At 40.7% G+C, this 72089-nt stretch overlaps 1 pseudogene; it reads left to right on the top strand.

Moving 5' to 3' along the window:
* Window positions 1–42959: 42959 nt before the first annotated feature.
* Window positions 42960–48378, top strand: LOC122304747 (annotated as a pseudogene).
* The last annotated feature ends 23711 nt before the right edge of the window (window positions 48379–72089 follow it).

The following is a 72089-nucleotide window of genomic DNA, read 5'->3' as shown; positions in this document are numbered from 1 at the left end:
AATATTAAAAGTGAAATGAAGCACAAAACATGGTTTAGAGACGAATAATCAAGTGTGTGTCGATTGTTGACCTTTAACTCTACCTAGAAGCTTAAACAGGGTTAGATGTGAACCTTGGGGGCTTTTAACACGTCTTGGACTTCACGGAACCAATGGTAAGCTGTATGTGGGCTTCAACTGAAAGAATGAGATAAGAGACGGGGTTTCTTGCTGCTAATTCATCAGATGCTAGAACTGAACTTGGGGGGGAATGTGCGGTGTAAATAGTGAAGTTTGCACTGAGGAAATGTATAAAAGGCATGGCCATGGCGCCGATTTGTTGCAATGCACACATGAAGGTGCACCGAGGTGGCGATTTGCGCTGACTTGGGCGTTTACATGGCTTTGTTTCAATTAACATGTCTTGGATCAATACTAATCTTCTAATTAAATCTCAGAATGATGGAAAACAACGATGAAAACAATAAGGTGAAGATAAAAAGGGTGAGAAAGAATATTGAAAGATAAATTAATATCAAAATATGGTCTAGAGATAAATAATCGTGTGGAAGTCGATTAGTGCCCTTAACTCAAGTCATAAGCTTAAGTGTGGCTAGATGCGAACCTTGGGAGATTGTTACGCTTCTTGGGCTTGACCGAAACCAATGGTAAGGTGTATGTGGCCTTCAATTTTAAGAACGAAGTAGAAGACAGGTGGGTGGGTGGCAATCCGTCGGATTCTATTACCGAGCTAGGCACATTACTGTGGAGTGTGAGTAGTGGGATTTCTCTTGCGAAAATATTGCGTAATGCGTGGGCTAGGGGCCGATTTGTCGCAATGCAGATTTAGGGGCAGCTAGGTGCCGATTTGCGTTGACTCGGTCATTTACCTGTCTTTCCTTGAATTGACTTGTCTTGGATGAAGAACAATCTTCTAATTCCAGCCAAGAATGATGAGAAACAGCAATAAAAGCCCCAAGGTTTAGGCAAAAATGGTGAGAAGGAATATTAAAAGTGAAATTAAGCACAAAACATGGTTTAGAGATGAATAATCATTTGGGTGTTGATTGTTGACCTTTAACTCCAGCTGGAAGCTTAAACATGGCTAGATGTGAACCTTGGGGGCTTGTTACACGTCTTGGACTTCACAGAAACCAATGGTAAGCTGTATGTGGGCTTCAACTGAAAGAATGAGATAAAAGACGGGGGTTTCTTGCTGCTAATTCATCAGATGCTAGAACTGAACTTGGGGGGGAATGTGCGGTGTAAATAGTGAAGTTTCCACTGAGGAAATGTATAAAAGGAATGGGCATGGCGCCGATTTGTTGCAATGCACACATGAAGGTGCACCGAGGTGGCGATTTGCACTGACTTGGGCGTTTACATGGCTTTGTTTCAATTAACATGTCTTGGATCAATACTAATCTTCTAATTAAATCTCAGAATGATGGAAAACAACGATAAAACAATAAGGTGAAGATAAAAAGGGTGAGAAAGAATATTAAAAGATAAATTAATATCAAAATATGGTCTAGAGATAAATAATCGTGTGGAAGTTGATTATTGCCCTTAACTCAAATCATAAGCTTAACCGTGGCTGGATGTGAACCTTGGGAGATTGTTACGCTTCTTGGGCTTGACCGAAACCAATGGTAAGGTGTATGTGGCCTTCAATTTCAAGAACGAAATAGAAGACAGGTGGGTGGGTGGAAATTCGTCGGATTCTATTACAGAACTAGGCGGGTTAATGTGGAGTGTGAGTAGTGGGATTTCTCTTGCGAAAATGTCGCGAAATGCGTGGGCTAGTGGCCGATTTCTCGCAATGCACATGTAGGGGCAGCTAGGTGCCAATTTGCGGTGACTTGGTCATTTACCTGGCTTTCCTTCAATTGACATGTCTTGGATGAAGAACAATCTTCTAATTCAACCAAAGAATGATGACAAGCAGCAACAAAAGCCACAAGGTTTAGGGAAAAAAGGTGAGAAGGAATATTAAAAGTGAAATGAAGCACAAAACATGCTTTAGAGACGAATAATCAAGTGTGTTGATTGTTGACCTTTAACTCTAGCTAGAAGCTTAAACAGGGTTAGATGTGAACCTTGGGGGCTTTTAACACGTCTTGGACTTCACATAACCAATGGTAAGCTGTATGTGGGCTTCAACTGAAAGAATGAGATAAAAGACGGGGTTTCTTGCTGCTAATTCATCAGATGCTAGAACTGAACTTGGGGGGGAATGTGCGGTGTAAATAGTGAAGTTTCCACTGAGGAAATGTATAAAAGGCATGGGCATGGCGCCGATTTGTTGCAATGCACACATGAAGGTGCATCGAGGTGGCGACTTGCGTTGACTTGGGCGTTTACATGGCTTTGTTTCAATTAACCTGTCTTGGATCAATACTAATCTTCTAATTAAATCTTAGAATGATGGAAAACAACGATGAAAACAATAAGGTGAAGGTAAAAAGGGTGAGAAAGAATATTAAAAGATAAATTAATATCAAAATATGGTCTAGAGATAAATAATCGTGTGGAAGTCGATTATTGCCCTTAACTCAAGTCATAAGCTTAAGTGTGGCTAGATGCGAACCTTGGGAGATTGTTACGCTTCTTGGGCTTGACCGAAAGCAATGGTAAGGTGTATGTGGCCTTCAATTTTAAGAACGAAGTAGAAGACAAGTGGGTGGGTGGCAATCCGTCGGATTCTATTACTGAGCTAGGCAGGTTAATGTGGAGTGTGAGTAGTGGGATTTCTCTTGCGAAAATATTGCGAAATGCGTGGGCTAGGGGCCGATTTGTCGCAATGCACATGTAGGGGCAGCTAGGTGCCGGTTTGCGTTGACTCGGTCATTTACCTGTCTTTCCTTCAATTGACTTGTCTTGGATGAAGAACAATCTTCTAATTCAACCCAAGAAAGATGACAAACAGCAATAAAAGCCCCAAGGTTTAGGCAAAAAAGGTGAGAAGGAATATTAAAAGTGAAATTAAGCACAAAACATGGTTTGGAGATGAATAATCACGTGGGTGTTGATTGTTGACCTTTAACTCTAGCTGGAAGCTTAAACATGGCTAGATGTGAACCTTGGGGCCTTGTTACACGTCTTGGGCTTGACGGAAACCAATGGTAAGCTGTATGTGGGCTTCAACTGAAAGAATGAGAAAAAAGACGGGGCTTTCTTGCTGCTAATGTATCAGATGCGAGAACTGAACTTGGGGGGGAATGTGCGGTGTAAATAGTGAAGTTTCCACTGAGGAAATGTATAAAAGGCATGGGCATGGCGCCGATTTGTTGTAATGCACACATGAAGGTGCACCGAGGTGGCGATTTGCGGTGACTTGGGCGTTAACATGGCTTTGTTTCAATTAACATGTCTTGGATCAATACTAATCTTCTAATTAAATCTCAGAATGATAGAAAACAACGATAAAACAATAAGTTCAAGATAAAAACGGTGAGAAAGAATATTAAAAGATAAATTAATATCAAAATATGGTCTAGAGATAAATAATCGTGTGGAAGTTGATTATTGCCCTTAACTCAAATCATAAGCTTAACCGTGGCTGGATGTGAACCTTGGGAGATTGTTATGCTTCTTGGGCTTGACCGAAACCAATGGTAAGGTGTATGTGGCCTTCAATTTCAAGAACGAAATAGAAGACAGGTGGGTGGGTGGAAATTCGTCGGATTCTATTACAGAACTAGGCGGGTTAATGTGGAGTGTGAGTAGTGGGATTTCTCTTGCAAAAATATTGCGAAATGCGTGGGCTAGTGGCCGATTTGTCGCAATGCACATGTAGGGGCAGCTAGGTGCCGATTTGCGGTGACTTGGTCATTTACCTGGCTTTCCTGCAATTGACATGTCTTGGATGAAGAATAATCTTCTAATTCAACCCAAGAATGATGACAAGCGGCAACAAAAGCCACAAGGTTTAGGGAAAAAAGGTGAGAAGGAATATTAAAAGTGAAATGAAGCACAAAACATGGTTTAGAGACGAATAAGCAAGTGTGTGTTGACTGTTGACCTTTAACTCTAGCTAGAAGCTTAAACAGGGTTAGATGTGAAGCTTGGGGGCTTCTAACACGTCGTGGACTTCACGGAACCAATGGTAAGCTGTATGTGGGCTTCAACTGAAAGAATGAGATAAGAGACGGGGTTTCTTGCTGCTAATTCATCAGATGCTAGAACTGAACTTGGGGGGGAATGTGCGGTGTAAATAGTGAAGTTTGCACTGAGGAAATGTATAAAAGGCATGGCCATGGCGCCGATTTGTTGCAATGCACACATGAAGGTGCACCGAGGTGGCGATTTGCGCTGACTTGGGCGTTTACATGGCTTTGTTTCAATTAACATGTCTTGGATCAATACTAATCTTCTAATTAAATCTCAGAATGATGGAAAACAATGATGAAAATAATAAGGTGAAGATAAAAAGGGTGAGAAAGAATATTAAAAGATAAATTAATATCAAAATATGGTCTAGAGATAAATAATCGTGTGGAAGTCGATTAGTGCCCTTAACTCAAGTCATAAGCTTAAGTGTGGCTAGATGCGAACCTTGGGAGATTGTTACGCTTCTTGGGCTTGACCGAAACCAATGGTAAGGTGTATGTGGCCTTCAATTTTAAGAACGAAGTAGAAGACAGGTGGGTGGGTGGCAATCCATCGGATTCTATTACCGAGCTAGGCACATTAATGTGGAGTGTGAGTAGTGGGATTTAACTTGCGAAAATATTGCGTAATGCGTGGGCTAGGGGCCGATTTGGCGCAATGCAGATTTAGGGGCAGCTAGGTGCCGATTTGCGTTGACTCGGTCATTTACCTGTCTTTCCTTGAATTGACTTGTCTTGGATGAAGAACAATCTTCTAATTCAACCGAAGAAAGATGACAAACAGCAACAAAAGCCCCAAGGTTTAGGCAAAAAAGGTGAGAAGGAATATTAAAAGTGAAATTAAGCACAAAACATGGTTTGGAGATGAATAATCACGTGGGTGTTGATTGTTGACCTTTAACTCTAGCTGGAAGCTTAAACATGGCTAGATGTGAACCTTGGGGGCTTGTTACACGTCTTGGACTTCACAGAAACCAATGGTAAGCTGTATGTGGGCTTCAGCTGAAAGAATGAGAAAAAAGACGGGGGTTTCTTGCTGCTAATTCATCAGATGCTAGAACTGAACTTGGGGGGGAATGTGTGGTGTACATCGTGAAGTTTCCACTGAGGAAATGTATAAAAGGCATGGGCATGGCGCCGATTTGTTGCAATGCACACATGAAGGTGCACCGAGGTGACGATTTGCGGTGACTTGGGCGTTTACATGGCTTTGTTTCAATTAACATGTCTTGGATCAAAACTAATCTTCTAATTAAATCTCAGAATGATGGAAAACAAAGATCAAACAATAAGGTCAAGATAAAAACGGTGAGAAAGAGTATTAAAAGATAAATTAATATCAAAATAGGGTCTAGAGATAAATAATCGTGTGGAAGTTGATTATTGCCCTTAACTCAAATCATAAGCTTAACCGTGGCTGGATGTGAACCTTGGGAGATTGTTACGCTTCTTGGGCTTGACCGAAACCAGTGGTAAGGTGTATGTGGCCTTCAATTTCAAGAACGAAATAGAAGACAGGTGGGTGGGTGGAAATTCGTCGGATTCTATTACAGAACTAGGCGGGTTAATGTGGAGTGTGAGTAGTGGGATTTCTCTTGCGAAAATATTGCGAAATGCGTGGGCTAGTGGCCGATTTGTCGCAATGCACATGTAGGGGCAGCTAGGTGCCGATTTGCGGTGACTTGGTCATTTACCTGGCTTTCCTTCAATTGACATGTCTTGGATGCAGAACAATCTTCTAATTCAACCCAAGAATGATGACAAGCGGCAACAAAAGCCACAAGGTTTAGGGAGAAAAGGTGGGAAGGAATATTAAAAGTGAAACGAAGCACAAAACATGGTTTAGAGACGAATAATCAAGTGTGTGTTGATTGTTGACCTTTAACTCTTGCTAGAAGCTTAAACAGGGTTAGATGTGAACCTTGGGGGCTTTTCACACGTCTTGGACTTCACGGAACCAATGGTAAGCTGTATGTGGGCTTCAACTGAAAGAATGAGATAAGAGACGGGGTTTCTTGCTGCTAATTCATCAGATGCTAGAACTGAACTTGGGGGGGAATGTGCGGTGTAAATAGTGAAGTTTGCACTGAGGAAATGTATAAAAGGCATGGCCATGGCGCCGATTTGTTGCAATGCACACATGAAGGTGCACCGAGGTGGCGATTTGCGCTGACTTGGGCGTTTACATGGCTTTGTTTCAATAAACATGTCTTGGATCAATACTAATCTTCTAATTAAATGTCAGAATGATGGAAAACAACGATGAAAACAATAAGGTGAAGATAAAAAGGGTGAGAAAGAATATTAAAAGATAAATTAATATCAAAATATGGTCTAGAGATAAATAATCGTGTGGAAGTCGATTATTGCCCTTAACTCAAGTCATAAGCTTAAGTGTGGCTAGATGTGAACCTTGGGAGATTGTTACGCTTCTTGGGCTTGACCGAAACCAGTGGTAAGGTGTATGTGGCCTTCAATTTCAAGAACGAAATAGAAGACAGGTGGGAGGGTGGAAATTCGTCGGATTCTATTACAGAACTAGGCGGGTTAATGTGGAGTGTGAGTAGTGGGATTTCTCTTGCGAAAATATTGCGAAATGCGTGGGCTAGTGGCCGATTTGTCGCAATGCACATGTAGGGGCAGCTAGGTGCCGGTTTGCGTTGACTCGGTCATTTACCTGTCTTTCCTTCAATTGACTTGTCTTGGATGAAGAACAATCTTCTAATTCAAGCCAAGAATGATGACAAAAAGCAATAAAAGCCCAAAGGTTTAGGCAAAAAAGGTGAGAAGGAATATTAAAAGTGAAATTAAGCACAAAACATGGTTTAGAGATGAATAATCATGTGGGTGTTGATTGTTGACCTTTAACTCTAGCTGGAAGCTTAAACATGGCTAGATGTGAACCTTGGGGGCTTGTTACACGTCTTGGGCTTGACGGAAACCAATGGTAAGCTGTATGTGGGCTTCAACTGAAAGAATGAGATAAAAGACGGGGGTTTCTTGCTGCTAATTCATCAGATGCTAGAACTGAACTTGGGGGGGAATGTGTGGTGTACATCGTGAAGTTTCCACTGAGGAAATGTATAAAAGGCATGGGCATGGCGCCGATTTGTTGCAATGCACACATGAAGGTGCACCGAGGTGGCGATTTGCGGTGACTTGGGCGTTTACATGGCTTTGTTTCAATTAACATGTCTTGGATCAATACTAATCTTCTAATTAAATCTCAGAATGATGGAAAACAAAGATCAAACAATAAGGTCAAGATAAAAACGGTGAGAAAGAGTATTAAAAGATAAATTAATATCAAAATATGGTCTAGAGATAAATAATCGTGTGGAAGTTGATTATTGCCCTTAACTCAAATCATAAGCTTAACCGTGGCTGGATGTGAACCTTGGGAGATTGTTACGCTTCTTGGGCTTGACCGAAACCAGTGGTAAGGTGTATGTGGCCTTCAATTTCAAGAACGAAATAGAAGACAGGTGGGTGGGTGGAAATTCGTCGGATTCTATTACAGAACTAGGCGGGTTAATGTGGAGTGTGAGTAGTGGGATTTCTCTTGCGAAAATATTGCGAAATGCGTGGGCTAGTGGCCGATTTGTCGCAATGCACATGTAGGGGCAGCTAGGTGCCGATTTACGGTGAATTGGTCATTTACCTGGCTTTCCTTCAATTGACATGTCTTGGATGCAGAACAATCTTCTAATTCAAACCAAGAATGATAACAAGCAGCAACAAAAGCCACAAGGTTTAGGGAAAAAAGGTGAGAAGGAATATTAAAAGTGAAATGAAGCACAAAACATGGTTTAGAGACGAATAATCAAGTGTGTGTTGATTGTTGACCTTTAACTCTAGCTAGAAGCTTAAACAGGGTTAGATGTGAACCTTGGGGGCTTTTAACACGTCTTGGACTTCACGGAACCAATGGTAAGCTGTATGTGGGCTTCAACTGAAAGAATGAGATAAAAGACGGGGTTTCTTGCTGCTAATTCATCAGATGCTAGAACTGAACTTGGGGGGCAATGTGCGGTGTAAATAGTGAAGTTTGCACTGAGGAAATGTATAAAAGGCATGGCCATGGCACCGATTTGTTGCAATGCACACATGAAGGTGCACCGAGGTGGCGATTTGCACTGACTTGGGCGTTTACATGGCTTTGTTTCAATTAACATGTCTTGGAACAATACTAATCTTCTAATTAAATGTCAGAATGATGGAAAACAACGATGAAAACAATAAGGTGAAGATAAAAAGGGTGAGAAAGAATATTAAAAGATAAATTAATATCAAAATATGGTCTAGAGATAAATAATCGTGTGGAAGTCGATTAGTGCCCTTAACTCAAGTCATAAGCTTAAGTGTGGCTAGTTGCGAACCTTGGGAGATTGTTACGCTTCTTGGGCTTGACCGAAACCAATGGTAAGGTGTATGTGGCCTTCAATTTTAAGAACGAAGTAGAAGACAGGTGGGTGGGTGGGTGGCAATCCGTCGGATTCTATTACCGAGGTAGGCACGTTAATGTGGAGTGTGAGTAGTGGGATTTCCCTTGCGAAAATATTGCGAAATCCGTGGGCTATGGGCCGATTTGTCACAATGCACATGTAGGGGCAGCTAGGTGCCGATTTGCGTTGACTCGGTCATTTACCTGTCTTTCCTTCAATTGACTTGTCTTGGATGAAGAACAATCTTCTAATTCAAGCCAAGAATGATGACAAACAGCAATAAAAGCCCCAAGGTTTAGGCAAAAAAGGTGGGAAGGAATATTAAAAGTGAAATGAAGCACAAAACATGGTTTAGAGACGAATAATCAAGTGTGTGTTGATTGTTGACCTTTAACTCTAGCTAGAAGCTTAAACAGGGTTAGATGTGAACCTTGGGGGCTTGTTACACGTCTTGGACTTCACAGAAACCAATGGTAAGCTGTATGTGGGCTTCAACTGAAAGAATGAGATAAAAGACGGGGGTTTCTTGCTGCTAATTCATCAGATGCTAGAACTGAACTTGGGGGGGAGTGTGCGGTGTAAATAGTGAAGTTTCCACTGAGGAAATGTATAAAAGGCATGGGCATGGCGCCGATTTGTTGCAATGCACACATGAAGGTGCACCGAGGTGGCGATTTGCGGTGACTTGGGCGTTTACATGGCTTTGTTTCAATTAACATGTCTTGGATCAATACTAATCTTCTAATTAAATCTCAGAATGATGGAAAACAACGATGAAAACAATAAGGTGAAGATAAAAAGGGTGAGAAAGAATATTAAAAGATAAATTAATATCAAAATATGGTCTAGAGATAAATAATCGTGTGGAAGTCGATTAGTGCCCTTAACTCAAGTCATAAGCTTAAGTGTGGCTAGATGCGAACCTTGAGAGATTGTTACGCTTCTTGGGCTTGACCGAAACCAATGGTAAGGTGTATGTGGCCTTCAATTTTAAGAACGAAGTAGAAGACAGGTGGGTGGGTGGCAATCCATCGGATTCTATTACCGAGCTAGGCACATTAATGTGGAGTGTGAGTAGTGGGATTTAACTTGCGAAAATATTGCGTAATGCGTGGGCTAGGGGCCGATTTGTCGCAATGCAGATTTAGGGGCAGCTAGGTGCCGATTTGCGTTGACTCGGTCATTTACCTGTCTTTCCTTGAATTGATTTGTCTTGGATGAAGAACAATCTTCTAATTCAACCCAAGAAAGATGACAAACAGCAATAAAAGCCCCAAGGTTTAGGCAAAAAAGGTGAGAAGGAATATTAAAAGTAAAATTAAGCACAAAACATGGTTTGGAGATGAATAATCACGTGGGTGTTGATTGTTGACCTTTAACTCTAGCTGGAAGCTTAAACATGGCTTGATGTGAACCTTGGGGGCTTGTTACACGTCTTGGGCTTGACGGAAACCAATGGTAAGCTGTATGTGGGCTTCAGCTGAAAGAATGAGAAAAAAGACGGGGGTTTCTTGCTGCTAATTCTTCAGATGCTAGAACTGAACTTGGGGGGTGAATGTCTAGTCTAAATAGTGAAGTTTCCAAAGAGGAAATGCCTAAATGGCATGGGCATGGCGCCGATTTGTTCTAATGCACACATGAAGGAGCATCGAGGTGGCGATTTGTGGTGACTTCGGTGTTTACATGACTTTGTTTCAATTAACATGTCTTGGATCAAAACTAATCTTCTAATTAAATCTTAGAATGAAGGAAAACAACAATGAAATCAATAAGGTCAAGATAAAAAGGGTGAGAAAGAATATTAAAAGTGAAATTAATATCAAAATATTGTCTAGAGGTAAATAATCGTGTGGAAGTCGATTATTGCCCTTAACTCAAGTCATAAGCTTAACCGTGGCTAGATGTGAACCTTGGGAGATTGTTACGCTTCTTGGGCTTGACCGAGACCAATGGTAAGGTGTATGTGGCCTTCAATTTCAAGAACGAAATAGAAGACTGGTGGGTGGGTGGCAATTCATCGGATTCTATTACCGAGCTAGGCGGTTTAATGTGGAGTGTGAGTAGTGGGATTTCTCTTGCGAAAATATTGCAAAATGCGTGGGCTAGGGGCCGATTTGTCGCAATGCACATGTAGGGGCAGCTAGGTGCCGATTTGCGTTGACCTGGACATTTAACTGGCTTTCCTTCAATTGACATGTCTTGGATGAAGAACAATCTTCTAATTCAAGCCAAGAATGATGACAAACAGCAATAAAAGCCCCAAGGTTTAGGCAAAAAAGGTGGGAAGGAATATGAAAAGTGAAATGAAGCACAAAACATGGTTTAGAGACGAATAATCAAGTGTGTGTTGATTGTTGACCTTTAACTCTAGCTAGAAGCTTAAACAGGGTTAGATGTGAACCTTGGGGGCTTGTTACACGTCTTGGACTTCACAGAAACCAATGGTAAGCTGTATGTGGGCTTCAACTAAAAGAATGAGATAAAAGACGGGGGTTTCTTGCTGCTAATTCATCAGATGCTAGAACTGAACTTGGGGGGGAGTGTGCGGTGTAAATAGTGAAGTTTCCACTGAGGAAATGTATAAAAGGCATGGGCATGGCGCCGATTTGTTGCAATGCACACATGAAGGTGCACCGAGGTGGCGATTTGCGGTGACTTGGGCGTTTACATGGCTTTGTTTCAATTAACATGTCTTGGATCAATACTAATCTTCTAATTAAATCTCAGAATGATGGAAAACAACGATGAAAACAATAAGGTGAAGATAAAAAGGGTGAGAAAGAATATTAAAAGATAAATTAATATCAAAATATGGTCTAGAGATAAATAATCGTGTGGAAGTCGATTAGTGCCCTTAACTCAAGTCATAAGCTTAAGTGTGGCTAGATGCGAACCTTGAGAGATTGTTACGCTTCTTGGGCTTGACCGAAACCAATGGTAAGGTGTATGTGGCCTTCAATTTTAAGAACGAAGTAGAAGACAGGTGGGTGGGTGGCAATCCATCGGATTCTATTACCGAGCTAGGCACATTAATGTGGAGTGTGAGTAGTGGGATTTAACTTGCGAAAATATTGCGTAATGCGTGGGCTAGGGGCCGATTTGTCGCAATGCAGATTTAGGGGCAGCTAGGTGCCGATTTGCGTTGACTCGGTCATTTACCTGTCTTTCCTTGAATTGATTTGTCTTGGATGAAGAACAATCTTCTAATTCAACCCAAGAAAGATGACAAACAGCAATAAAAGCCCCAAGGTTTAGGCAAAAAAGGTGAGAAGGAATATTAAAAGTAAAATTAAGCACAAAACATGGTTTGGAGATGAATAATCACGTGGGTGTTGATTGTTGACCTTTAACTCTAGCTGGAAGCTTAAACATGGCTTGATGTGAACCTTGGGGGCTTGTTACACGTCTTGGGCTTGACGGAAACCAATGGTAAGCTGTATGTGGGCTTCAGCTGAAAGAATGAGAAAAAAGATGGGGGTTTCTTGCTGCTAATTCTTCAGATGCTAGAACTGAACTTGGGGGGTGAATGTCTAGTCTAAATAGTGAAGTTTCCAAAGAGGAAATGCCTAAAAGGCATGGGCATGGCGCCGATTTGTTGTAATGCACACATGAAGGAGCATCGAGGTGGCGATTTGTGGTGACTTCGGTGTTTACATGACTTTGTTTCAATTAACATGTCTTGGATCAAAACTAATCTTCTAATTAAATCTTAGAATGAAGGAAAACAACAATGAAATCAATAAGGTCAAGATAAAAAGGGTGAGAAAGAATATTAAAAGTGAAATTAATATCAAAATATTGTCTAGAGGTAAATAATCGTGTGGAAGTCGATTATTGCCATTAACTCAAGTCATAAGCTTAACCGTGGCTAGATGTGAACCTTGGGAGATTGTTACGCTTCTTGGGCTTGACCGAGACCAATGGTAAGGTGTATGTGGCCTTCAATTTCAAGAACGAAATAGAAGACTGGTGGGTGGGTGGCAATTCATCGGATTCTATTACCGAGCTAGGCGGTTTAATGTGGAGTGTGAGTAGTGGGATTTGTCTTGCGAAAATATTGCAAAATGCGTGGGCTAGGGGCCGATTTGTCGCAATGCACATGTAGGGGCAGCTAGGTGCCGATTTGCGTTGACTTGGACATTTAACTGGCTTTCCTTCAATTGACATGTCTTGGATGAAGAACAATCTTCTAATTCAACCCAAGAATGATGACAAGCAGCAATAAAAGCCACAAGGTTTGGGCAAAAAAGGTGTGAGACAGAATATTAAAAGTGAAATTAAGCACAAAACATGGTTTAGAAATGAATAATCAAGTGTGTGTTGATTGTTGGCCTTTAACTCTAGCTAGAAGCTTAAACATGGCTAGATGTGAACCTTGGGGGCTTTTAACACGTCTTGGACTTGACGGAAACCAATGGTAAGCTGTATGTGGGCTTCAACTGAAAGAATGAGGTAAAAGACGGGGTTTCTTGCTGCTAATTCATCAGATGCTAGAACTGAACTTGGGGGGGAATGTGCAGTGTACATAGGGAAGTTTCCACTGAGGAAATGTATAAAAGGCATGGGCATGGCGCCGATTTGTTGCAATGCACACGTGAAGGTGCACCGAGGTGGCGATTTGCGGTGACTTGGGTGTTTACATGGCTTTGTTTCAATTAACATGTCTTGGATCAATACTAATCTTCTAATTAAATCTCAGAATGATGGAAAACAACGATGAAAACAATAAGGTCAAGATAAAAAGGGAGAGAAAGAATATTAAAAGATAAATTAATATCAAAATATTGTCTAGAGATAAATAATCGTGTGGAAGTCGATTATTGCCCTTAACTCAAGTCATAAGCTTAACCGTGGCTAGATGTGAACCTTGGGAGATTGTTACACTTCTTGGGCTTGACCGAAACCAGTGGTAAGGTGTATGTGGCCTTCAATTTTAAGAACGAAATAGAAGACAGGTGGGTGGGTGGCAATTCATCGAATTCTATTACCTAGCTAGGCGGGTTAATGTGGAGTGTGAGTAGAGGGATTTCTCTGGCGAAAATATTGCAAAATGCGTGGGCTAGGGGCCGATTTGTCGCAATGCACATGTAGGGGCAGCTAGGTGCCGATTTGCGGTGACTTGGTCATTTACCTGGCTTTCGTTCAATTGACATGTCTTGGATGAAGAACAATCTTCTAAGTCAACCCAAGAATGATGACAAGTAGCAATAAAAGCCACAAGGTTTAGGGAAAAAAGGTGAGAAGGAATATTAAAAGTGAAATGAAGCACAAAACATGGTTTAGAGATGAATAATCAAGTGTGTGTTGATTGTTGACCTTTAACTCTAGCTAGAAGCTTAAACAGGTTAGATGTGAACCTTGGGGGCTTTTAACACGTCTTGGACTTCACGGAACCAATGGTAAGCTGTATGTGGGCTTCAACTGAAAGAATGAGATAAAAGACGGGGTTTCTTGCTGCTAATTCATCGGTTGCTAGAACTGAACTTGGGGGGGAATGTGCGGTGTAAATAGTGAAGTTTCCCCTGAGGAAATGTATAAAAGGCATGGGCATGGCACCGATTTGTTGCAATGCACACATGAAAGTGCACCGAGGTGGCGATTTGCGCTGACTTGGGCGTTTACATGGCTTTGTTTCAATTAACATGTCTTGGATCAATACTAATGTTCTAATTAAATCTCAGAATGATGGAAAACAACGATGAAAACAATAAGGTCAAGATAAAAAGGGTGAGAAAGAATATTAAAAGATGAATTAATATCAAAATATGGTCTAGAGATAAATAATCATGTGGAAGTCGATTATTGCCCTTAACTCAAGTCATAAGCTTAAGTGTGGCTAGATGCGAACCTTGGGAGATTGTTACGCTTCTTGGGCTTGACCGAAACCAATGGTAAGGTGTATGTGCCCTTCAATTTTAAGAACGAAGTAGAAGACAGGTGGGTGGGTGGCAATCCGTCGGATTCTATTACCGAGCTAGGCAGGTTAATGTGGAGTGTGAGTAGTGGGATTTCTCTTGCGAAAATATTGCGAAATGCGTGGGCTAGGGGTCGATTTGTCGCAATGCACATGTAGGGGCAGCTAGGTGCCGATTTGCGTTGACTCGGTCATTTACCTGTCTTTCCTTCAATTGACTTGTCTTGGATGAAGAACAATCCTCTAATTCAACCCAAGAAAGATGACAAGCAGCAATAAAAGCCACAAGGTTTAGGGAAAAAAGGTGAGAAGGAATATTAAAAGTGAAATGAAGCACAAAACATGGTTTAGAGATGAATAATCAAGTGTGTGTTGATTGTTGACCTTTAACTCTAGCTAGAAGCTTAAACAGGGCCAGATGTGAACCTTGGGGGCTTTTAACACGTCTTGGACTTCACGGAACCAATGGTAAACTGTATGTGGGCTTCAACTGAAAGAATGAGATAAAAGACGGGGTTTCTTGCTGCTAATTCTTCAGATGCTACAACTGAACTTGGGGGGTGAATGTCTAGTCTAATCAGTGAAGTTTCCAATGGGGAAATGCCTAAAAGGCATGGGCATGGCGCGGATTTGTTGTAATGCACACATGAAGGAGCATCGAGGTGGCGATTTGCGGTGACTTCGGAGTTTACATGACTTTGTTTCAATTAACATGTCTTGGATCAAAACTAATCTTCTAATTAAATCTAAGAATGAAGGAAAACAACAATGAAATCAATAAGGTCAAGATAAAAAGGGTGAGAAAGAATATTGAAAGAGAAATTAATATCAAAATATGGTCTAGAGGTAAATAATCGTGTGGAGGTCGATTATTGCCCTTAACTCAAGTCATAAGCTTAACCGTGGCTAGATGTGAACCTTGGGAGATTGTTACGCTTCTTGGGCTTGACCAAAACCAATGGTAAGGTGTATGTGGCCTTCAATTTCAAGAACGAAATAGAAGACAGGTGGGTGGGTGGCAATTCATCGGATTCTATTACCGAGCTATGCAGGTTAATGTGGAGTGTGAGTAGTGGGATTTCTCTTGCGAAAATATTACGAAATGCGTGGGCTAGGGGCCGATTTGTCGCAATGCACATGTAGGGGCAGCTAGGTGCCGATTTGCGTTGACTCGGTCATTTACCTGTCTTTCCTTCAATTGACTTGTCTTGGATGAAGAACAATCTTCTAATTCAACCCAAGAATGATGACAAGCAGCAATAAAAGCCACAAGGTTTAGGGAAAAAAGGTGAGAAGTAATATTAAAAGTGAAATGAAGCACAAAACATGGTTTAGAGTTGAATAATCAAGTGTGTGTTGATTGTTGACCTTTAACTCTAGCTAGAAGGTTAAACAGGGCCAGATGTGAACCTTGGGGGCTTTTAACACGTCTTGGACTTCACGGAACCAATGGTAAACTGTATGTGGGCTTCAACTGAAAGAATGAGATAAAAGACGGGGTTTGTTGCAATGCACACATGAAAGTGCACCGAGGTGGCGATTTGCGCTGACTTGGGCGTTTACATGGCTTTGTTTCAATTAACATGTCTTGGATCAATACTAATCTTCTAATTAAATCTCAGAATGATTGAAAACAACGATGAAAACAATAAGGTCAAGATAAAAAGGGTGAGAAAGAATATTAAAAGATAAATTAATATCAAAATATGGTCTAGAGATAAATAATCGTGTGGAAGTCGATTATTGCCCTTAACTCAAGTCATAAGCTTAAGTGTGGCTAGATGCGAACCTTGGGAGATTGTTACGCTTCTTGGGCTTGACCGAAACCAATGGTAAGGTGTATGTGGCCTTCAATTTTAAGAACGAAGTAGAAGACAGGTGGGGTGGTGGCAATCCGTCGGATTCTATTACCGAGCTAGGCACGTTAATGTGGAGTGTGAGTAGTGGGATTTCTCTTGCGAAAATATTGCGAAATGCGTGGGCTAAGGGCCGATTTGTCGCAATGCACATGTAGGGGCAGCTGGGTGCCGATTTGCGTTGACTCCGTCATGTACCTGTCTTTCCTTCAATTGACTTGTCTTGGATGAAGAACAATCTTCTAATTCAAGCCAAGAATGATAACAAACATCAATAAAAGCCCCAAGGTTTAGGCAAAAATGGTGAGAAGGAATATTAAAAATGAAATTAAGCACAAAACATGTTTTAGAGATGAATAATCATGTGGGTGTTGATTGTTGACCTTTAACTCTAGCTGGAAGCTTAAACTTGGCTAGATGTGAACCTTGGGGGCTTGTTACACGTCTTGGGCTTGACGGAAACCAATGGTAAGCTGTATGTGGGCTTCAACTGAAAGAATGAGATAAAAGACGGGGGTTTCTTGCTGCTAATTCATCAGATGCTAGAACTGAACTTGGGGGGGAATGTGTGGTGTAAATAGTGAAGTTTCCACTAAGGAAATGTATAAAAGGCATGGGCATGGCGCCGATTTGTTGCAATGCACACATGAAGGTGCACCGAGGTGGCGATTTGCGGTGACTTGGGCGTTTACATGGCTTTGTTTCAATTAACATGTCTTGGATCAATACTAATCTTCTAATTAAATCTCAGAATGATGGAAAACAAAGATAAAACAATAAGGTCAAGATAAAAACGGTGAGAAAGAGTATTAAAAGATAAATTAATATCAAAATATGGTCTGGAGATAAATAATCGTGTGGAAGTTGATTATTGCCCTTAACTCAAATCATAAGCTTAACCGTGGCTGGATGTGAACCTTGGGAGATTGTTACGCTTCTTGGGCTTGACCGAAACTAGTGGTAAGGTGTATGTGGCCTTCAATTTCAAGAACGAAATAGAAGACAGGTGGGTGGGTGGAAATTCGTCGAATTCTATTACAGAACTAGGCGGGTTGATGTGGAGTGTGAGTAGTGGGATTTCTCTTGCGAAAATATTGCGAAATGCGTGGGCTAGTGGCCGATTTGTCGCAATGCACATGTAGGGGCAGCTAGGTGCCGATTTGCGGAGACTTGGTCATTTACTTGGCTTTCCTTGAATTGACATGTCTTGGATGCAGAACAATCTTCTAATTCAACCCAAGAATGATGACAAGCAGCAACAAAAGCCACAAGGTTTAGGGAAAAAAGGTGAGAAGGAATATTAAAAGTGAAATGAAGCACAAAACATGGTTTAGAGACGAATAATCAAGTGTGTGTTGATTGTTGACCTTTAACTCTAGCTAGAAGCTTAAACAGGGTTAGATGTGAACCTTGGGGGCTTTTAACACGTCTTGGACTTCACGGAACCAATGGTTTGCTGTATGTGGGCTTCAACTGAAAGAATGAGATAAAAGACGGGGTTTCTTGCTACTAATTCATCAGATGCTAGAACTGAACTTGGGGGGGAATGTGCGGTGGAAATAGTGAAGTTTGCACTGAGGAAATGTATAAAAGGCATGGCCATGGCGCCGATTTGTTGCAATGCACACATGAAGGTGCACCGAGGTGGCGATTTGCTCTGACTTGGGCGTTTACATGGCTTTGTTTCAATTAACATGTCTTGGATCAATACTAATCTTCTAATTAAATTTCAGAATGATGGAAAACAACGATGAAAACAATAAGGTGAAGATAAAAAGGGTGAGAAAGAATATTAAAAGGTAAATTAATATCAAAATAAGGTCTAGAGATAAATAATCGTGTGGAAGTCGATTAGTGCCCTTCACTCAAGTCATAAGCTTAAACTTGGCTAGATGTGAACCTTGGGGGCTTGTTACACGTCTTGGGCTTGACGGAAACCAATGGTAAGCTGTATGTGGGCTTCAACTGAAAGAATGAGATAAAAGATGGGGGTTTCTTGCTGCTAATTCATCAGATGCTAGAACTGAACTTGGGGGGGAATGTGCAGTGTAAATAGTGAAGTTTCCACTGAGGAAATGTATAAAAGGCATGGGCATGGCGCTGATTTGTTGCAATGCACATATGAAGGTGCACCGAGGTGGCGATTTGCGGTGACTTGGGCGTTTACATGGCTTTGTTTCAATTAACATGTCTTGGATCAATACTAATCTTCTAATTAAATCTCAGAATGATGGAACACAACGATAAAACAATAAGGTCAAGATAAAAAGGGTGAGAAAGAATATTAAAAGATAAATTAATATCAAAATATGGTCTAGAGATAAATAATTGTGTGGAAGTTGATTATTGCCCTTAACTCAAATCATAAGCTTAAGTGTGGCTAGATGCGAACCTTGGGAGATTGTTACGCTTCTTGGGCTTGACCGAAACCAGTGGTAAGGTGTATGTGGCCTTCAATTTCAAGAACGAAATAGAAGACAGGTGGGTGGGTGGAAATTCGTCGGATTCTATTACAGAACTAGGCGGGTTGATGTGGAGTGTGAGTAGTGGGATTTCTCTTGCGAAAATATTGCGAAATGCGTGGGCTAGTGGCCGATTTGTCGCAATGCACATGTAGGGGCAGCTAGGTGCCGATTTGCGGTGACTTGGTCATTTACCTGGCTCTCCTTCAATTGACATGTCTTGGATGCAGAACAATCTTCTAATTCAACCCAAGAATGATGACAAGCAGCAACAAAAGCCACAAGGTTTAGGGAAAAAAGGTGAGAAGGAATATTAAAAGTGAAATGAAGCACAAAACATGGTTTAGAGACGAATAATCAAGTGTGTGTTGATTGTTGACCTTTAACTCTAGCTAGAAGCTTAAACAGGGTTAGATGTGAACCTTGGGGGCTTTTAACACGTCTTGGACATGCAGGAACCAATGGTAAGCTGTATGTGGGCTTCAACTGAAAGAATGAGATAAAAGACGGGGTTTCTTGCTACTAATTCATCAGATGCTAGAACTGAACTTGGGGGGGAATGTGCGGTGGAAATAGTGAAGTTTGCACTGAGGAAATGTATAAAAGGCATGGCCATGGCGCCGATTTGTTGCAATGCACACATGAAGGTGCACCGAGGTGGCGATTTGCGGTGACTTGGGCGTTTACATGGCTTTGTTTCAATTAACATGTCTTGGATCAATACTAATCTTCTAATTAAATGTTAGAATGATGGAAAACAACGATGAAAACAATAAGGTGAAGATAAAAAGGGTGAGAAAGAATATTAAATGATAAATTAATATCAAAATATGGTCTAGAGATAAATAATCGTGTGGAAGTCGATTAGTGCCCTTAACTCAAGTCATAAGCTTAAGTGTGGCTAGATGCGAACCTTGGGAGATTGTTACGCTTCTTGGGCTTGACCGAAACCAATGGTAAGGTGTATGTGGCCTTCAATTTTAAGAACGAAGTAGAAGACAGGTGGGTGGGTGGCAATCCGTCGGATTCTATTACCGAGCTAGGCACGTTAATGTGGAGTGTGAGTAGTGGGATTTCTCTGGCGAAAATATTGCGAAATGCGTGGGCTAGGGGCCGATTTGTCGCAATGCACATGTAGGGGCAGCTAGGTGCCGATTTGCGTTGACTCAGTCATTTACCTGTCTTTCCTTCAATTGACTTGTCTTGGATGAAGAACAATCTTCTAATTCAAGCCAAGAATGATAACAAACATCAATAAAAGCCCCAAGGTTTAGGCAAAAAAGGTGAGAAGGAATATTAAAAGTGAAATTAAGCACAAAACATGGTTTAGAGATGAATAATCATGTGGGTGTTGATTGTTGACCTTTAACTCTAGCTGGAAGCTTAAACATGGCTAGATGTGAACCCTGGGGGCTTGTTACACGTCTCGGGCTTGACGGAAACCAATGGTAAGCTGTATGTGGGCTTCAACTGAAAGAATGAGATAAAAGACGGGGGTTTCTTGCTGCTAATTCATCAGATGCTAGAACTGAACTTGGGGGGGAATGTGCGGTGTAAATAGTGAAGTTTCCACTGAGGAAATGTATAAAAGGCATGGGCATGGCGCCGATTTGTTGCAATGCACATATGAAGGTGCACCGAGGTGGCGATTTGCGGTGACTTGGGCGTTTACATGGCTTTGTTTCAATTAACATGTCTTGGATCAATACTAATCTTCTAATTAAATCTCAGAATGATGGAACACAACGATAAAACAAAAAAGGTCAAGATAAAAAGGGTGAGAAAGAATATTAAAAGATAAATTAATATCAAAATTTGGTCTAGAGATAAATAATTGTGTGGAAGTTGATTATTGCCCTTAACTCAAATCATAAGCTTAAGTGTGGCTAGATGCGAACCTTGGGAGATTGTTACGCTTCTTGGGCTTGACCGAAACCAATGGTAAGGTGTATGTGGCCTTCAATTTCAAGAACGAAATAGAAGACAGGTGGGTGGGTGGCAATTCATCGGATTCTATTACCGAGCTAGGCGGGTTAATGTGGAGTGTGAGTAGTGGGATTTCTCTTGCGAAAATATTGCAAAATGCGTGGGCTAGGGGCCGATTTGTCGCAATGCACATGTAGGGGCAGCTAGGTGCTGATTTGCGTTGACTTGGACATTTAACTGGCTTTCCTTCAATTGACATGTCTTGGATGAAGAACAATCTTCTAATTCAACCCAAGAATGATGACAAGCAGCAATAAAAGCCACAAGGTTTGGGCAAAAAAGGTGTGAGACGGAATATTAAAAGTGAAATTAAGCACAAAACATGGTTTAGAAATGAATAATCAAGTGTGTGTTGATTGTTGGCCTTTAACTCTAGCTAGAAGCTTAAACATGGCTAGATGTGAACCTTGGGGGCTTTTAACACGTCTTGGACTTGACGGAAACCAATGGTAAGTTGTATGTGGGCTTCAACTGAAAGAATGAGGTAAAAGACGGGGTTTCTTGCTGCTAATTCATCAGATGCTAGAACTGAACTTGGGGGGGAATGTGCGGTGGAAATAGTGAAGTTTGCACTGAGGAAATGTATAAAAGGCATGGGCATGGCGCCGATTTGTTGCAATGCACACGTGAAGGTGCACCGAGGTGGCGATTTGCGGTGACTTGGGCGTTTACATGGCTTTGTTTCAATTAACATGTCTTGGATCAATACTAATCATCTAATTAAATGTCAGAATGATGGAAAACAACGATGAAAACAATAAGGTGAAGATAAAAAGGGTGAGAAAGAATATTAAATGATAAATTAATATCAAAATATGGTCTAGAGATAAATAATCGTGTGGAAGTCGATTAGTGCCCTTAACTCAAGTCATAAGCTTAAGTGAGGCTAGATGCGAACCTTGGGAGATTGTTACGCTTCTTGGGCTTGACCGAAACCAATGGTAAGGTGTATGTGGCCTTCAATTTTAAGAACGAAGTAGAAGACAGGTGGGTGGGTGGCAATCCGTCGGATTCTATTACCGAGCTAGGCACGTTAATGTGGAGTGTGAGTAGTGGGATTTCTCTGGCGAAAATATTGCGAAATGCGTGGGCTAGGGGCCGATTTGTCGCAATGCACATGTAGGGGCAGCTAGGTGCCGATTTGCGTTGACTCAGTCATTTACCTGTCTTTCCTTCAATTGACTTGTCTTGGATGAAGAACAATCTTCTAATTCAAGCCAAGAATGATAACAAACATCAATAAAAGCCCCAAGGTTTAGGCAAAAAAAGGTGAGAAGGAATATTAAAAGTGAAATTAAGCACAAAACATGGTTTAGAGATGAATAATCATGTGGGTGTTGATTGTTGACCTTTAACTCTAGCTGGAAGCTTAAACATGGCTAGATGTGAACCCTGGGGGCTTGTTACACGTCTCGGGCTTGACGGAAACCAATGGTAAGCTGTATGTGGGCTTCAACTGAAAGAATGAGATAAAAGACGGGGGTTTCTTGCTGCTAATTCATCAGATGCTAGAACTGAACTTGGGGGGGGAATGTGCGGTGTAAATAGTGAAGTTTCCACTGAGGAAATGTATAAAAGGCATGGGCATGGCGCCGATTTGTTGCAATGCACATATGAAGGTGCACCGAGGTGGCGATTTGCGGTGACTTGGGCGTTTACATGGCTTTGTTTCAATTAACATGTCTTGGATCAATACTAATCTTCTAATTAAATCTCAGAATGATGGAACACAACGATAAAACAAAAAGGTCAAGATAAAAAGGGTGAGAAAGAATATTAAAAGATAAATTAATATCAAAATTTGGTCTAGAGATAAATAATTGTGTGGAAGTTGATTATTGCCCTTAACTCAAATCATAAGCTTAAGTGTGGCTAGATGCGAACCTTGGGAGATTGTTACGCTTCTTGGGCTTGACCGAAACCAATGGTAAGGTGTATGTGGCCTTCAATTTCAAGAACGAAATAGAAGACAGGTGGGTGGGTGGCAATTCATCGGATTCTAATTACCGAGCTAGGCGGGTTAATGTGGAGTGTGAGTAGTGGGATTTCTCTTGCGAAAATATTGCAAAATGCGTGGGCTAGGGGCCGATTTGTCGCAATGCACATGTAGGGGCAGCTAGGTGCTGATTTGCGTTGACTTGGACATTTAACTGGCTTTCCTTCAATTGACATGTCTTGGATGAAGAACAATCTTCTAATTCAACCCAAGAATGATGACAAGCAGCAATAAAAGCCACAAGGTTTGGGCAAAAAAGGTGTGAGACGGAATATTAAAAGTGAAATTAAGCACAAAACATGGTTTAGAAATGAATAATCAAGTGTGTGTTGATTGTTGGCCTTTAACTCTAGCTAGAAGCTTAAACATGGCTAGATGTGAACCTTGGGGGCTTTTAACACGTCTTGGACTTGACGGAAACCAATGGTAAGTTGTATGTGGGCTTCAACTGAAAGAATGAGGTAAAAGACGGGGTTTCTTGCTGCTAATTCATCAGATGCTAGAACTGAACTTGGGGGGGAATGTGCGGTGTAAATAGGGAAGTTCCCACTGAGGAAATGTATAAAAGGCATGGGCATGGCGCCGATTTGTTGCAATGCACACGTGAAGGTGCACCGAGGTGGCGATTTGCGGTGACTTGGGCGTTTACATGGCTTTGTTTCAATTAACATGTCTTGGATCAATACTAATCTTCTAATTAAATCTTAGAATGATGGAAAACAACGATGAAAACAATAAGGTGAAGATAAAAAGGGTGAGAAAGAATATTAAAAGATAAATTAATATCAAAATATGGTCTACAGATAAATAATCGTGTGGAAGTCGATTATTGCCCTTAACTCAAGTCATAAGCTTAAGTGAGGCTAGATGCGAACCTTGGGAGATTGTTACACTTCTTGGGCTTGACCGAAACCAGTGGTAACGTGTATGTGGCCTTCAATTTTAAGAACGAAATAGAAGACAGGTGGGTGGGTGGAAATTCGTCAGATTCTATTACCAAACTAGGCGGGTTAATGTGGAGTGTGAGTTGTGGGATTTCTCTTGCGAAAATATTGCGAAATGCGTGGGCTAGGGGCCGATTTGTCGCAATGCACATGTAGGGGCAGCTAGGTGCCGATTTGCGTTGACTCGGTCATTTACCTGTCTTTCCTTCAATTGACTTGTCTTGGATGAAGAACAATCTTCTAATTCAACCCAAGAATGATGACAAGCAGCAATAAAAGCCACAAGGTTTAGGGAAAAAAGGTGAGAAGGAATATTAAAAGTGAAATGAAGCACAAAACACGGTTTAGAGATGAATAATCAAGTGTGTGTTGATTGTTGACCTTTAACTCTAGCTAGAAGCTTAAAACAGGGCCAGATGTGAACCTTGGGGGCTTTTAACACGTCTTGGACTTCACGGAACCAAAGGTAAACTGTATGTGGGCTTCAACTGAAAGAATGAGATAAAAGACGGGGTTTCTTGCTGCTAATTCATCGGTTGCTAGAACTGAACTTGGGGGGGAATGTGCGGTGTAAATAGTGAAGTTTCCACTGAGGAAATGTATAAAAGGCATGGGCATGGCACCGATTTGTTGCAATGCACACATGAAAGTGCACCGAGGTGGCGATTTGCGCTGACTTGGGCGTTTACATGGCTTTGTTTCAATTAACATGTCTTGGATCAATACTAATCTTCTAATTAAATCTCAGAATGATGGAAAACAACGATGAAAACAATAAGGTCAAGATAAAAAGGGTGAGAAAGAATATTAAAAGATAAATTAATATCAAAATATGGTCTAGAGATAAATAATCGTGTGGAAGTCGATTATTGCCCTTAACTCAAGTCATAAGCTTAAGTGTGGCTAGATGCGAACCTTGGGAGATTGTTACGCTTCTTGGGCTTGACCGAAACCAATGGTAAGGTGTATGTTCCCTTCAATTTTAAGAACGAAGTAGAAGACAGGTGGGTGGGTGGCAATCCGTCGGATTCTATTACCGAGCTAGGCAGGTTATTGTGGAGTGTGAGTAGTGGGATTTCTCTTGCGAAAATATTGCGAAATGCGTGGGCTAGGGGCCGATTTGTCGCAATGCACATGTAGGGGCAGCTAGGTGCCGGTTTGCGTTGACTCGGTCATCTACCTGTCTTTCCTTCAATTGACTTGTCTTGGATGAAGAACAATCTTCTAATTCAACCCAAGAATGATGACAGAAAGCAATAAAAGCCCCAAGGTTTAGGCAAAAAAGGTGAGAAGGAATATTAAAAATGAAATTATGCACAAAACATGGTTTAGAGATGAATAATCATGTGGGTGTTGATTGTTGACCTTTAACTCTAGCTGGAAGCTTAAACATGGCTAGATGTGAACCTTGGGGGCTTGTTACACGTCTTGGGCTTGACGGAAACCAATGGTAAGCTGTATGTGGGCTTCAACTGAAAGAATGAGATAAAAGACGGGGGTTTCTTGCTGCTAATTCATCAGATGCTAGAACTGAACTTGGGGGGGAATGTGTGGTGTAAATAGTGAAGTTCCCACTGAGGAAATGTATAAAAGGCATGGGCATGGCACCGATTTGTTGCAATGCACACATGAAGGTGCACCGAGGGTGGCGATTTGCGGTGACTTGGGCGTTTACATGGCTTTGTTTCAATTAACATGTCTTGGATCAATACTAATCTTCTAATTAAATCTCAGAATGATGGAAAACAACGATGAAAACAATAAGGTCAAGATAAAAAGGGTGAGAAAGAATATTAAAAGATAAATTAATATCAAAATATGGTCTAGAGATAAATAATCGTGTGGGAAGTCGATTATTGCCCTTAACTCAAGTCATAAGCTTAAGTGTGGCTAGATGCGAACCTTGGGAGATTGTTACGCTTCTTGGGCTTGACCGAAACCAATGGTAAGGTGTATGTTCCCTTCAATTTTAAGAACGAAGTAGAAGACAGGTGGGTGGGTGGCAATCCGTCGGATTCTATTACCGAGCTAGGCAGGTTGATGTGGAGTGTGAGTAGTGGGATTTCTCTTGCGAAAATATTGCGAAATGCGTGGGCTAGGGGCCGATTTGTCGCAATGCACATGTAGGGGCAGCTAGGTGCCGGTTTGCGTTGACTCGGTCATCTACCTGTCTTTCCTTCAATTGACTTGTCTTGGATGAAGAACAATCTTCTAATTCAACCCAAGAATGATGACAAAAAGCAATAAAAGCCCCAAGGTTTAGGCAAAAAAGGTGAGAAGGAATATTAAAAATGAAATTAAGCACAAAACATGGTTTAGAGTTGAATAATCATGTGGGTGTTGATTGTTGACCTTTAACTCTAGCTGGAAGCTTAAACATGGCTAGATGTGAACCTTGGGGGCTTGTTACACGTCTTGGGCTTGACGGAAACCAATGGTAAGTTGTATGTGGGCTTCAACTGAAAGAATGAGATAAAAGACGGGGGTTTCTTGCTGCTAATTCATCAGATGCTAGAACTGAACTTGGGGGGGAATGTGTGGTGTAAATAGTGAAGTTTCCACTGAGGAAATGTATAAAAGGCATGGGCATGGCGCCGATTTGTTGCAATGCACACATGAAGGTGCACCGAGGTGGCGATTTGCGGTGACTTGGGCGTTTACATGGCTTTGTTTCAATTAACATGTCTTGGATCAATACTAATCTTCTAATTAAATCTCAGAATGATGGAAAACAACGATGAAAACAATAAGGTGAAGATAAAAAGGGTGAGAAAGAATATTAAAAGATAAATTAATATCAAAATATGGTCTAGAGATAAATAATCGTGTGGAAGTTGATTATTGCCCTTAACTCAAGTCATAAGCTTAAGTGTGGCTAGATGCGAACCTTGGGAGATTGTTACGCTTCTTAGGCTTGACCGAAACCAATGGTAAGGTGTATGTGGCCTTCAATTTCAAGAACGAAATAGAAGACAGGTGGGTGGGTGGAAATTCGTCGGATTCTATTACAGAACTAGGCGGGTTAATGTGGAGTGTGAGTAGTGGGATTTCTCTTGCGAAAATATTGCGAACTGCGTGGGCTAGTGGCCGATTTGTCGCAATGCACATGTAGGGGCAGCTAGGTGCCGATTTGCGGTGACTTGGTCATTTACCTGGCTTTCCTTCAATTGACATGTCTTGGATGAAGAACAATCTTCTAATTCAACCCAAGAATGATGACAAGCAGCAACAAAAGCCACAAGGTTTAGGGAAAAAAGGTGAGAAGGAATATTAAAAGTGAAATGAAGCACAAAACATGGTTTAGAGACGAATAATCAAGTGTGTGTTGATTGTTCACCTTTAACTCTAGCTAGAAGCTTAAACAGGGTTAGATGTGAACCTTGGGGGCTTTTAACACGTCTTGGACTTCACGGAACCAATGGTAAGCTGTATGTGGGCTTCAACTGAAAGAATGAGATAAAAGACGGGGTTTCTTGCTGCTAATTCTTCAGATGCTAGAACTGAACTTGGGGGGTGAATGTCTAGTCTAAATAGTGAAGTTTCCAAAGAGGAAATGCCTAAAAGGCATGGGCATGGCGCCGATTTGTTGTAATGCACACAGGAAGGAGCATCGAGGTGGCGATTGGTGGTGACTTCGGTGTTTACATGACTTTGTTTCAATTAACATGTCTTGGATCAAAACTAATCTTCTAATTAAATCTTAGAATGAAGGAAAACAACAATGAAATCAATAAGGTCAAGATAAAAAGGGTGAGAAAGAATATTAAAAGTGAAATTAATATCAAAATATGGTCTAGAGGTAAATAATCATGTGGAAGTCGATTATTGCCCTTAACTCAAGTCATAAGCTTAACCGTGGCTAGATGTGAACCTTGGGAGATTGTTACGCTTCTTGGGCTTGACCGAAACCAATGGCAAGGTGTATGTGGCCTTCAATTTCAAGAACGAAATAGAAGACAGGTGGGTGGGTGGCAATTCATCGGATTCTATTACCGAGCTAGGCGGGTTAATGTGGAGTGTGAGTAGTGGGATTTCTCTTGCGAAAATATTGCAAAATGCGTGGGCTAGGGGCCGATTTGTCGCAATGCACATGTAGGGGCAGCTAGGTGCTGATTTGCGTTGACTTGGACATTTAACTGGCTTTCCTTCAATTGACATGTCTTGGATGAAGAACAATCTTCTAATTCAACCCAAGAATGATGACAAGCAGCAATAAAAGCCACAAGGTTTGGGCAAAAAAGGTGTGAGACGGAATATTAAAAGTGAAATTAAGCACAAAACATGGTTTAGAAATGAATAATCAAGTGTGTGTTGATTGTTGGCCTTTAACTCTAGCTAGAAGCTTAAACATGGCTAGATGTGAACCTTGGGGGCTTTTAACACGTCTTGGACTTGACGGAAACCAATGGTAAGTTGTATGTGGGCTTCAACTGAAAGAATGAGGTAAAAGACGGGGTTTCTTGCTGCTAATTCATCAGATGCTAGAACTGAACTTGGGGGGGAATGTGCGGTGTAAATAGGGAAGTTCCCACTGAGGAAATGTATAAAAGGCATGGGCATGGCGCCGATTTGTTGCAATGCACAAGTGAAGGTGCACCGAGGTGGCGATTTGCGGTGACTTGGGCGTTTACATGGCTTTGTTTCAATTAACATGTCTTGGATCAATACTAATCTTCTAATTAAATCTTAGAATGATGGAAAACAACGATGAAAACAATAAGGTCAAGATAAAAAGGGTGAGAAAGAATATTAAAAGATAAATTAATATCAAAATATGGTCTAGAGATAAATAATCGTGTGGAAGTCGATTATTGCCCTTAACTCAAGTCATAAGCTTAAGTGTGGCTGGATGCGAACCTTGGGAGATTGTTACACTTCTTGGGCTTGACCGAAACCAGTGGTAACGTGTATGTGGCCTTCAATTTTAAGAACGAAATAGAAGATAGGTGGGTGGGTGGAAATTCGTCGGATTCTATTACCAAACTAGGCGGGTTAATGTGGAGTGTGAGTAGTGGGATTTCTCTTGCGAAAATATTGCGAAATGCGTGGGCTAGGGGCCGATTTGTCGCAATGCACATGTAGGGGCAGCTAGGTGCCGATTTGCGTTGACTCGGTCATTTACCTGTCTTTCCTTCAATTGACTTGTCTTGGATGAAGAACAATCTTCTAATTCAACCCAAGAATGATGACAAGCAGCAATAAAAGCCACAAGGTTTAGGGAAAAAAGGTGAGAAGGAATATTAAAAGTGAAATGAAGCACAAAACACGGTTTAGAGATGAATAATCAAGTGTGTGTCGATTGTTGACCTTTAACTCTAGCTAGAAGCTTAAACAGGGCCAGATGTGAACCTTGGGGGCTTTTAACACGTCTTGGACTTCACGGAACCAAAGGTAAACTGTATGTGGGCTTCAACTGAAAGAATGAGATAAAAGACGGGGTTTCTTGCTGCTAATTCATCGGTTGCTAGAACTGAACTTGGGGGGGAATGTGCGGTGTAAATAGTGAAGTTTCCACTGAGGAAATGTATAAAAGGCATGGGCATGGCACCGATTTGTTGCAATGCACACATGAAAGTGCACCGAGGTGGCGATTTGCGCTGACTTGGGCGTTTACATGGCTTTGTTTCAATTAACATGTCTTGGATCAATACTAATCTTCTAATTAAATCTCAGAATGATGGAAAACAACGATGAAAACAATAAGGTCAAGATAAAAAGGGTGAGAAAGAATATTAAAAGATAAATTAATATCAAAATATGGTCTAGAGATAAATAATCGTGTGGAAGTCGATTATTGCCCTTAACTCAAGTCATAAGCTTAAGTGTGGCTAGATGCGAACCTTGGGAGATTGTTACGCTTCTTGGGCTTGACCCAAACCAATGGTAAGGTGTATGTTCCCTTCAATTTTAAGAACGAAGTAGAAGACAGGTGGGTGGGTGGCAATCCGTCAGATTCTATTACCGAGCTAGGCAGGTTAATGTGGAGTGTGAGTAGTGCGATTTCTCTTGCGAAAATATTGCGAAATGCGTGGGCTAGGGGCCGATTTGTCGCAATGCACATGTAGGGGCAGCTAGGTGCCGGTTTGCGTTGACTCGGTCATCTACCTGTCTTTCCTTCAATTGACTTGTCTTGGATGAAGAACAATCTTCTAATTCAACCCAAGAATGATGACAAAAAGCAATAAAAGCCCCAAGGTTTAGGCAAAAAAGGTGAGAAGGAATATTAAAAATGAAATTAAGCACAAAACATGGTTTAGAGATGAATAATCATGTGGGTGTTGATTGTTGACCTTTAACTCTAGCTGGAAGCTTAAACATGGCTAGATGTGAACCTTGGGGGCTTGTTACACGTCTTAGGCTTGACGGAAACCAATGGTAAGCCGTATGTGGGCTTCAACTGAAAGAATGAGATAAAAGACGGGGGTTTCTTGCTGCTAATTCATCAGATACTAGAACTGAACTTGGGGGGGAATGTGTGGTGTAAATAGTGAAGTTTCCACTGAGGAAATGTATAAAAGGCATGGGCATGGCGCCGATTTGTTGCAATGAACACATGAAGGTGCACCGAGGTGGCGATTTGCGGTGACTTGGGCGTTTACATGGCTTTGTTTCAAGTAACATGTCTTGGATCAATACTAATCTTCTAATTAAATCTCAGAATGATTGAAAACAAAGATAAAACAATAAGGTCAAGATAAAAACGGTGAGGAAGAATATTAAAAGATAAATTAATATCAAAATATGGTCTAGAGATAAATAATCGTGTGGTAGTTGATTATTGCCCTTAACTCAAGTCATAAGCTTAAGTGTGGCTAGATGCGAACCTTGGGAGATTGTTACACTTCTTGGGCTTGACCGAAACCAGTGGTAAGGTGTATGTGGCCTTCAATTTCAAGAACGAAATAGAAGACAGGTGGGTGGGTGGAAATTCGTCAGATTCTATTACAGAACTAGGCGGGTTAATGTGCAGTGTGAGTAGTGGGATTTCTCTTGCGAAAATATTGCGAAATGCGTGGGCTAGTGGCCGATTTGTCGCAATGCACATGTAGGGGCAGCTAGGTGCCGATTTGCGGTGACTTGGTCATTTACCTGGCTTTCCTTCAATTGACATGTCTTGGATGCAGAACAATCTTCTAATTCAACCCAAGAATGATGACAAGCAGCAATAAAAGCCACAAGGTTTGGGCAAAAAAGGTGTGAGACGGAATATTAAAAGTGAAATTAAGCACAAAACATGGTTTAGAAATGAATAATCAAGTGTGTGTTGATTGTTGGCCTTTAACTCTAGCTAGAAGCTTAAACATGGCTAGATGTGAACCTTGGGGGCTTTTAACACGTCTTGGACTTGACGGAAACCAATGGTAAGTTGTATGTGGGCTTCAACTGAAAGAATGAGGTAAAAGACGGGGTTTCTTGCTGCTAATTCATCAGATGCTAGAACTGAACTTGGGGGGGAATGTGCGGTGTAAATAGGGAAGTTCCCACTGAGGAAATGTATAAAAGGCATGGGCATGGCGCCGATTTGTTGCAATGCACAAGTGAAGGTGCACCGAGGTGGCGATTTGCGGTGACTTGGGCGTTTACATGGCTTTGTTTCAATTAACATGTCTTGGATCAATACTAATCTTCTAACTAAATCTTAGAATGATGGAAAACAACGATGAAAACAATAAGGTCAAGATAAAAAGGGTGAGAAAGAATATTAAAAGATAAATTAATATCAAAATATGGTCTAGAGATAAATAATCGTGTGGTAGTTGATTATTGCCCTTAACTCAAGTCATAAGCTTAAGTGTGGCTAGATGCGAACCTTGGGAGATTGTTACACTTCTTGGGCTTGACCGAAACCAGTGGTAAGGTGTATGTGGCCTTCAATTTCAAGAACGAAATAGAAGACAGGTGGGTGGGTGGAAATTCGTCAGATTCTATTACAGAACTAGGCGGGTTAATGTGCAGTGTGAGTAGTGGGATTTCTCTTGCGAAAATATTGCGAAATGCGTGGGCTAGTGGCCGATTTGTCGCAATGCACATGTAGGGGCAGCTAGGTGCCGATTTGCGGTGACTTGGTCATTTACCTGGCTTTCCTTCAATTGACATGTCTTGGATGCAGAACAATCTTCTAATTCAACCCAAGAATGATGACAAGTAGCAATAAAAGCCACAAGGTTTAGGGAAAAAAGGTGAGAAGGAATATTAAAAGTGAAATGAAGCACAAAACACGGTTTAGAGATGAATAATCAAGTGTGTGTTGATTGTGGACCTTTAACTCTAGCTAGAAGCTTAAACAGGGCCAGATGTGAACCTTGGGGGCTTTTAACATGTCTTGGACTTCACGGAACCAATGGTAAGCTGTATGTGGGCTTCAACTGAAAGAATGAGATAAAAGACGGGGTTTCTTGCTGCTAATTCATCAGATGCTAGAATTGAACTTGGGGGGGAATGTGCGGTGTAAATAGTGAAGTTTGCACTGAGGAAATGTATAAAAGGCATGGCCTTGGCGCCGATTTGTTGCAATGCACACATGAAGGTGCTCCGAGGTGGCGATTTGCGCTGACTTGGGCGTTTACATGGCTTTGTTTCAATTAACATGTCTTGGATCAATACTAATCTTCTAATTAAATCTCAGAATGATGGAAAACAACGATGAAAACAATAAGGTGAAGATAAAAAGGGTGAGAAAGAATATTAAAAGATAAATTAATATCAAAATATGGTCTAGAGATAAATAATCGTGTGGAAGTCGATTAGTGCCCTTAACTCAAGTCATAAGCTTAAGTGTGGCTAGATGCGAACCTTGGGAGATTGTTACGCTTCTTGGGCTTGACCGAAACCAATGGTAAGGTGTATGTGGCCTTCAATTTTAAGAACGAAGTAGAAGACAGGTGGGTGGGTGGCAATCCATCGGATTCTATTAGCGAGCTAGGCACGTTAATGTGGAGTGTGAGTAGTGGGATTTCTCTTGCGAAAATATTGCGAAATGCGTGGGCTAGGGGCCGATTTGTCGCAATGCACATGTAGGGGCAGCTAGGTGCCGATTTGCGTTGACTCAGTCATTTACCTGTCTTTCCTTCAATTGACTTGTCTTGGATGAAGAACAATCTTCTAATTCAAGCCAAGAATGATCACAAACATCAATAAAAGCCCCAAGGTTTAGGCAAAAAAGGTGAGAAGGAATATTAAAAGTGAAATTAAGCACAAAACATGGTTTAGAGATGAATAATCATGTGGGTGTTGATTGTTGACCTTTAACTCTAGCTGGAAGCTTAAACATGGCTAGATGTGAACCCTGGGGGCTTGTTACACGTCTTGGGCTTGACAGAACCCAATGGTAAGCTGTATTTGGGCTTCAACTGAAAGAATGAGATAAAAGACGGGGGTTTCTTGCTGCTAATTCATCAGATGCTAGAACTGAACTTGGGGGGGAATGTGCGGTGTAAATAGTGAAGTTTCCACTGAGGAAATGTATAAAAGGCATGGGCATGGCGCCGATTTGTTGCAATGCACATATGAAGGTGCACCGAGGTGGCGATTTGCGGTGACTTGGGCGTTTACATGGCTTTGTTTCAATTAACATGTCTTGGATCAATACTAATCTTCTAATTAAATCTCAGAATGATGGAACACAACGATAAAACAATAAGGTCAAGATAAAAAGGGTGAGAAAGAATATTAAAAGATAAATTAATATCAAAATATGGTCTAGAGATAAATAATCGTGTGGAAGTTGATCATTGCCCTTAACTCAAATCATAAGCTTAACCGTGGTTGGATGTGAACCTTGGGAGATTGTTACGCTTCTTGGGCTTGACCGAAACCTACGGTAAGGTGTATGTGTCCTTCAATTTCAAGAACGAAATAGAAGACAGGTGGGTGGGTGGAAATTTGTCGGATTCTATTACAGAACTAGGCGGGTTAATGTGGAGTGTGAGTAGTGGGATTTCTCTTGCGAAAATATTGCGAAATGCGTGGGCTAGTGGCCGATTTGTCGCAATGCACATGTAGGGGCAGCTAGGTGCTGATTTGCGGTGACTTGGTCATTTACCTGGCTTTCCTTCAAATGACATGTCTTGGATGAAGAACAATCTTATAATTCAACCCAAGAATGATGACAAGTAGCAACAAAAGCCACAAGGTTTAGGGAAAAAACGTGAGAAGGAATATTAAAAGTGAAATGAAGCACAAAACATGGTTTAGAGACGAATAATCAAGTGTGTGTTGATTGTCGACCTTTAACTCTAGCTAGAAGCTTAAACAGGGTTAGATGTGAACCTTGGGGGTTTTTAACACGTCTTGGACTTCACGGAACCAATGGTAAGCTGTATGTGGGCTTCAACTGAAAGAATGAGATAAAAGATGGGGTTTCTTGCTGCTAATTCATCAGATGCTAGAACTGAACTTGGGGGGGAATGTGCGGTGTAAATAGTGAAGTTTGCACTGAGGAAATGTATAAAAGGCATGGCCATGGCGCCGATTTGTTGCAATGCACACATGAAGGTGCTCCGAGGTGGCGATTTGCGCTGACTTGGGCGTTTACCTGGCTTTGTTTCAATTAACATGTCTTGGATCAATACTAATCTTCTAATTAAATCTCAGAATGATGGAAAACAACGATGAACACAATAAGGTGAAGATAAAAAGGGTGAGAAAGAATATTAAAAGATAAATTAATATCAAAATATGGTCTAGAGATAAATAATCGTGTGGAAGTCGATTAGTGCCCTTAACTCAAGTCATAAGCTTAAGTGTGGCTAGATGCGAACCTTGGGAGATTGTTACGCTTCTTGGGCTTGACCGAAACCAATGGTAAGGTGTATGTGGACTTCAATTTTAAGAACGAAGTAGAAGACAGGTGGGTGGGTGGCAATCCATCGGATTCTATTACCGAGCTAGGCACGTTAATGTGGAGTGTGAGTAGTGGGATTTCTCTTGCGAAAATATTGCGAAATGCGTGGGCTAGGGGCCGATTTGTCGCAATGCACATGTAGGGGCAGCTAGGTGCCGATTTGCGTTGACTCAGTCATTTACCTGTCTTTCCTTCAATTGACTTGTCTTGGATGAAGAACAATCTTCTAATTCAAGCCAAGAATGATAACAAACATCAATAAAAGCCACAAGGTTTAGGGAAAAAAGGTGAGAAGGAATATTAAAAGTGAAATGAAGCACAAAACATGGTTTAGAGACGAATAATCAAGTGTGTGTTGATTGTCGACCTTTAACTCTAGCTAGAAGCTTAAACAGGGTTAGATGTGAACCTTGGGGGCTTTTAACACGTCTTGGACTTCACGGAACCAAAGGTAAACTGTATGTGGGCTTCAACTGAAAGAATGAGATAAAAGACGGGGTTTCTTGCTGCTAATTCATCGGTTGCTAGAACTGAACTTGGGGGGGAATGTGCGGTGTAAATAGTGAAGTTTCCACTGAGGAAATGTATAAAAGGCATGGGCATGGCACCGATTTGTTGCAATGCACACATGAAAGTGCACCGAGGTGGCGATTTGCGCTGACTTGGGCGTTTACATGGCTTTGTTTCAATTAACATGTCTTGGATCAATACTAATCTTCTAATTAAATCTCAGAATGATGGAAAACAACGATGAAAACAATAAGGTCAAGATAAAAAGGGTGAGAAAGAATATTAAAAGATAAATTAATATCAAAATATGGTCTAGAGATAAATAATCGTGTGGAAGTCGATTATTGCCCTTAACTCAAGTCATAAGCTTAAGTGTGGCTAGATGCGAACCTTGGGAGATTGTTACGCTTCTTGGGCTTGACCGAAACCAATGGTAAGGTGTATGTGTCCTTCAATTTCAAGAACGAAATAGAAGACAGGTGGGTGGGTGGAAATTTGTCGGATTCTATTACAGAACTAGGCGGGTTAATGTGGAGTGTGAGTAGTGGGATTTCTCTTGCGAAAATATTGCGAAATGCGTGGGCTAGTGGCCGATTTGTCGCAATGCACATGTAGGGGCAGCTAGGTGCTGATTTGCGGTGACTTGGTCATTTACCTGGCTTTCCTTCAATTGACATGTCTTGGATGAAGAACAATCTTCTAATTCAACCCAAGAATGATGACAAGCAGCAACAAAAGCCACAAGGTTTAGGGAAAAAAGGTGAGAAGGAATATTAAAAGTGAAATGAAGCACAAAACATGGTTTAGAGACGAATAATCAAGTGTGTGTTGATTGTTCACCTTTAAGTCTAGCTAGAAGCTTAAACAGGGTTAGATGTGAACCTTGGGGGCTTTTAACACGTCTTGGACTTCACGGAACCAATGGTAAGCTGTATGTGGGCTTCAACTGAAAGAATGAGATAAAAGACGGGGTTTCTTGCTGCTAATTCTTCAGATGCTAGAACTGAACTTGGGGGGTGAATGTCTAGTCTAAATAGTGAAGTTTCCAAAGAGGAAATGCGTAAAAGGCATGGGCATGGTGCCGATTTGTTGTAATGCACACATGAAGGAGCATCGAGGTGGCGATTTGTGGTGACTTCGGTGTTTACATGACTTTGTTTCAATTAACATGTCTTGGATCAAAACTAATCTTCTAATTAAATCTTAGAATGAAGGAAAACAACAATGAAATCAATAAGGTCAAGATAAAATGGGTGAGAAAGAATATTAAAAGTGAAATTAATATCAAAATATGGTCTAGAGATAAATAATCGTGTGGAAGTCGATTATTGCCCTTAACTCAAGTCATAAGCTTAACCGTGGCTAGATGTGAACCTTGGGAGATTGTTACGCTTCTTGGGCTTGACCAAAACCAATGGTAAGGTGTATGTGGCCTTCAATTTCAAGAACGAAATAGAAGACAGGTGGGTGGGTGGCAATTCATCGGATTCTATTACCGAGCTAGGCGGTTTAATGTGGAGTGTGAGTAGTGGGATTTCTCTGGCGAAAATATTGCAAAATGCGTGGGCTAGGGGTCGATTTGTCGCAATGCACATGTAGGGGCAGCTAGGTGCCGATTTGCGTTGACTTGGACATTTAACTGGCTTTCCTTCAATTGACATGTCTTGGATGAAGAACAATCTTCTAATTCAACCCAAGAATGATGACAAGCAGCAATAAAAGCCACAAGGTTTGGGCAAAAAAGGTGTGAGACGGAATATTAAAAGTGAAATTAAGCACAAAACATGGTTTAGAAATGAATAATCAAGTGTGTGTTGATTGTTGGCCTTTAACTCTAGCTAGAAGCTTAAACATGGCTAGATGTGAACCTTGGGGGCTTTTAACACGTCTTGCACTTGACGGAAACCAATGGTAAGCTGTATGTGGGCTTCAACTGAAAGAATGAGGTAAAAGACGGGGTTTCTTGCTGCTAATTCATCAGATGCTAGAACTGAACTTGGGGGGGAATGTGCGGTGTAAATAGGGAAGTTTCCACTGAGGAAATGTATAAAAGGCATGGGCATGGCGCCGATTTGTTGCAATGCACACGTGAAGGTGCACCGAGGTGGCGATTTGCGGTGACTTGGGCGTTTACATGGCTTTGTTTCAATTAACATGTCTTGGATCAATACTTATCTTCTAATTAAATCTCAGAATGATGGAAAACAACGATGAAAACAATAAGGTCAAGATAAAAAGGGAGAGAAAGAATATTAAAAGATAAATTAATATCAAAATATTGTCTAGAGATAAATAATCGTGTGGAAGTCGATTATTGCCCTTAACTCAAGTCATAAGCTTAAGTGTGGCTAGATGCGAACCTTGGGACATTGTTACACTTCTTGGGCTTGACCGAAACCAGTGGTAAGGTGTATGTGGCCTTCAATTTCAAGAACGAAATAGAAGACAGGTGGGTGGGTGGCAATTCATCGGATTCTATTACCTAGCTAGGCGGGTTAATGTGGAGTGTGAGTAGTGGGATTTCTCTGGCGAAAATATTGCGAAATGCGTGGACTAGGGGCCGATTTGTCGCAATGCACATGTAGGGGCAGCTAGGTGCCGATTTGCGTTGACTCGGTCATTTACCTGTCTTTCCTTCAATTGACTTGTCTTGGATGAAGAACAATCTTCTAATTCAACCCAAGAATGATGACAAGCAGCAATAAAAGCCACAAGGTTTAGGGAAAAAAGGTGAGAAGGAATATTAAAAGTGAAATTAAGCACAAAACATGGTTTAGAGACGAATAATCAAGTGTGTGTTGATTGTTGACCTTTAACTCTAGCTAGAAGCTTAAACAGGGTTAGATGTGAACCTTGGGGGCTTTTAACACGTCTTGGATTTCACGGAACCAATGGTAAGCTGTATGTGGGCTTCAACTGAAAGAATGAGATAAAAGACGGGGTTTCTTGCTGCTAATTCTTCAGATGCTACAACTGAACTTGGGGGGTGAATGTCTAGTCTAAACAGTGAAGTTTCCAATGAGGAAATGCCTAAAAGGCATGGGCATGGCGCGGATTTGTTGTAATGCACACATGAAGGAGCATCGAGGTGGCGATTTGCGGTGACTCCGGAGTTTACATGACTTTGTTTCAATTAACATGTCTTGGATCAAAACTAATATTCTAATTAAATCTTAGAATGAAGGGAAACAACAATGAAATCAATAAGGTCAAGATAAAAAGGGTGAGAAAGAATATTAAAAGAGAAATTAATATCAAAATATGGTCTAGAGGTAAATAATCGTGTGGAAGTCGATTATTGCCCTTAACTCAAGTCATAAGCTTAACCGTGGCTAGATGTGAACCTTGGGAGATTGTTACGCTTCTTGGGCTTGACCAAAACCAATGGTAAGGTGTATGTGGCCTTCAATTTCAAGAACGAAATAGAAGACAAGTGGGTGGGTGGCAATTCATCGGATTCTATTACCGAGCTAGGCGGGTTAATGTGGAGTGTGAGTAGTGGGATTTCTCTGGCGAAAATATTGCAAAATGCGTGGGCTAGGGGCCGATTTGTCGCAATGCACATGTAGGGGCAGCTAGGTGCCGATTTGCGGTGACTTGGTCATTTACCTGGCTTTCCTTCAATTGACATGTCTTGGATGAAGAACAATCTTCTAATTCAACCCAAGAATGATGACAAGCAGCAACAAAAGCCACAAGGTTTAGCGAAAAAAGGGGAGAAGGAATATTAAAAGTGAAATGAAGCACAAAACATGGTTTAGAGACGAATAATCAAGTGTGTGTTGATTGTTGACCTTTAACTCTAGCTAGAAGCTTAAACAGGGTTAGATGTGAACCTTGGGGGCTTTTAACACGTCTTGGACTTCACGGAACCAATGGTAAGCTGTATGTGGGCTTCAACTGAAAGAATGAGATAAAAGACGGGGTTTCTTGCTGCTAATTCATCGGTTGCTAGAACTGAACTTGGGGGGGAATGTGCGGTGTAAATAGTGAAGTTTCCACTGAGGAAATGTATAAAAGGCATGGGCATGGCACCGATTTGTTGCAATGCACACATGAAAGTGCACCGAGGTGGCGATTTGCGCTGACTTAGGCGTTTACATGGCTTTGTTTCAATTAACATGTCTTGGATCAATACTAATCTTCTAATTAAATCTCAGAATGATGGAAAACAACGATGAAAACAATAAGGTCAAGATAAAAAGGGTGAGAAAGAATATTAAAAGATAAATTAATATCAAAATATGGTCTAGAGATAAATAATCGTGTGGAAGTCGATTATTGCCCTTAACTCAAGTCATAAGCTTAAGTGTGGCTAGATGCGAACCTTGGGAGATTGTTACGTTTCTTGGGCTTGACCGAAACCAATGGTAAGGTGTATGTGCCTTTCAATTTTAAGAACGAAGTAGAAGACAGGTGGGTGGGTGGCAATCCGTCGGATTCTATTACCGAGCTAGGCAGGTTAATGTGGAGTGTGAGTAGTGGGATTTCTCTTGCGAAAATATTGCGAAATGCGTGGGCTAGGGGCCGATTTGTCGCAATGCACATGTAGGGGCAGCTAGGTGCCGATTTGCGTTGACTCGGTCATTTACCTGTCTTTCCTTCAATTGACTTGTCTTGGATGAAGAACAATCTTCTAATTCAACCCAAGAATGATGACAAACAGCAATAAAAGCCCCAAGGTTTAGGCAAAAAAGGTGAGAAGGAATATTAAAAGTGAAATTAAGCACAAAACATGGTTTAGAGATGAATAATCATGTGGGTGTTGATTGTTGACCTTTAACTCTAGCTGGAAGCTTAAACATGGCTAGATGTGAACCTTGGGGGCTTGTTACACGTCTTGGGCTTGACGGAAACCAATGGTAAGCTGTATGTGGGCTTCAACTGAAAGAATGAGATAAAAACGGGGGTTTCTTGCTGCAAATTCATCAGATGCTAGAACTGAACTTGGGGGGGAATGTGCGGTGTAATTAGTGAAGTTTCCACTGAGGAAATGTATAAAAGGCATGGGCATGGCGCGGATTTGTTGCAATGCACACATGAAGGTGCACCGAGGTGGCGATTTGCGGTGACTTGGGCGTTTACATGGCTTTGTTTCAATTAACATGTCTTGGATCAATACTAATCTTCTAATTAAATCTCAGAATGATGGAAAACAACGATAAAACAATAAGGTCAAGATAAAAAGGGTGAGAAAGAATATTAAAAGATAAATTAATATCAAAATATGGTCTAGAGATAAATAATCGTGTGGAAGTTGATTATTGCCCTTAACTCAAGTCATAAGCTTAACCGTGGCTGGATGTGATCCTTGGGAGATTGTTACGCTTCTTGGGCTTGACCGAAACCAATAGTAAGGTGTATGTGGCCTTCAATTTCAAGAACGAAATAGAAGACAGGTGGGTGGGTGGAAATTCGTCAGATTCTATTACCGAACTAGGCGGGTTAATGTGGAGTGTGAGTAGTGGGATTTCTCTTGCGAAAATATTGCGAAATGCGTGGGCTAGTGGCCGATTTGTCGCAATGCACATGTAGGGGCAGCTAGGTGCCGATTTGCGGTGACTTGGTCATTTACCTGGCTTTCCTTCAATTGACATGTCTTGGATGAAGAACAATCTTCTAATTCAACCCAAGAATGATGACAAGCAGCAATAAAAGCCACAAGGTTTAGGGAAAAAAGGTGAGAAGGAATATTAAAAGTGAAATGAAGCACAAAACATGGTTTAGAGATGAATAATCAAGTGTGTGTTGATTGTTGACCTTTAACTCTAGGTAGAATGATGGGAACCAAGGTGGAGCTACCCTTAAAGATCCCTTGCAAATTCCAAATGGGCCAATTACAAGATCAAGAGCCAAGAAGATCAAGGAAGCAATGCAAGGATTGGTGCAATCCACTTGGAATGAAGCTAGGAAGAGCCCAACACTCAAGATGGGCTTCAAGGAAAAAGAACCAGTTTTGATCCACTTGATACAAGCTATGGAAGACATGACTTAGAGATTGGGCCTATTGTTGTTAAGGCTTTCAATTTGTTTAATGGTATTTTATTATTAGTTTAGAAGAAGTGGGCTTGAGGATGCTTGGCCCACGTATGTCTTATTTCTAATGGACTAGGGTTATTTTTGGGAAGACCTTGTATTTTTGGCCAAGGGTTTATTTGGAAAGTTAAAATTTTATGTCTTACTAGGGTTTCAGAAGTAACTGTAGCGTGGCGTATGGCACTGTTCACGCTACAGTACCCGACGCATTGTTTACTTAGGGTTTTTGGGGATTGTCTATTTAAACCACTTGTGACCTCATTTGAGAGGCAGACTATATGGAATTGTGATTGAGAGTTGAGTGACCTCCTCTTGTTCTTCTTGAACTTCTGAACTTATCAAGGGTAAATCAAAACCTTTGTGGCGTTCTTCCTTTGTAATCTAGGTTCTTGAGACGGGTTCTTCGATGGGTCTAGATTTTGATATAATCTAGGTTCTTTGAATGGGTTCTCATCGGGTCTAGATTCTCCATCCATATACCTGAGTTTGGCTTTCTTGGGGTTGTTTTTCCAGTATTATTGTTGGGTCTCAAAGCAAGTCTATTGGGGTTCACATCATTTGGTAATCAGAGCAAGGTTTCCAATCAGGTGTAATCCTATCTTTTATCTATTGCATCTTTAATTCTATGGTTTCATTGTTCTAGGGTTGCAAAAAAAAAAAACAGTGCAGAAATTCATTTTTCCTAGGGCTGGCAGATTACTCTATCATTTTGGTTTCATGTTTATCAACATTGGTTGGCTAAGTTGCTTGTTTGAGGGCTGCCAGAATTTACACCATATAGAGGTTGGAAATTTCTGGAGTTTCTTGCATCTTTAAGTTTGTCAATTCCTTGGAGTGTCGTTTCATTGATGCTCTTCTATTTCCTTGTCAATTTTTATATGTTTGAATTCAATTGTTTGATTGTTACAATTGAATATTGCTGTTTGTGATTGAACCGGTGAGAAAAGAAAAGAAAAGAAAAGAAAAGAAAGGAACAGAAAAGAATAGAAAAGAAAAGAAAAGAAAGGAAAGGAAAAGAAAAAAAAAATTCGAAAAAAAAGAAAAGTTTAGGAATCCGAATTTTTTATCATCAGAGGGGTTGCATTTATCTTTATAGTTGGTGTATTGTCTTGTGAGTACTCTTTCCCTCGTAGCATTTCCTTGAATCTTGTGTCATTTTATTCTTTCTATATTTTCTCTTGTTAAGAGTTTCTTGGACCTAATTACTAGTTGGAATAAGACAGGTTTGTATTGTCTTGATTTATAGTTCAATTAGTTCTAAAAGAACTTGAGTGGGAAAACTCTTGAGGTAAAAGGCAAGAGAGTGTGAGATCATTATCGGGAAAAAGCCAATTAAGAGTGAAACACGAGTGGAGTGCTATTACTCGAGTGTAAACACGTAAGAGAGCGTGTGAGGTCTTTTCCACTAATAGTTTTTTTGTGTGCAGCGCGTACAATGTCTCATAAAAGTGACTCATCACCAAAGGGGATGGCAGATAACTCCTTTATGTTGCAAGCTATGCAACAACAGTTTGAACGATTGAACATGATGTTAGGAGAAGTGAGAGATAGGATGGATCAACAAGATGAAGTAATTAAAAATTTATATGGTGGGAGAGATAGGAGGAGACGTGAACCTAGAAGAGAACATGATTATGAAGATGAAGGAGATGGTGAGGATGAGGAAGATCTAATTTCTGAAGTTGGGATGGGTAGGCATAGAGGAGTCAGGCGTGAAAGAGGATTTAGGGGAAACCCACGGGGTCGTGATGGAGTAGATAGGGACCTTGAGAGCATCAAAATGAAAATACCATCTTTCCAAGGTAGAACTGACCCTGAAGCTTATTTAGAGTGGGAGAAGAAGATAGAGTTGATCTTTGAGTATCATAACTATTCAGAGGAGAAGAAAGTGAAGTTGGCAGTAATTGAGTTCACTGATTATGCTATTATTTGGTGGGATCAATTAGTAACCAATAGGAGGAGGAATTATGAGAGGTCTGTCGAGACATGGGGAGAGTTGAAAGCTCTCATGAGGCGGAGATTTGTACCTAGCCACTACTATAGGGACCTCTACCAGAAATTACAAAATCTTACACAGGGGTCTAGGAGTGTGGAGGAATACCATAAGGAGATGGAGGTGGCTATGATACGGGCGAATGTAGAGGAGGATAGGGAGGCCACTATGGCTAGATTTTTGTCTGGTTTGAATAGGGAGATAGCCAATGTGGTTGAGTTGCAACATTACGTAGAAATAGAAGACATGGTGCACATGGCTATGAAGGTGGAGAGGCAATTAAAGAGGAAAGGGACATCAAGGTACACTTCAGTTTCTAGCACTCCTTGGAAACCAAAGTGGGAGAAAGATGATCGAGTTGTAACAAAGGCAAAGACAGAACCACCTAAAGGAAACGATGAAGGAACTAGCAACAAACCCAAGTTGGCATCCCAACCTTCTAGAAATAGAGATTTAAATGCTTTAAGTGTTTGGGTTCAGGCCACATCGCTTCTCAATGTCCAAACAAATGTGTAATGATTATGCGTGACAATGGGGAGGTGATGACTGCAAGTGAGGATGATCGTGATGAGATACCTGAGTTGGAGGATGCTAGTGATGATGATGGAGTAGAATACCCCGTAACAGGTGAGTCCCTTGTTGCCAGGCGTGCTCTCAACACACAAATTAAGATGGATGAAGCAGAGCAACAAAGGGAGAACATTTTCCATACTAGATGCCACATCAATGGCAAGGTATGTAGTATGATAATTGATGGGGGAAGTTGTACTAATGTTGCTAGCACTACATTAGTTGAAAAATTGAATTTACCTACCTTGAAACACTCTCGACCATACAAGCTGCAGTGGTTGAATGATTGTGGGGAGGTTAGGGTGGATAGACAAGTGTTAGTTACTTTTTCCATTGGGAAGTATCAAGATGAAGTGCTTTGTGATGTTGTGCCTATGCATGCTGGCCATATATTGTTGGGGAGACCATGGCAATATGATAGGAGAGTGATACATGATGGATTCAAAAACATGTACAGCTTTGTAAAGGAGGGCAAAACAACCAAGCTTGCTCCTTTAACTCCAAGATAGGTCTATGAGGACCAACTGAAACTGAAAAGTGAGGTTGCTCATAAAAGAAAGAGTGAAAATGAGAGTGATAAAAAAAGAATGAGTGAAAAAGAGATTGAGCAAAAAAGAAAGAGTGAAAAAGAAAAAGAGTCTGCTGAGAGAAAAGGAAAGACAAAAGTGAGTTTCTATGCAAGAGGGAGTGAGGTTAAGAGAGCTTTCTTAGCAGATCGCCCTATGATTTTTCTTGTCTATAAAGAGTCTTATCTTAATCTTGATGAAACTAACCAACCTCTTCCTAGTTTGGCTGTTTCTTTGTTGCATGAGTTTGAGGATGTATTCTCAGAGGAAATGCCTAATGAGTTGCCACCCATTAGAGGCATTGAGCACCAGATTGATTTCGTGCCCGGGGCTGCTATTCCAAACCGACCAGCTTATAGAAGTAATCCAGATGAGACAAAGGAGCTTCAGAGGCAAGTTGAGGATTTGATGAGCAAGGGGTACGTGAGGGAGAGCATGAGCCCATGTGCAGTACCAGTGCTTCTAGTGCCTAAGAAGGATGGGACGTGGCAGATGTGCATTGATTGTAGGGCGGTTAATAATATCACGGTAAAGTATCACCATCCCATTCCTAGATTAGATGATATGCTCGATGAATTGCATGGCTCATGTATTTTTAGTAAAATTGATCTTAAAAGTGGGTACCATCAAATTAGAATGAAAGAGGGTGATGAATGGAAAACTGCTTTTAAGACTAAGTATGGGCTTTATGAATGGTTAGTTATGCCATTTGGACTTACAAATGCGCCAAGTACTTTCATGAGATTAATGAATCATGTCCTACGTGCATTCATAGGCAAGTTTCTAGTGTACAGCAAGGACTTAAATGAGCATATTGAGCATTTGAGATATGTGTTTAATGTGTTGAGGTGTGAAAACTTGTATGCTAATTTCAAGAAATGTACCTTTTGTATGGAGGAAGTTGTTTTTCTTGGTTATGTTGTTAGTACAAAGGGTATTGAAGTGGATGAAGAGAAAGTCAAGGCCATTAAGGAGTGGCCAACACCAAAGAGCGTCACTGAGGTAAGAAGCTTTCATGGTTTAGCTAGCTTTTATTGGCGTTTTGTTAAAGATTTTAGCACCATTGCTGCACCACTCACTGAAGTCATTAAAAAGAATGTCGGGTTTCATTGGGGGGCTAATCAAGAGAATGCATTTGCCACTATTAAAGAAAGGTTGTGCTCTGCACCCGTGTTAGCATTACCAGATTTTAACAAAGCTTTTGAGATTGAATGTGATGCCTCAGGAATAGGGATTGGAGCCGTTTTGATGCAGGATAGGCGGCCGATTGCCTTCTTCAGTGAGAAGCTAAGTGGGGCATCCCTGAAGTACCCTACTTATGACAAAGAACTTTATGCTCTTGTTCATGCATTAGAGACATGGCAGCACTACTTGTGGCCTAGGGAATTTGTGATCCACACCGATCATGAATCGTTGAAGCATCTCAAGGGTCAAGGTAAGTTGAATAAGAGGCATGCTAGATGGATGGAATACATTGAGACCTTTCCATATGTCATCCGTTACAAGCAAGGTAAGGAGAATATTGTTGCTGATGCTTTATCACGGAGGTATGTACTTCTTACTTCTATGAGTGCTAAAATGCTTGGGTTTGAATATGTGAAAGATATGTATGCCGATGATGTTGACTTTTCTGATGTGTACATGGCATGTGATAAGGCGGCATTTGGTAAGTTTTACAAGCATGATGGTTACTTGTTTAAAGAAGACAAACTGTGTGTACCTAGTTGTTCTATGCGTGAGTTATTGGTGCGTGAGGCACATGGCGGGGGATTAGTGGGACACTTTGGTGTCAAGAAAACCTTAGACATATTGCATGAACATTTCTTTTGGCCTAAGATGAAAAGAGACATCAATCGCATTTGTAGCAGGTGCATCACATGTAGAAAGGCCAAATCTAAGGTTTTGCCACATGGGTTATATACACCCTTACCCGTTCCTAGTGAGCCATGGGTAGACATATCTATGGACTTTGTTTTGGGGCTGCCTAGGACAAAAAGGGGTAGAGACTCTATTTTTGTGGTTGTGGATAGATTTAGCAAGATGGCACATTTCATTCCATGCCATAAAACAGATGATGCCACAAGCATAGCTGACTTGTTTTTCAAAGAGATAGTGCGACTCCATGGTGTGCCCAAGAGCATTGTTTCTGATAGGGATGTTAAATTTCTTAGCCACTTTTGGAAGGTGTTGTGGGGAAAATTAGGTACTAAACTCTTATTTTCCACTACTTGTTACTCACAGACTGATGGTCAGACTGAAGTAGTTAATAGGACTTTAACTCAGCTTTTACGCACTGTTGTTCAAAAGAATTTAAAGAGTTGGGAGGATTGTTTGCCATTTATAGAGTTTGCATATAATAGGACCATGCATACTACTACTTCATACTCTCCTTTTGAAATTGTTTATGGTTTTAATCCACTTACTTCTTTAGATTTGATGCCTTTGCTTATTGATGGCAGGAGTAGCTTAGATGGACAAAAGAAGGCAGAGTTGGTGAAGTCACTTCATGAGAGGGTACAGCTTCAAATTGCCCAAAAGAATGAAAGGTTTGCTTCCCAAGCCAATAAAGGGCGACGGCGTGTCACCTTTGAACCAGGAGATTGGGTTTGGGTTCACATGCGCAAAGAAAGATTCCCAGCCCATAGACGGACTAAGTTGCATCCTCGAGAAGATGGACCTTTCCAAATTCTTGAGAAAATTAATGACAATGCATATAAAGTGGATTTTCCAAGTGAATATAATGTTTCTGCTACCTTCAATGTTTCTGATCTTTCTCCTTTTGATGTAGGTGAAGATTCGAGGTCGAATCCTTTTGAGGAGAGGGGGTGATGGGCCCCAAGGCAGATCAAGTCTTAAGGATCAATTACAAGATTAAGAGCCACGAAGATTAAGGGAGCAATGCAAGAATTGGTGCAATCCAATTGGGATGAAACTAGCAAGAGCCCAACACACATGATGGGCTTGAAAGAATGAGAACCAGTTTTGATCCATTTGATCCAAGCTATGGAAGACATGACTTGAGCCGATTGTTATTAAAGACCATAGACTTTTTTATTTCATTGAAATGACTTATTTTATTAGTCAAAGGAATTATTCTAGAATAATTGGGCTTGGGAGATGTCTAGCCCATATGTCTTATTTCTAATGAATTAGGGTTTTTGGGAAGGCCTTGTATTTTGGCCAAGGGCATATTTGAAAAGTTATTAATTTATGTGAACTAGGGTTTTAGAAGTTACTGTAGCGGGACTGTTCACGCTACAGTACCTGCGGCACTATTCCTTTAGGGTTTTGGGAATTGTTTATTTAAGGCACTTGTAGCCTCATTTGAGAGGTAAGACATTTTTTATTGAATTTTCATTGTGAGTGAGTTTTCTCCTCTTGTTCTTAATTGAACTCTTGAACTTATCAAAGGTAAATCACAACCTTTGTGGCGTTCCTCCTTGTAATTTGGGTTCTTGAGACGGGATTTCATCGGGTCTAGATTTTAATATAATCTAGGTTCTTGAAACGAGTTCTCAACGGGTCTAGATTCTCCATCCATAGACTTGAGTTTGGCGTTCTTGGGTTTGTTTTTCCAATATTGTTGTTGGGTCTCAAAGCGAGTCGATTGGGGTTCACATCATTTGGTAATCAGAGCAAGGTTTCCAATCAGGTCTGATTCTATCTTTATTTATTGTATCGTTAATTCTAGAGCTTCATTGTTCTAGGATTGCACAAAAAAAAAAAAGTGCAGAAATTCGAATTTCCTAGGGCTGCCAAATTATTCTATCTTTTGGGTTTCATGTTCATCATCATAGGGTGGCTAAATTCCTTGTTTGAGAGCTGTCAAAATTTGCACCATCTAGGGTTTGAAATTTCTAGGGTTTCATTGATTCCCTTCTATTTCCTTATCAATTTGTATGTGTTTGAATTCAATTGTTTCATTATCACAATTGAATATTTCTGTTTGTGGTTGAATTGTTGAGAAAAGAAAAGAAAAAAAAAAAGAAAAGGAAAAGAAAAGAAAAGAAAAAAAAAAGAAAAGAAAGAAAAAAAAAATCGAAAAAAAAAAGGCAAAAAAAATAAAAATCCAAAATTCGAAAAAAAAGAAGAGAAAGAAAATGATTTTGGGTATAGTTGTTTGAAATACTTTGCCATAGGAAATTGAGTCGTTTGGCATTGATTGAGCGTTATCTTTAAAGGGGCTGAATACATTTTTTCTAGTTGGTGTCTTGTTTTGTAATTACTCTTTCCCTCGTATAATTTTCTTGATTCTCGTGTCATTGTTGTTCCTTCCGTGTTTCTCTTGTTCTTGTTTCTTGGAGCTAATTGCAAGTTGGGATTAAACAAGGTTGCTTTGTCTTGATTTTGTTCAATTAGTTCTTTTAGAACTTGAGTGTGAAAACTCTTGAGGTAAAAGGCAAGAGAGTGTGAGATCATTATCGGGAAAAAGCCAATTAAGAGTGAAACACGAGTGAAGTGTCATTATTTGAGTGTAAACACGTGAGGGAGAGCGTGTGAGGTCTTTTTCCACTAACATTCTTTTTTGTGCAACACATACGATGTCTCATTAAAGTGACTCATAACTAAAGGGGATGTCAGACAATTCATTCTTTTTGTTGCAGTCCATGCAACAAAAATTTGAAAGGTTAAATTTGAAGTTGGGGGAAGTGAGGGATAAGATGGAACAACAAGGTGCATTGATTAGAAATTTGCAAAGTGGGAGAGATAGGAGGAGACGTGAGCCTAGTATTGAGAATAGGTACAATAAGAATGAAGAGTATGGCGAGTCTCTTGTTGTTAGGCATGCTCCCAATACAGAATTTAAGATAGATGGTATAGAGCAGCAAAGAGAAAACATTTTTCGTACTAGATGCCACATCAACAACAAGGTATGTAGTATGATTATTGATGGAGAGAGTTGTACTAATGTTGCTAGCACTACTTTAGTTGAGAAATTGAATTTACCTACTTTGAAACACCCTAGACCATACAAGTTGCAGTGGTTGAATAATTGTGGGGAGGTTAAAATAAATAAGCAAGTGCTAGTTTCTTTTTCAATTGGGAGGTACAAGGATGAGGTACTTTGTGATGTAGTGCCTATGCATAGTGGCCATATTTTGTTGGGGAGGCCGTGGCAGTGTGATAGGAGAGTGATCTATGATGGGTTTAGAAACATGTACAGCTTTGAAAAGGATGGAAAAAGAATCAAATTTGCTCCTTTAACTCCAACACAGGTCCATGAGGACCAACTCAAGTTGAAAAGTGAGGTCGATCAAAAAAGAAAGAAAGAAAGTGAAGTTGATAAAAAAAAAAAAGAGAGAAAGTGAGATTGATGAAAAAAGAAAGAGTGAAAATGAGATTGAGAAAAGAAGAAATAGTGAGGCCAAAACTTCAAGAGAAGGAGAGAGTGAAGAAAAAACAGAGAGTGAAAAGGAAATAGAGAGTGAAAAGGAAAAAGAAAGTGAAAAGAAAAAGGAGAGTGAAAAGAGTAAAGAGACTGAAGAAAAAAGAGAGAGTAAAAAGAGAAGAGATAATGCAGAAAATGAGAGGAAAACAAAAAGAAAAGTGAGTTTTTATGCTAAGGCAAGTTTTAATACTAACGAACTTAACGTACCTTTGCCTAGTATTGTTGTTTCTTTGTTGCAGGGATATAAGATCATGATTCCTACTGGTGTGTTTAGTGGATTGCCACCTATTAGAGAGATAGAGCATTATATTGATTTTGTGCCGGGTGCGACAATTACTAACCGACCTCTCTTTCAAGAACATGAGTCCTTGATACACTTGAAGGGACAAGGTAAGTTGTTGACTAGAATGCATGCTAAGTGGGAGGAATGTATTGAGACTTTTCCTCATGAAATCAAATACACACATGGTAAGGAAAATCTTCTGTTTGATGCATTATCAAGAAGGTATGTCCTTATCTTTATTTTGGATGCAAAGTTATTGAGACTTGAATATGATAAGAACTTGTTTGTTAATGATGATGGCTTGGCTAGTGTGTATGGAGTACGTAAGAAAGCATCGTTTTCTTATTTATATAGACTATATTGGTACTTGTTTAGAGAGAAAATACTTTGTGTGCCTACTAGTCTTATGCGTGAGTTGCTTGTGCATGGATGTGGACTGTTGGGAAATTTTGATATAAAGGGAATTTTAGACGTGTTGGATGACCATTGGTGGGAGTACTACTTACCATTCATTGAGTTTGCATATAATTGGAATGGTTATTTTGGTGCAAAGAAAACTTTAGATGTGTCTCATGAACATTTGTGGGAGTATCATTTGCCTTTCAATGAATTATTGGATGAACATTTCTTTTGGCCTAAGATGAAAAGAGACGTCAATTGCATTTGTGGCATGTGCATTACATGTAGGAAGGCCAAGTCTAAGGTTTTGCCACAAAGGTTGTGATTTACTTTTGATAAGTTCAAGAGTTCAATTAAGAACAAGAGGAGAAAACTCACTCACAATGAAAATTCAATAAAAAATGTCTTACCTCTCAAATGAGGCTACAAGTGCCTTAAATAAACAATTCCCAAAACCCTAAAGGAATAGTGCCGCGGGTACTGTAGCGTGAACAATCTTGGTCATTTACCTGGCTTTCCTTCAATTGACATGTCTTGGATGAAGAACAATCTTCTAATTCAACCCAAGAATGATGACAAGCAGCAAAAAAAGCCACAAGGTTTAGGGAAAAAAGGTGAGAAGGAATATTAAAAGTGAAATGAAGCACAAAACATGGTTTAGAGATGAATAATCAAGTGTGTGTTGATTGTTGACCTTTAACTCTAGGTAGAATGATGGGAACCAAGGTGGAGCTACCCTTAAAGATCCCTTGCAAATTCCAGATGGGCCAATTACAAGATCAAGAGCCAAGAAGATCAAGGAAGCAATGCAAGGATTGGTGCAATCCACTTGGAATGAAGCTAGGAAGAGCCCAACACTCAAGATGGGCTTCAAGGAAAAAGAACCAGTTTTGATCCACTTGATACAAGCTATGGAAGACATGACTTAGAGATTGGGCCTATTGTTGTTAAGGCTTTCAATTTGTTTAACGGTATTTTATTATTAGTTTAGAAGAAGTGGGCTTGAGGATGCTTGGCCCATGTATGTCTTATTTCTAATGGACTAGGGTTATTTTTGGGAAGACCTTGTATTTTTGGCCAAGGGTTTATTTGGAAAGTTAAAATTTTATGTCTTACTAGGGTTTCAGAAGTAACTGTAGCGCGGCGTATGGCACTGTTCACGCTACAGTACCCGACGCATTGTTTACTTAAACCACTGTAGGGTTTTTGGGGATTGTCTATTTGAACCACTTGTAACCTCATTTGAGAGGCAGACTATATGGAATTGTGATTGAGAGTTGAGTGACCTCCTCTTGTTCTTCTTGAACTTCTGAACTTATCAAGGGTAAATCAAAACCTTTGTGGAGTTCTTCCTTTGTAATCTAGGTTCTTGAGACGGGTTCTTCAATGGGTCTAGATTTTGATATAATCTAGGTTCTTTGAACGGGTTCTCATCGGGTCAAGATTCTCCATCCATATACCTGAGTTTGGCTTTCTTGGGGTTGTTTTTCCAGTATTGTTGTTGGGTCTCAAAGCAAGTCTATTGGGGTTCACATCATAGAAGCTTAAACAGGGCTAGATGTGAACCTTGGGGGCTTTTAACACGTCTTGGACTTCACGGAACCTATGGTAAACTGTATTTGGGCTTCAACTGAAAGAATGAGATAAAAGACGGGGTTTCTTGCTGCAAATTCTTCAGATGCTAGAACTGAACTTGGGGGGTGAATGTCCAGTCTAAATACTGAAGTTTCCAATGAGGAAATGCCTAAATGGCATGGGCATGGCGCCGATTTGTTGTAATGCACACAGGAAGCAGCATCGAGGTGGCGATTTGCGGTGACTTCGGTGTTTACATGGCTTTGTTTCAATTAACATGTCTTGGATCAAAACTAATCTTCTAATTAAATCTTAGAATGAAGGAGAACAACAATGAAATCAATAAGGTCAAGATAAGAAGGGTGAGAAAGAATATTAAAAGATAAATTAATATCAAAATATGGTCTAGAGGTAAATAATCGTGTGCCAGTCGATTATTGCCCTTAACTCAAGTCATAAGCTTAACCGTGCCTAGATGTGAACCTTGGGAGATTGTTATGCTTCTTGGGCTTGACCGAAACCAATGGTAAGGTGTATGTGGCCTTTAATTTCAAGAACGAAATAGAAGACAGGTGGGTGGGTGGCAATTCATCGGATTCTATTACCGAGCTGGGCGGGTTAATGTGGAGTGTGAGTAGTGGGATTTCTCTTCCGAAAATATTGTGAAATGCGTGGGCTAGGGGCCGATTTGTCGCAATGCACATGTAGGGGCAGCTAGGTGCCGATTTGCGTTGATTTGGACATTTAACTGGCTTTCCTTCAATTGACATGTCTTGGATGAAGAACAAGCTTCTAATTCAACCCAAGAATGATGACAAACAGCAATAAAAGCCACAAGGTTTAGGCAAAAAAGGTGAGAAGGAATATTAAAAGTGAAATTAAGCACAAAACATGGTTCAGAAATGAATAATCATGTGTATGTTGATTGTTGACCTTTAACTCTAGCTAGAAGCTTAAACATGGCTAGATGTGAACCTTGGGGGCATGTTACACGTCTTGGGCTTGACGGAAACCAATGGTAAGCTGCATGTGGGTTTCAACTGAAAGAATGAGATAAAAGACGGGGTTTCTTGCTGCTAATTCATCAGATGCTAGAACTGAACTTGGGGGGGAATGTGCGGTGTAAATAGGGAAGTTTCCACTGAGGAAATGTATAAAAGGCATGGCCATGGCGCCGATTTGTTGCAATGCACACATGAAGGTGCACCGAGGTGGCGATTTGCGGTGACTTGGGCGTTTACATGGCTTTGTTTCAATTAACATGTCTTGGATCAATACTAATCTTCTAATTAAATCTCAGAATGATGGAAACCGACGATGAAAACAATAAGGTCAAGATAAAAAGGGTGAGAAAGAATATTAAAAGATAAATTAATATCAAAATATTGTCTAGAGATAAATAATCGTGTGGAAGTCGATTATTGCCCTTAACTCAAGTCATAAGCTTAAGTGTGGCTAGATGCGAACCTTGGGAGATTGTTACGCTTCTTGGGCTTGACCGAAACCAATGGTAAGGTGTATGTGGCCTTCAATTTTAAGAACGAAATAGAAGACAGGTGGGTGGGTGGCAATCCGTCGGATTCTATTACCGAGCTAGGCAGGTTAATGTGGAGTGTGAGTAGTGGGATTTCTCTTGCGAAAATATTGCGAAATGCGTGGGCTAGAGGCCGATTTGTCGCAATGCACATGCAGGGGCAGCTAGGTGCCGATTTGCGGTGACTCGGTCATTTACTTGGCTTTCCTTCAATTGACATGTCTTGGATGAAGAACAATCTTCTAATTCAACCGAAGAATGATGACAAGCAGCAATAAAAGCCACAAGGTTTAGGGAAAAAAGGTGAGAAGGAATATTAAAAGTGAAATGAAGTTCAAAACATGGTTTAGAGATGAATAATCAAGTGTGTGTTGATTGTTGACCTTTAACTCTAGCTAGAAGCTTAAACAGGGCTAGATGTGAACCTTGGGGGCTTGTTACACGTCTTGGGGGCTTTTAACACGTCTTGGACTTCAGGGAACCAATGGTAAGCTGTATGTGGGCTTCAACAGAAAGAATGAGATAAAAGACGGGGTTTCTTGCTGCTAATTCATCAGATGCTAGAACTGAACTTGGGGGGTGAATGTCCAGTCTAAATAGTGAAGTTTCCAATGAGGAAATGCCTAAAAGGCATGGGCATGGCGCCGATTTGTTGTAATGCACACATGAAGGAGCATCGAGGTGGCGATTTGCGGTGACTTCGGTGTTTACATGGCTTTGTTTCAATTAACATGTCTTGGATCAAAACTAATCTTCTAATTAAATCTTAGAATGAAGGAGAACAACAATGAAATCAATAAGGTCAAGATAAGAAGGGTGAGAAAGAATATTAAAAGAGAAATTAATATCAAAATATGGTCTAGAGGTAAATAATCGTGTGGAAGTCGATTATTGCCCTTAACTCAAGTCATAAGCTTAACCGTGGCTAGATGTGAACCTTGGGAGATTGTTACGCTTCTTGGGCTTGACCGAAACCAATGGTAAGGTGTATGTGGCCTTCAATTTCAGGAACTAAATAGAAGACAGGTGGGTGGGTGGCAATTCAACGGATTCTATTACCGAGCTAGGTGGGTTAATGTGGAGTGTGAGTAGTGGGATTTCACTTGCGAAAATATTGCGAAATGCGTGGGCTAGTGGCCTATTTGTCGCAATGCACATGTAGGGGCAGCTAGGTGCCGAATTGCGGTGACTTGGTCATTTACCTGGCTTTCCTTCAATTGACATGTCTTGGATGAAGAACAATCTTCTAATTCAACCCAAGAACGATGACAAGCAGCAATAAAAGCCACAAGGTTTAGGGAAAAAAGGTGAGAATGAATATTAAAAGTGAAATGAAGCACAAAACATGGTTTAGAGATGAATAATCAAGTGTGTGTTGATTGTTGACCTTTAACTCTAGCTAGAAGCCTAAACAGGGCTAGATGTGAACCTTGGGGGCTTTTAACACGTCTTGGACTTCAGGGAACCAATGGTTAGCTGTATGTGGGCTTCAACTGAAAGAATGAGATAAAAGACGGGGTTTCTTGCTGCTAATTCATCAGATGCTAGAACTGAACTTGGGGGGTGAATGTCCAGTCTAAATAGTGAAGTTTCCAATGAGGAAATGCCTAAAAGGCATGGGCATGGCGCCGATTTGTTGTAATGCACACATGAAGGAGCATCGAAGTGGCGATTTGCGGTGACTTCGGTGTTTACATGGCTTTGTTTCAATTAACATGTCTTGGATCAAAACTAATCTTCTAATTAAATCTTAGAATGAAGGAGAACAACAATGAAATCAATAAGGTCAAGATAAGAAGGGTGAGAAAGAATATTAAAAGAGAAATTAATATCAAAATATGGTCTAGAGGTAAATAATCGTGTGGAAGTCGATTATTGCCCTTAACTCAAGTCATAAGCTTAACCGTAGCTAGATGTGAACCTTGGGAGATTGTTACGCTTCTTGGGCTTGACGAAACCAATGGTAAGGTGTATGTGGCCTTCAATTTCAGGAACGAAATAGAAGACAGGTGGGTGGGTGGCAATTCAACGGATTCTATTACCGAGCTAGGCGGGTTAATGTGGAGTGTGAGTAGTGGGATTTCTCTTGCGAAAATATTGCGAAATGCGTGGGCTAGAGGCCGATTTGTCGCAATGCACATGTAGGGGCAGCTAGGTGCCGATTTGCGTTGACTCGGTCATTTACCTGCCTTTCCTTCAATTGACATGTCTTGGATGAAGAACAATCTTCTAATTCAACCCAAGAATGATGACAAGCAGCAATAAAAGCCACAAGGTTTAGGGAAAAAAGGTGAGAAGGAATATTAAAAGTGAAATGAAGCACAAAACATGGTTTAGAGATGAATAATCAAGTGTGTGATGATTGTTGACCTTTAACTTAGCTAGAAGCTTAAACAGCGCTAGATGTGAACCTTGGGGGCTTTTAACACGTCTTGGTCTTCACGGAACCATTCGTAAGCTGTATGTGGCCTTCAACTGAAAGAATGAGATAAAAGACGGGGTTTCTTGCTGCTAATTCATCAGATGCTACAATTGAACTTGGGGGGTGAATGTCCAGTCTAAATAGTGAAGTTTCCAACGAGGAAATGCCTAAAAGGCATGGGCATGGCGCTGATTTGTTGTAATGCACACATGAGGGAGCATCGAGGTGGCAATTTGCGGTGACTTCGGTGTTTACATGGCTTTGTTTCAATTAACATGTCTTGGATCAAAACTAATCTTCTAATTAAATCTTAGAATGAAGGAAAACAACAATGAAATCAATAAGGTCAAGACAAAAAGGGTGAGAAAGAATATTAAAAGATAAATTAATATCAAAATATGGTCTAGAGGTAAATAATCGTGTGGAAGTCGATTATTGCCCTTAACTCAAGTCATAAGCTTAACCGTGGCTAGATGTGAACCTTGGGAGATTGTTACGCATTTTGGGCCTGACCCAAACCAATGGCAAGGTGTATGTGGCCTTCAATTTCAAGAACGAAATAGAAGACAGGTGGGTGGGTGGCAATTCATCGGATTCTATTACCGAGCTAGGCGGGTTAATGTGGAGTGTGAGTAGTGGGATTTCTCTTGCGAAAATATTGTGAAATGCGTGGGCTAGGGGCCGATTTGTCGCAATGCACATGTAGGGGTAGCTAGGTGCCGATTTACGTTGACTTGGACATTTACCTGGCTTTCCTTCAATTCACATGTCTTGGATGAAGAACAATCTTCTAATTCAACCCAAGAATGATGACAAACAGCAATAAAAGCCACATGGTTTACGCAAAAAAGGTGAGAAGGAATATTAAAAGTGAAATTAGGCACAAAACATGGTTTAGAAATGAATAATCATGTGTGTGTTGATTGTTGACCTTTAACTCTAGCTAGAAGCTTAAACATGGCTAGATGTGAACCTTGGGGGCTTGTTACACGTCTTGGGCTTGACGGAAACCAATGGTAAGCTGTATGTGGGCTTCAACTGAAAGAATGAGATAAAAGACGGGGTTTCTTGCTGCTAATTCATCAGATGCTAGAACTGAACTTGGGGGGGAATGTGCGGTGTAAATAGGGAAGTTTCCACTGAGGAAATGTATAAAAGGCATGGTCCTGGCGCCGATTTGTTGCAATGCACACATGAAGGTGCACCGAGGTGGCGATTTGCGGTGACTTGGGCGTTTACATGGCTTTGTTTCAATTAACATGTCTTGGATCAATAGTAATCTTCTAATTAAATCTCAGAATGATGGAAAACGACGATGAAAACAATAAGGTCAAGATAAAAAGGGTGAGAAAGAATATTAAAAGTTAAATTAATATCAAAATGTTTTCTAGAGATAAATAATCGTGTGGAAGTCGATTATTGCCCTTAACTCAAGTCATAAGCTTAAGTGTGGCTAGATGTGAACCTTGGGAGATTGTTACGCTTCTTGGGCTTGACCGAAACCAATGGTAAGGAGTATGTGGCCTTCAATTTTAAGAACGAAATAGAAGACAGGTGGGTGGGTGGCAATCTGTCGGATTCTAATACCGAGCTAGGCAGGTTAATGTGGAGTGTGAGTAGTGGGATTTCTCTTGCGAAAATATTGCGAAATGCGTGGGCTAGAGGCCGGTTTGTCGCAATGCACATGTAGGGGCAGCTAGGTGCCGATTTGCATTGACTCGGTCATTTACCTGCCTTTCCTTCAATTGACATGTCTTGGACGAAGAACAATCTTCTAATTCAACCCAAGAATGATGACAAACAGCAATAAAAGCCCCAAGGTTTAGGCAAAAAAGGTGAGAAGGAATATTAAAAGTGAAATTAAGAACAAAACATGGTTTATAAATGAATAATCATGTGTATGTTGATTGTTGACCTTTAACTCCAACTAGAAGCTTAAACTTGGCTAGATGTGAACCTTGGGGGCTTGTTACACGTCTTGGGCTTGACGGAAACCAATGGTAAGCTGCATGTGGGCTTCAACTGAAAGAATGAGATAAAAGAAGGGGTTTCTTGCTGCTAATTCATCAGATGCTAGAACTGAACTTGGGGGGGAATGTGCGGTGTAAATAGGGAAGCTTCCACTGAGGAAATGTATAAAAGGCATGGCCATGGTGCCGATTTGTTGCAATGCACACATGAAGGTGCACCGAGGTGGCGATTTGCGGTGACTTGGGCGTTTATATGGCTTTGTTTCAATTAACATGTCTTGGATCAATACTAATCTTCCAATTAAATCTCGGAATGATGCAAAACAACTCTAAAACAATAATGTCAAGATAAAAAGGGTGGGAAAGAATATTAAAAGATAAATTATTGTCAAAATATGGTCTAGAGATAAATAATCGTGTGGAAGTGGATTATTGCCCTTAACTCAAGTCATAAGCTTAACCGTGGCTGGATGTGAACCTTGGGAGATTGTTACGCTTCTTGGTCTTGACCAAAACCAATGGTAAGGTGTATGTGGCCTTCAATTTCAAGAACGAAATAGAAGACAGGTGGGTGGGTGGAAATTCGTCGGATTCTATTACCGAACTAGGCGGGTTAATGTGGAGTGTGAGTAGTGGGATTTCTCTTGCGAAAATATTGCGAAATGCATGGGCTAGTGGCCGATTTGTCGCAATGCACATGTAGGGGCAGCTAGGTGCCGATTTGCGGTGACTTGGTCATTTACCTGGCTTGCCTTCAATTGACATGTCTTGGATGAAGAACAGTCTTCTAATTCAACCCAAGAATGATGACAAGCAGCAATAAAAGCCACAAGGTTTGGGGAAAAAAGGTGAGAAGGAATATTAAAAGTGAAATGAAGCACAAAACATGGTTTAGAGATAAATAATCAAGTGTGTGATGATTGTTGACCTTTAACTTAGCTAGAAGCTTAAACAGCGCTAGATGTGAACCTTGGGGGCTGTTAACACGTCTTGGTCTTCACGGAACCATTGGTAAGCTGTATGTGGGCTTCAACTGAAAGAATGAGATAAAAGATGGGGTTTCTTGCTGCTAATTCATCAGATGCTAAAACTGAACTTGGGGGGTGAATGTCCAGTCTAAATAGTGAAGTTTTCAATGAGGAAATGCCTAAAAGGCATGGGCATGGCGCTGATTTGTTGTAATGCACACATGAGGGAGCATCGAGGTGGCAATTTGCGGTGACTTCGGTGTTTACATGGCTTTGTTTCAATTATAAACTTCTAATTAAATCTTAGAATGAAGGAAAACAACAATGAAATCAATAAGGTCAAGACAAAAAGGGTGAGAAAGAATATTAAAAGATAAATTAATATCAAAATATGGTCTAGAGGTAAATAATCATGTGGAAGTCGATTGTTGCCCTTAACTCAAGTCATAAGCTTAACCGTGGCTAGATGGGAACATTGGGAGATTGTTACGCTTTTTGGGCTTGACCCAAACCAATGGTAAGGTGTATGTGGCCTTCAATTTCAAGAACGAAATAGAAGACAGGTGGGTGGGTGGCAATTCATCGGATTCTATTACCGAGCTCGGCGGGTTAATGTGGAGTGTGAGTAGTGGGATTTCTCTTGCGAAAATATTGTGAAATGCGTGGGCTAGGGGCCGATTTGTCGCAATGCACATGTAGGGTAGCTAGGTGCCGATTTGCGTTGACTTGGACATTTACCAGGCTTTCCTTCAATTCACATGTCTTGGATGAAGAACAATCTTCTAATTCAACCCAAGAATGATGACAAACAGCAATAAAAGCCACATGGTTTAGGCAAAAAAGGTGAGAAGGAATATTAAAAGTGAAATTAAGCACAAAACATGGTTTAGAGATGAATAATCAAGTGTGTGTTGATTGTTGACCTTTAACTCTAGCTAGAAGCTTAAACAGGGCTAGATGTGAACCTTGGGGGCTTTTACCACGTCTTGGTCTTCACGGAACCAATGGTAAGCTGTATGTGGGCTTCAACTGAAAGAATGAGATAAAAGACGGGGTTTGTTGCTGCTAATTCATCAGATGCTAGAACTGAACTTGGGGGGTGAATGTCCAGTCTAAATAGTGAAGTTTCCAATGAGGAAATGTATAAAAGGCATGGGCATGGCATCGATTTGTTGTAATGCACACATGAAGGAGCATCGAGGTGGCGATTTGCGGTGACTTCGGGGTTTACATGGCTTTGTTTCAATTAACATGTCTTGGATCAAAACTAATCTTCTAATTAAATGTTAGAATGAAGGAACACAACAATGAAATCAATAAGGTCAAGATAAAAAGGGTGAGAAAGAATATTAAAAGATAAATTAATATCAAAATATGGTCTAGAGGTAAATAATCGTGTGGAAGTCGATTATTGCCCTTAACTCAAGTCATAAGCTTAATCGTGGCTAGATGTGAACCTTGGGAGATTGTTACGCTTCTTGGGCTTGACCGAAACAAATGGTAAGGTGTATGTGGCCTTCAATTTCAAGAACGAAATAGAAGACAGGTGGGTGGGTGGCAATTCATCGGATTCTATTACCGAGCTAGGCGGGTTAATGTGGAGTGTGAGTAGTGGGATTTCTGTTGCAAAAATATTGTGAAATGCGTGGGCTATAGACCGATTTGTCGCAATGCACATGTAGGGGCAGCTAGGTGCCATTTTGCGTTGACTTGGACATTTACCTGGCTTTCCTTCAATTGACATGTCTTGGATGAAGAACAATCTTCTAATTCAACCGAAGAATGATGACAAACAGCAATAAAAGCCACATGGTTTAGGCAAAAAAGGTGAGAAGGAATATTAAAAGTGAAATTAAGCACAAAACATGGTTTAGAAATGAATAATCATGTGTGTGTTGATTGTTGACCTTTAACTCTAGCAAGAAGCTTAAACAGGGTTAGATGTGAACCTTGGGGGCTTTTAACACGTCTTGGACTTCACGAACGAATGGTAAGCTGTATGTGGGCTTCAACTGAAAGAATGAGATAAAAGACGGGGTTTCTTGCTGCTAATTCATCAGATGCTAGAACTGAACTTGGGGGGGAATGTGCGGTGTAAATAGTGAAGTTTGCACGGTGGAAATGTATAAAAGGCATGGGCATGGCGCCGATTTGTTGCAATGCCCACATGAAGGTGCACCGAGGTGGCGATTTGCGGTGACTTGGGCGGTTACATGGCTTTGTTTCAATTAACATGTCTTGGATCAATACTAATCTTGTAATTAAATGTCAGAATGATGGAAAACAACAATGAAAACAATAAGGTGAAGATAAAAAGGGTGAGAAAGAATATTAAAAGATAAATTAATATCAAAATATGGTCTGGAGATAAATAATCGTGTGGAAGTCGATTATTGCCCTTAACTCAAGTCATAAGCTTAAGTGTGGCTAGATGCGAACCTTGGGAGATTGTTACGCTTCTTGGGCTTGACCGAAACCAGTGGTAAGGTGTATGTGGCCTTCAATTTTAAGAACGAAATAGAAGACAGGTGGGTGGGTGGCAATCCGTCGGATTCTGTTACCGAGCTAGGCAGGTTAATGTGGAGTGTGAGTAGTGGGATTTCTCTTGCGAAAATATTGCGAAATGCATGGGCTAGGGGCCGATTTGTCGCAATGCACATGTAGGGGCAGCTAGGTGCCGATTTGCGTTCACTTGGTCATTTACCTGCCTTTCCTTCAATTGACTTGCCCTGGATGAAGAACAATCTTCTAATTCAACCCAAGAATGATGACAAGTAGCAATAAAAGCCCCAAGGTTTAGGCAAAAAAGATGAGAAGGAATATTAAAAGTGAAATTAAGCACAAAACATGGTTTAGAGATGAATAATCATGTGTGTGTTGATTGTTGACCTTTAACTCTAGCTGGAAGCTTAAACATGGCTAGATGTGAACCTTGGGGGCTTGTTAAACGTCTTGGGCTTGACGGAAACCAATGGTAGGCTGTATGTGGGCTTCAACTGAAAGAATGGGATAAAAGACGGGGTTTGTTCCTGCTAATTCATCAGATGCTAGAACTGAACTTGGGGGGGAATGTGGGGTGTAAATAGTGAAGTTTCCACTGAGGAAATGTATAAAAGGCATGGGCATGGCGCCGATTTGTTGCAATGCACACATGAAGGTGCACCGAGGTGGCGATTTGCGGTGACTTGGGCGTTTACATGGCTTTCCTTCAATTAACATGTCTTGGATCAATACTAATCTTCTAATTAAATCTCAGAATGATGGAAAACAACGATGAAAACAATAAGGTCAAGATAAAAAGGGTGAGAAAGAATATTAAAAGATAAATTAATATCAAAATATGGTCTAGAGATAAATAATCGTGTGGAAGTCGATTATTGCCCTTAACTCAAGTCATAAGCTTAAGTGTGGCTAGATGCGAACCTTTGGAGATTGTTATGCTTCTTGGGCTTGAAGGAAACCAATGGTAAGGTGTATGTGGCCTTCAGTTTTAAGAACGAATTAGAAGACAGGTGGGTGGGTGGCAATCCGTCGGATTCTATTACCGAGCTAGGCAGGTTAATGTGGAGTGTGAGTAGTGGGATTTCTCTTGCGAAAATATTGCGAAATGCGTGGGCTAGGGGCCGATTTATCGCAATGCACATGTAGGGGCAGCTAGGTGCCGATTTGCGTTGACTCGGTCATTTACCTGCCTTTCCTTCAATTGACATGTCTTGGATGAAGAACAATCTTCTAATTCAACCCAAGAATGAGGACAAGCAGCAATAAAAGCCCCAAGGTTTAGGCAAAAAAGATGAGAAGGAATATTAAAAGTGAAATTAAGCACAAAACATGGTTTAGAGATGAATAATCATGTGTGTGTTGATTGTTGACCTTTAACTCTAGCTGGAAGCCTAAACATGGCTAGATGTGAACCTTGGGGGCTTGTTACACGTCTTGGGCTTGACGGAAACCAATGGTAAGCTGTATGTGGGCTTCAACTGAAAGAATGAGATAAAAGACGGGGTTTCTTGCTGCTAATTCATCAGATGCTAGAACTGAACTTGGGGGGGAATGTGCGGTGTAAATAGTGAAGTTTCCACTGACGAAATGTATAAAAGGCATGGGCATGGCGCCGATTTGTTGCAATGCACACATGAAGGTGCACCGATGTGGCGATTTGCGGTGACTTGGGCGTTTACATGGCTTTGTTTCAATTAACATGTCTTGGATCAATACTAATCTTCTAATTAAATCTCAGAATGATGGAAAACAACGATGAAAACAATAAGGTCAAGATAAAAAGGGTGAGAAAGAATATTAAAAGATAAATTAATATCAAAATATGGCCTAGAGATAAATAATCGTGTGGAAGTCGATTATTGCCCTCAACTCAAGTCATAAGCTTAAGTGTGGCTAGATGCGAACCTTGGGAGATTGTTACGCTTCTTGGGCTTGAACGAAACAAATGGTAAGGTGTATATGGCCTTCAATTTTAAGAATGAAATAGAAGACAGGTGGGTGGGTGGCAATCCGTCGGATTCTATTACCGAGCTAGGCAGGTTAATGTGGAGTGTGAGTAGTGGGATTTCTCTTGCGAAACTATTGCGAAATGCGTGGGCTAGGGGCCGATTTGTCGCAATGCACATGTAGGGGCAGCTAGGTGCCGATTTGCGTTGACTTGGACATTTACCTGGCTTTCCTTCAATTGACATGTCTTGGATGAAGAACAATCTTCTAATTCAACCCAAGAATGATGACAAACAGCAATAAAAGCCACATGGTTTAGGCAAAAAAGATGAGAAGGAATATTAAAAGTGAAATTAAGCACAAAACATGGTTTAGAAATGAATAATCATGTGTGTGTTGATTGTTGCCCTTTAACTCTAGCTAGAAGCTGAAACATGGCTAGATGTGAACCTTGGGGGCTTGTTACACGTCTTGGGCTTGACGGAAACCAATGGTAAGCTGTATGTGGGCTTCTACTGAAAGAATGAGATAAAAGACGGGGTTTCTTGCTGCTAATTCATCAGATGCTAGAACTGAAATTGGGGGGTGAATGTCCAGTCTAAATAGTGAAGTTTACAATGAGCAAATGCCTAAAAGGCATGGGCATGGCGCCGATTTGTTGTAATGCACACATGAAGGAGCATCGAGGTGGCGATTTGCGGTGACTTCGGTGTTTACATGGCTTTGTTTCAATTAACATGTCTTGGATCAAAACTAATCTTCTAATTAAATGTCAGAATGATGGAAAACAACGATGAAAACAATAAGGTCAAGATAAAAAGGGTGAGAAAGAATATTAAAGGATAAATTAATATGAAAATATTGTCTAGACATAAATAATCATGTGGAAGTCGATTATTGCCCTTAACTCAAGTCATAAGCTTAAGTGTGGCTAGATACGAACCTTGGGAGATTGTTACGCTTCTTGGGCTTGACCGAAACCAATGGTAAGGTGTATGTGGCCTTCAATTTTAAGAACGAAATAGAAGACAGGTGGGTGGGTGGCAATCTGTCGGATTCTATTACCGAGCTAGGCAGGTTAATGTGGAGTGTGAGTAGTGGGATTTCACCTGCGAAAATATTGCGAAATGCGTGGGCTAGGGGCCGATTTGTCGCAATGCACATGTAGGGGCAGCTAGGTGCCGATTTGCGTTGACTCGGTCATTTACCTGTCTTTCCTTCAATTGACATGTCTTGGATGAAGAACAATCTTCTAATTCAACCCAAGAATGACGACAAGCAGCAATAAAAGCCCCAAGGTTTAGGCAAAAAAGATGAGAAGGAATATTAAAAGTGAAATTAAGCACAAAACATGGTTTAGAGATGAATAATCATGTGTGTGTTGATTGTTGACCTTTAACTCTAGCTGGAAGCCTAAACATGGCTAGATGTGAACCTTGGGGGCTTGTTACACGTCTTGGGCTTGACGGAAACCAATGGTAAGCTGTATGTGGGCTTCAACTGAAAGAATGAGATAAAAGACGGGGTTTCTTGCTGCTAATTCATCAGATGCTAGAACTGAACTTGGGGGGGAATGTGCGGTGTAAATAGTGAAGTTTCCACTGACGAAATGTATAAAAGGCATGGGCATGGCGCCGATTTGTTGCAATGCACACATGAAGTTGCACCGAGGTGGCGATTTGCGGTGACTTGGGCGTTTACATGGCTTTGCTTCAAGTAACATGTCTTGGATCAATACTAATCTTCTAATTAAATCTCAGAATGATGGAAAACAACGATGAAAACAATAAGGTCAAGATAAAAAGGGTGAGAAAGAATATTAAAAGATAAATTAATATCAAAATATGGTCTAGAGATAAATAATCGTGTGGAAGTCGATTATTGCCCTTAACTCAAGGCATAGGCTTAAGTGTGGCTAGATGCGAACCTTGGGAGATTGTTACGCTTGTTGGGCTTGACCGAAACCAATGGTAAGGTGTATGTGGCCTTCAATTTTCAGAACGAAATAGAAGACAGGTGGGTGGGTGGCAATCCGTTGGATTCTATTACCGAGTTAGGCAGGTTAATGTGGAGTGTGAGTAGTGGGATTTCTCTTGCGAAAATATTGCGAAATGCGTGGGCTAAGGGCCGATTTGTCGCAATGCACATGTAGGGGCAGCTAGGTGCCGATTTGCGTTGACTTGGACATTTACCTGGCTTTCCTTCAATTGACATGTCTTGGATGAAGAACAATCTTCTAATTCAACCCAAGAATGATCACAAACAGCAATAAAAGCCACATGGTTTAGGCAAAAAAGGTGAGAAGGAATATTAAAAGTGAAATTAAGCACAAAACATGGTTTAGAAATGAATAATCATGTGTGTGTTGATTGTTGACCTTTAACTCTAGCTAGAAGCTTAAACATGGCTAGATGTGAACCTTGGGGGCTTGTTACATGTCTTGGGCTTGACGGAAACCAATGGTAAGCTGTATGTGGGCTTCAACTGAAAGAATGACATAAAAGACGGGCCCGTTTCTTGCTGCTAATTCATCAGATGCTAGAACTGAAATTGGGGGGTGAATGTCCAGTCTAAATAGTGAAGCTTACAATGAGGAAATGCATAAAAGGCATGGGCATGGCGCCGATTTGTTGTAGTGCACACCTTAAGGAGCATCGAGGTGGCAATTTGCGGTGACTTCGGTGTTTACATGGCTTTGTTTCAATTAACATGTCTTGGATAAAAACTAATCTTCTAATTAAATGTCAGAATGATGGAAAACAACGATGAAAACAATAAGGTCAAGATAAAAAGGGTGAGAAAGAATATGAAAAGATAAATTAATATCAAAATATGGTCTAGAGATAAATAATTGTGTGGAAGTTGATTATTGCCCTTAACTCAAGTCATAAGCTTAACCGTGGCTGGATGGGAACCTTGTGATGGGCCCCAAGGCAGATCAAGTCTTAAGGATCAATTACAAGATTAAGAGCCACGAAGATTAAGGGAGCAATGCAAGAATTGGTGCAATCCAATTGGGATGAAACTAGCAAGAGCCCAACCCACATGATGGGCTTGAAAGAATGAGAACCAGTTTTGATCCACTTAATCCAAGCTATGGAAGACACGACTTGAGCCGATTGTTATTAAAGACCAGGGACTTATTTATTTCATTGAAATGACGTATTTTATTAGTCAAAGGAATTATTCTAGAATAATTGGGCTTGGGAGATGTCTAGCCCATATGTCTTATTTCTAATGAACTAGGGTTTTTGGGAAGGCCTTCTATTTTGGCCAAGGGCATATTTGAAAAGTTATTAATTTATGTAAACTAGGGTTTTAGAAGTTACTGTAGCGCTACAGTACCCGCGGCACTATTCCTTTAGGGTTTTGGGAATTGTTTATTTAAGGCACTTGTAGCCTCATTTGAGAGGTAAGACATTTTTTATTGAATTTTCATTGTGAGTGAGTTTTCTCCTCTTATTCTTAATTGAACTCTTGAACTTATCAAAGGTAAATCACAACCTTTGTGGCGTTCCTCCTTGTAATTTGGGTTCTTGAGACGGGATTTCATTGGGTCTAAATTTTAATATAATCTAGGTTCTTGAAACGGGATCTCAACGGGTCTAAATTCTCCATCCATAGACTTGAGTTTGACGTTCTTGGGTTGGTTTTCCAATATTGTTGTTGGGTCTCAGAGCGAGTCGATTGGGGTTCACATCACCTTGGGAGATTGTTACGCTTCTTGGGCTTGACCGAAACCAATGGTAAGGTGTATGTGGCCTTCAATTTTAAGAACGAAATAGAAGACAGGTGGGTGGGTGGCAATCCGTCGGATTCTATTACCGAGCTAGGCAGGTTAATGTGGAGTGTGAGTAGTGGGATTTCTCTTGCGAAAATATTGCGAAATGCGTGGGCTAGGCGCCGATTTGTCGCAATGCACATGTAGGGGTAGCTAGGTGCCGATTTTCGTTGACTTGGTCATTTACCTGGCTTTCCTTCAATTGACATGTCTTGGATGAAGAACAATCTTCTAATTCAACCCTACATGCGTGTGAATAATCATGTGTGTGTTGATTGTTGACCTTTAACTCTAGCTGGAAGCTTAAACATGGCTAGATGTGAACCTTGGTGGCTTTTAACACGTCTTGGTCTTGGCGGAAACCAATGGTAAGCTGTATGTGGGCTTCAACTGAAAGAATGAGATAAAAGACGGGGGTTTCTTGCTGCTAATTCATCAGATGCTAGAACTGAACTTGGGGGGGAATGTGCGGTGTAAATAGTGAAGTTTCCACTGAGGAAATGTATAAAAGGCATGGGCATGGCGCCGATTTGATGCAATGCACACATGAAGGTGCACTGAGGTGGCGATTTGCGGTGACGTGGGCGTTTACATGGCTTTGCTTCAATGCACATGTCTTGGATCAAAACTAATCTTCTAATTAAATCTCAGAATGATGGAAAACAACGATGATAACAATAAGGTCAAGACAAAAAGGGTGAGAAAGAATATTAAAAGATAAATTAATATCAAAATATAGTCTAGAGATAAATAATCGTGTGGAAGTTGATTATTGCCCTTAACTCAAGTCATAAGCTTAACCGTGGCTGGATGGGAACCTTGGGAGAGTGTTACGCTTGTTGGGCTTGACCGAAACCAATGGTAAGCTGTATGTGGGCTTCAACTGAAAGAATGAGATAAAAGACGGGGTTTCTTGCTGCTAATTCATCAGATGCTAGAACTGAACTTGGGGGGGAATGTGCGGTGTAAATAGTGAAGTTTCCACTGAGGAAAAGTATAAAAGGCATGGGCATGGCGCCGATTTGTTGCAATGCACACATGAAGGTGCACCGAGGTGGCGATTTGCGGTGACTTGGGCGTTTACATGGCTTTGCTTCAATTAACATGTCTTGGATCAATACTAATCTTCTAATTAAATCTCAGAATGATGGAAAACAACGATGAAAACAATAAGGTTAAGATAAAAAGGGTGAGAAAGAATATTAAAAGATAAACTAATATCAAAATATGGTCTAGAGATAAATAATCGTGTGGAAGTCGATTATTGCCCTTAACTCAAGTCATAAGCTTAAGTGTGGCTAGATGCGAACCTTGGGAGATTGTTACGCTTGTTGGGCCTGACCGAAACCAATGGTAAGGTGTATGTGGCCTTCAATTTTCAGAACGAAATAGAAGACAGGTGGGTGGGTGGCAATCCGTCGGATTCTATTGCCGAGCTAGGCAGGTTAATGTGGAGTGTGAGTAGTGGGATTTCTCTTGTGAAAATATTGCGAAATGCGTGGGCTAGGGGCCAATTTGTCGCAATGCACATGTAGGGGCAGCTAGGTACCGATTTGCGTTGACTCGGTCATTTACCTGCCTTTCCTTCAATTGACATGTCTTGGATGAAGAACAATCTTCTAATTCAACCCAAGAATGATGACAAACAGCAATAAAAGCCACATGGTTTAGGCAAAAAAGGTGAGAAGGAATATTAAAAGTGAAATTAAGCACAAAACATGGTTTAGAGATGAATAATGAAGTGTGTGTTGATTGTTGACCTTTAACTCTAGCTAGAAGCTTAAACATGGCTAGATGTGAACCTTGGGGCCTTGTTACACGTCTTGGGCTTGACGGAAACCAATGGTAAGCTGTATGTGGGCTTCAACTGAAAGAATGAGATAAAAGACGGGGTTTCTTGCTGCTAATTCATCAGATGCTAGAACTGAAATTGGGGGGTGAATGTCCAGTCTAAATAGTGAAGTTTACAATGAGGAAATGCATAAAAGGCATGGGCATGGCGCCGATTTGTTGTAATGCACACCTGAAGGAGCATCGAGGTGGCGATTTGTGGTGACTTCGGTGTTTACCTGGCTTTGTTTCAATTAACATGTCTTAGATCAAAACTAATCTTCTAACTAAATGTCAGAAGGATGGAAAACAACGATGAAAACAATAAGGTCAAGATAAAAAGGGTGAGAAAGAATATGAAAAGATAAATTAATATGAAAATATGGTCTAGAGATAAATAATTGTGTGGAAGTTGATTATTGCCCTTAACTGAAGTCATAAGCTTAACCGTGGCTGGATGGGAACCTTGGGAGATTGTTACGCTTCTTGGGCTTGACCGAAACCAATGGTAAGGTGTATGTGGCCTTCAATTTTAAGAACGAATTAGAAGACAGGTGGGTGGGTGGCAATCCGTCGGATTCTATTACCGAGCTAGGCAGGTTAATGTGGAGTGTGAGTAGTGGGATTTCTCTTGCGAAAATATTGCGAAATGCGTGGGCTAGGGGCCAATTTGTCGCAATGCACATGTAGGGGCAGCTAGGTACCGATTTGCGTTGACTCGGTCATTTACCTGCCTTTCCTTCAATTGACATGTCTTGGATGAAGAACAATCTTCTAATTCAACCCAAGAATGATGACAAACAGCAATAAAAGCCACATGGTTTAGGCAAAAAAGGTGAGAAGGAATATTAAAAGTGAAATTAAGCACAAAACATGGTTTAGAGATGAATAATCAAGTGTGTGTTGATTGTTGACCTTTAACTCTAGCTAGAAGCTTAAACATGGCTAGATGTGAACCTTGGGGCCTTGTTACACGTCTTGGGCTTGACGGAAACCAATGGTAAGCTGTATGTGGGCTTCAACTGAAAGAATGAGATAAAAGACGGGGTTTCTTGCTGCTAATTCATCAGATGCTAGAACCGAAATTGGGGGGTGAATGTCCAGTCTAAATAGTGAAGTTTACAATGAGGAAATGCATAAAAGGCATGGGCATGGCGCCGATTTGTTGTAATGCACACCTGAAGGAGCATCGAGGTGGCGATTTGTGGTGACTTCGGTGTTTACATGGCTTTGTTTCAATTAACATGTCTTGGATCAAAACTAATCTTCTAACTAAATGTCAGAATGATGGAAAACAACGATGAAAACAATAAGGTCAAGATAAAAAGGGTGAGAAAGAATATGAAAAGATAAATTAATATGAAAATATGGTCTAGAGATAAATAATTGTGTGGATGTTGATTATTGCCCTTAACTCAAGTCATAAGCTTAACCGTGGCTGGATGGGAACCTTGGGAGATTGTTACGCTTCTTGGGCTTGACCGAAACCAATGTAAGGTGTATGTGGCCTTCAATTTTAAGAACGAATTAGAAGACAGGTGGGTGGGTGGCAATCCGTCGGATTCTATTACCGAGCTAGGCAGGTTAATGTGGAGTGTGAGTAGTGGGATTTCTCTTGCGAAAATATTGCGAAATGCGTGGGCTAGGCGCCGATTTCTCGCAATGCACATGTAAGGGCAGCTAGGTGCCGATTTTCGTTGACTTGGTCATTTACCTGGCTTTCCTTCAATTGACATGTCTTGGATGAAGAACAATCTTCTAATTCAACCCAAGAATGATGACAAGCAGCAATAAAAGCCACAAGGTTTAGGGCAAAAAGGTGAGAAGCAATATTAAAAGTGAAATGAAGCACAAAACATGGTTTAGAGATGAATAATCAAGTGTGTTGATTGTTGACCTTTAACTGTAGCTAGAAGCTTAAACAGGGCTAGATGTGAACCTTGGGGGCTTTTAACACGTCTTGGTCTTCACGGAACCAATGGTAAGCTGTATGTGGGCTTCAACTGAAAGAATGAGATAAAAGACGAGGTTTCTTGCTGCTAATTCATCAGATGCTAGAACTGAACTTGGGGGGTGAATGTCCAGTCTAAATAGTGAAGTTTCCAATGAGGAAATGCCTAAAAGGCATGGGCATGGCGCCGATTTGTTGTAATGCACACATGAAGGAGCATCGAGGTGGCGATTTGCGGTGACTTCGGTGTTTACATGGCTTCGTTTCAATTAACATGTCTTGGATCAAAACTAATCTTCTAATTAAATCTTAGAATGAAGGAAAACAACAATGAAATCAATAAGGTCAAGATAAAAAGGGTGAGACAGAATATTAAAAGATAAATTAATATCAAAATATGGTCTAGAGATAAATAATCGTGTGGAAGTCGATTATTGCCCTTAACTCAAGTCATAAGCTTAAGTGTGGCTAGATACTAGCCTTGGGAGATTGTTACGCTTCCTGGGCCTGACCGAAACCAATGGTAAGGTGTATGTGGCCTTCAATTTTAAGAACGAAATAGAAGACAGGTGGGTGGGTTGCAATCCGTCGGATTCTATTGCCGAGCTAGGCAGGTTAATGTGGAGTGTGAGTAGTGGGATTTCTCTTGTGAAAATATTGCGAAATGCGTGGGCTAGGGGCCAATTTGTCGCGATGCACATGTAGGGGCAGCTAGGTGCCGTTTTGCATTGACTCGGTCATTTACCTGCCTTTCCTTCAATTGACATGTCTTGGATGAAGAACAATCTTCTAATTCAACCCAAGAATGATGACAAACAGCAATAAAAGCCCCAAGGTTTAGGCAAAAAATGTGAGAAGGAATATTAAAAGTGAAATTAAGCACAAAACATGGTTTAGAGATGAATAATCAAGTGTGTGTTGATTGTTGACCTTTAACTCTAGCTGGAAGCTTAAACATGGCTAGATGTGAACCTTGGGGGCTTTTAACACGTCTTGGTCTTGGCGGAAACCAATGGTAAGCTGTATGTGGGCTTCAACTGAAAGAATGAGATAAAAGACGGGGTTTCTTGCTGCTAATTCATCAGATGCTAGAACTGAACTTGGGGGGGAATGTGCGGTGTAAATAGTGAAGTTTCCACTGACGAAATGTATAAAAGGCATGGGCATGGCGCCGATTTGTTGCAATGCACACATGAAGGTGCACCGAGGTGGCGATTTGCGGTGACTTGGGCGTTTACATGGCTTTGCTTCAATGAACATGTCTTGGATCAATACTAATCTTCTAATTAAATCTCAGAATGATGGAAAACAGCGATGATAACAATA

Source organism: Carya illinoinensis, chromosome 3 (genome assembly GCF_018687715.1).
Source record: "Carya illinoinensis cultivar Pawnee chromosome 3, C.illinoinensisPawnee_v1, whole genome shotgun sequence".
In the NCBI taxonomy this organism is placed as follows: Eukaryota; Viridiplantae; Streptophyta; class Magnoliopsida; order Fagales; family Juglandaceae; genus Carya; species Carya illinoinensis.
The sequence above is the reverse complement of the archived record's forward strand: the minus strand, read 5'-3'. Positions and strand labels throughout refer to the sequence as shown.